Genomic DNA, 72,089 nt, shown 5'->3' with positions numbered 1-72,089 from the left:
CCAAAAGCATCGCAAAGGCATCAGAAAATGTCTGCTTCTCATTCAAGCCCTAACCCTAACCCTAGCTCGGGCACTTGTATTAAACCCATCAAAAACCTTGCCTTCACGTGCTGTGTTCCAAAAGTTACCCAAATGACTCCAAACTCATCAGAAACATTTAGTGTAATGCTTTAAAGCATCTTCAGTGCATCTGCACTGAATCTAATTGACATTTCCAGTATTTTTCATTGGGTAAACTGCAGCTGGAATTCTGCATGAAATAAGCATGATTTGTGGCATATTGGGGTCAGCATCACAATTTCCACTAAAGTTTGGCTAAAAGTATCACTTTATTTGGATTCCAATACAAAAAACAAAAGAGTTTAGCACGTAAAAAGGGTATTTGAAAATGTTTGCATTTTTAACCATTTCTGAGCGACAGCCGCGCGGCTTAGCAAAAATCACAAATGTGGGCCAAAAGTTGTCGTCATGTAAACAACAAAACAACACTTTTCCTGCATTTCAAATGCCTCCAAAAGCACAGCAAAGGCATCAGAAAATGTCTGCTTCTCATTCAAGCCCTAACCCTAACCCTAGCTCGGGCACTTGTATTAAACCCATCAAAAACCTTGCCTTCACCTGCTGTGTTCCAAAAGTTACCCAAATGACTCCAAACTCATCAGAAACATTTAATGTAATGCTTTAAAGCATCTTCAGTGCATCTGCACTGAATCCGCTTGACATTTCCAGTATTTTTCGTTGGGTAAACTGCAGCTGGAATTCTGCATGAAATAAGCATGATTTGTGGCATATTGGGGTCAGCATCACAATTTCCACTAAAGTTTGGCTAGAAGTATCACTTTATTTGGATTCCAATACAAAAAACGAAAGAGTTTAGCATGTAAAAAGGGTATTTGAAAATTTTTGCATTTTAAACCATTTTTGAGCGACAGCCGCGCGGCTTAGCAAAAATCGCAAATGTGGGCCAAAAGTTGTCGTCAAGGAAACAACAAAACAACACTTTTCCTGCATTTCAACTGCCTCCAAAAGCACAGCAAAGGCATCAGAAAATGTCTGCTTCTCATTCAAGCTCTAACCCTAACCCTAGCTCGGGCACTTGTATTAAACCCATCAATGTGGCATATTGGGGTCAGCATCACAATTTCCACTAAAGTTTGGCTAAAAGTATCACTTTATTTGGATTCCAATACAAAAAACGAAAGAGTTCAGCACGTAAAAAGGGCATTTGAAAATTTTTGCATTTTTAACCATTTTTGAGCGACAGCCGCACGGCTTAGCAAAAATCGAAAATGTGGGCCAAAAGTTGTCGTCAAGGAAACAACAAAACAACACTTTTCCTGCATTTCAACTGCCTCCAAAAGCACAGCAAAGGCATCAGAAAATGTCTGCTTCTCATTCAAGCCCTAACCATAACCCTAGCTCGGGCACTTGTATTAAACCCATCAAAAACCTTGCCTTCACGTGCTGTGTTCCAAAAGTTACCCAAATGACTCCAAACTCATCAGAAACATTTACTGTAATGCTTTAAAGCATCTTCAGTGCATCTGCACTGAATCTAATTGACATTTCCAGTATTTTTCGTTGGGTAAACTGCAGCTGGAATTCTGCATGAAATAAGCATGATTTGTGGCATATTGGGGTCAGCATCACAATTTCCACTAAAGTTTGGCTAAAAGTATCACTTTATTTGGATTCCAATACAAAAAACAAAAGAGTTTAGCACGTAAAAAGGGTATTTGAAAATGTTTGCATTTTTAACCATTTCTGAGCGACAGCCGCGCGGCTTAGCAAAAATCACAAATGTGGGCCAAAAGTTGTCGTCATGTAAACAACAAAACAACACTTTTCCTGCATTTCAACTGCCTCCAAAAGCACAGCAAAGGCATCAGAAAATGTCTGCTTCTCATTCAAGCCCTAACCCTAACCCTAGCTCGGGCACTTGTATTAAACCCATCAATGTGGCATATTGGGGTCAGCATCACAATTTCCACTAAAGTTTGGCTAAAAGTATCACTTTATTTGGATTCCAATACAAAAAACGAAAGAGATTAGCATGTAAAAAGGGCATTTGAAAATTTTTGCATTTTTAACCATTTTTGAGCGACAGCCGCGCGGCTTAGCAAAAATCGAAAATGTGGGCCAAAAGTTGTCGTCAAGGAAACAACAAAACAACACTTTTCCTGCATTTCAACTGCCTCCAAAAGCACAGCAAAGGCATCAGAAAATGTCTGCTTCGCATTCAAGCCCTAACCCTAACCCTAGCTCGGGCACTTGTATTAAACCCATCAATGTGGCATATTGGGGTCAGCATCACAATTTCCACTAAAGTTTGGCTAAAAGTATCACTTTATTTGGATTCCAATACAAAAAACGAAAGAGTTCAGCACGTAAAAAGGGCATTTGAAAATTTTTGCATTTTTAACCATTTTTGAGCGACAGCCGCGCGGCTTAGCAAAAATCGAAAATGTGGGCCAAAAGTTGTCGTCAAGGAAACAACAAAACAACACTTTTCCTGCATTTCAACTGCCTCCAAAAGCACAGCAAAGGCATCAGAAAATGTCTGCTTCTCATTCAAGCCCTAACCCTAACCCTAGCTCGGGCACTTGTATTAAACCCATCAATGTGGCATATTGGGGTCAGCATCACAATTTCCACTAAAGTTTGGCTAAAAGTATCACTTTATTTGGATTCCAATACAAAAAACAAAAGAGTTTAGCACGTAAAAAGGGTATTTGAAAATGTTTGCATTTTTAACCATTTCTGAGCGACAGCCGCGCGGCTTAGCAAAAATCACAAATGTGGGCCAAAAGTTGTCGTCATGTAAACAACAAAACAACACTTTTCCTGCATTTCAAATGCCTCCAAAAGCACAGCAAAGGCATCAGAAAATGTCTGCTTCTCATTCAAGCCCTAACCCTAACCCTAGCTCGGGCACTTGTATTAAACCCATCAAAAACCTTGCCTTCACCTGCTGTGTTCCAAAAGTTACCCAAATGACTCCAAACTCATCAGAAACATTTAATGTAATGCTTTAAAGCATCTTCAGTGCATCTGCACTGAATCCGCTTGACATTTCCAGTATTTTTCGTTGGGTAAACTGCAGCTGGAATTCTGCATGAAATAAGCATGATTTGTGGCATATTGGGGTCAGCATCACAATTTCCACTAAAGTTTGGCTAAAAGTATCACTTTATTTGGATTCCAATACAAAAAACGAAAGAGTTCAGCAGGTAAAAAGGGCATTTGAAAATTTTTGCATTTTTAACCATTTTTGAGCGACAGCCGCGTGGCTTAGCAAAAATCGAAAATGTGGGCCAAAAGTTGTCGTCAAGGAAACAACAAAACAACACTTTTCCAGCATTTCAACTGCCTCCAAAAGCACAGGAAAGGCATCAGAAAATGTCTGCTTCTCATTCAAGCCCTAACCCTAACCCTAGCTCGGGCACTTGTATTAAACCCATCAAAAACCTTGCCTTCACGTGCTGTGTTCCAAAAGTTACCCAAATGACTCAAAACTCATCAGAAACATTTAATGTAATGCTTTAAAGCATCTTCAGTGCATCTGCACTGAATCTGCTTGACATTTCCAGTATTTTTCGTTGGGTAAACTGCAGCTGGAATTCTGCATGAAATAAGCATGATTTGTGGCATATTGGGGTCAGCATCACAATTTCCACTAAAGTTTGGCTAAAAGTATCACTTTATTTGGATTCCAATACAAAAAACAAAAGAGTTCAGCACGTAAAAAGGGCATTTGAAAATTTTTGCATTTTTAACCATTTTTGAGCGACAGCCGCGCGGCTTAGCAAAAATTGAAAAAGTTGGGCCAAAAGTTGTCGTCAAGGAAACAACAAAACAACACTTTTCCTGCATTTCAACTGCCTCCAAAAGCACAGCAAAGGCATCAGAAAATGTCTGCTTCGCATTCAAGCCCTAACCCTAACCCTAGCTCGGGCACTTGTATTAAACCCATCAATGTGGCATATTGGGGTCAGCATCACAATTTCCACTAAAGTTTGGCTAAAAGTATCACTTTATTTGGATTCCAATACAAAAAACAAAAGAGTTTAGCACGTAAAAAGGGTATTTGAAAATGTTTGCATTTTTAACCATTTTTGAGCGACAGCCGCGCGGCTTAGCAAAAATCGAAAATGTGGGCCAAAAGTTGTCGTCAAGGAAACAACAAAACAACACTTTTCCTGCATTTCAACTGCCTCCAAAAGCATCGCAAAGGCATCAGAAAATGTCTGCTTCTCATTCAAGCCCTAACCCTAACCCTAGCTCGGGCACTTGTATTAAACCCATCAAAAACCTTGCCTTCACGTGCTGTGTTCCAAAAGTTACCCAAATGACTCCAAACTCATCAGAAACATTTAATGTAATGCTTTAAAGCATCTTCAGTGCATCTGCACTGAATCTGCTTGACATTTCCAGTATTTCTCGTTGGGTCAACTGCAGCTGGAATTCTGCATGAAATAAGCATGATTTGTGGCATATTGGGGTCAGCATCACAATTTCCACTAAAGTTTGGCTAAAAGTATCACTTTATTTGGATTCCAATACAAAAAACGAAAGAGTTCAGCACGTAAAAAGGGCATTTGAAAATTTTTGCATTTTTAACCATTTTTGAGCGACAGCCGCGCGCGGCTTAGCAAAAATCGCAAATGTGGGCCAAAAGTTGTAGACAAGGAAACAACAAAACAACACTTTTCCTGCATTTCAACTGCCTCCAAAAGCACAGCAAAGGTATCAGAAAATGTCTGCTTCTCATTCAAGCCCTAACCCTAACCCTAGCTCGGGCACTTGTATTAAACCCATCAATGTGGCATATTGGGGTCAGCATCACAATTTCCACTAAAGTTTGGCTAAAAGTATCACTTTATTTGGATTCCAATACAAAAAACAAAAGAGTTCAGCACGTAAAAAGGGCATTTGAAAATTTTTGCATTTTTAACCATTTTTGAGCGACAGCCGCGCGGCTTAGCAAAAATCGAAAATGTGGGCCAAAAGTTGTCGTCAAGGAAACAACAAAACAACACTTTTCCTGCATTTCAACTGCCTCCAAAAGCACAGCAAAGGCATCAGAAAATGTCTGCTTCTCATTCAAGCTCTAACCCTAACCCTAGCTCGGGCACTTGTATTAAACCCATCAATGTGGCATATTGGGGTCAGCATCACAATTTCCACTAAAGTTTGGCTAAAAGTATCACTTTATTTGGATTCCAATACAAAAAACGAAAGAGTTCAGCACGTAAAAAGGGCATTTGAAAATTTTTGCATTTTTAACCATTTTTGAGCGACAGCCGCGCGGCTTAGCAAAAATCGAAAATGTGGGCCAAAAGTTGTCGTCAAGGAAACAACAAAACAACACTTTTCCTGCATTTCAACTGCCTCCAAAAGCACAGCAAAGGCATCAGAAAATGTCTGCTTCTCATTCAAGCCCTAACCATAACCCTAGCTCGGGCACTTGTATTAAACCCATCAAAAACCTTGCCTTCACGTGCTGTGTTCCAAAAGTTACCCAAATGACTCCAAACTCATCAGAAACATTTAGTGTAATGCTTTAAAGCATCTTCAGTGCATCTGCACTGAATCTAATTGACATTTCCAGTATTTTTCGTTGGGTAAACTGCAGCTGGAATTCTGCATGAAATAAGCATGATTTGTGGCATATTGGGGTCAGCATCACAATTTCCACTAAAGTTTGGCTAAAAGTATCACTTTATTTGGATTCCAATACAAAAAACAAAAGAGTTTAGCACGTAAAAAGGGTATTTGAAAATGTTTGCATTTTTAACCATTTCTGAGCGACAGCCGCGCGGCTTAGCAAAAATCACAAATGTGGGCCAAAAGTTGTCGTCATGTAAACAACAAAACAACACTTTTCCTGCATTTCAACTGCCTCCAAAAGCACAGCAAAGGCATCAGAAAATGTCTGCTTCTCATTCAAGCCCTAACCCTAACCCTAGCTCGGGCACTTGTATTAAACCCATCAATGTGGCATATTGGGGTCAGCATCACAATTTCCACTAAAGTTTGGCTAAAAGTATCACTTTATTTGGATTCCAATACAAAAAACGAAAGAGTTTAGCATGTAAAAAGGGCATTTGAAAATTTTTGCATTTTTAACCATTTTTGAGCGACAGCCGCGCGGCTTAGCAAAAATCGAAAATGTGGGCCAAAAGTTGTCGTCAAGGAAACAACAAAACAACACTTTTCCTGCATTTCAACTGCCTCCAAAAGCACAGCAAAGGCATCAGAAAATGTCTGCTTCGCATTCAAGCCCTAACCCTAACCCTAGCTCGGGCACTTGTATTAAACCCATCAATGTGGCATATTGGGGTCAGCATCACAATTTCCACTAAAGTTTGGCTAAAAGTATCACTTTATTTGGATTCCAATACAAAAAACGAAAGAGTTCAGCACGTAAAAAGGGCATTTGAAAATTTTTGCATTTTTAACCATTTTTGAGCGACAGCCGCGCGGCTTAGCAAAAATCGAAAATGTGGGCCAAAAGTTGTCGTCAAGGAAACAACAAAACAACACTTTTCCTGCATTTCAACTGCCTCCAAAAGCACAGCAAAGGCATCAGAAAATGTCTGCTTCTCATTCAAGCCCTAACCCTAACCCTAGCTCGGGCACTTGTATTAAACCCATCAATGTGGCATATTGGGGTCAGCATCACAATTTCCACTAAAGTTTGGCTAAAAGTATCACTTTATTTGGATTCCAATACAAAAAACGAAAGAGTTTAGCACGTAAAAAGGGTATTTGAAAATGTTTGCATTTTTAACCATTTCTGAGCGACAGCCGCGCGGCTTAGCAAAAATCACAAATGTGGGCCAAAAGTTGTCATCAAGGAAACAACAAAACAACAGTTTTCCTGCATTTCAACTGCCTCCAAAAGCACAGCAAAGGCATCAGAAAATGTCTGCTTCTCATTCAAGCCCTAACCCTAACCCTAGCTCGGGCACTTGTATTAAACCCATCAAAAACCTTGCCTTCACGTGCTGTGTTCCAAAAGTTACCCAAATGACTCCAAACTCATCAGAAACATTTAATGTAATGCTTTAAAGCATCTTCAGTGCATCTGCACTGAATCTGCTTGACATTTCCAGTATTTTTCGTTGGGTAAACTGCAGCTGGAATTCTGCATGAAATAAGCATGATTTGTGGCATATTGGGGTCAGCATCACAATTTCCACTAAAGTTTGGCTAAAAGTATCACTTTATTTGGATTCCAATACAAAAAACGAAAGAGTTTAGCATGTAAAAAGGGTATTTGAAATTGTTTGCATTTTAAACCATTTTTGAGCGACAGCCGCGCGGCTTAGCAAAAATCGCAAATGTGGGCCAAAAGTTGTCGTCAAGGAAACAACAAAACAACACTTTTCCTGCATTTCAACTGCCTCCAAAAGCACAGCAAAGGCATCAGAAAATGTCTGCTTCTCATTCAAGCTCTAACCCTAACCCTTGCTCGGGCACTTGTATTAAACCCATCAATGTGGCATATTTGGGTCAGCATCACAATTTCCACTAAAGTTTGGCTAAAAGTATCACTTTATTTGGATTCCAATACAAAAAACGAAAGAGTTCAGCAGGTAAAAAGGGCATTTGAAAATTTTTGCATTTTTAACCATTTTTGAGCGACAGCCGCGTGGCTTAGCAAAAATCGAAAATGTGGGCCAAAAGTTGTCGTCAAGGAAACAACAAAACAACACTTTTCCTGCATTTCAACTGCCTCCAAAAGCACAGCAAAGGCATCAGAAAATGTCTGCTTCGCATTCAAGCCCTAACCCTAACCCTAGCTCGGGCACTTGTATTAAACCCATCAAAGTGGCATATTGGGGTCAGCATCACAATTTCCACTAAAGTTTGGCTAGAAGTATCACTTTATTTGGATTCCAATACAAAAAACGAAAGAGTTCAGCACGTAAAAAGGGCATTTGAAAATTTTTGCATTTTTAACCATTTTTGAGCGACAGCCGCGCGGCTTAGCAAAAATCGAAAATGTGGGCCAAAAGTTGTCGTCAAGGAAACAACAAAACAACACTTTTCCTGCATTTCAACTGCCTCCAAAAGCACAGCAAAGGCATCAGAAAATGTCTGCTTCGCATTCAAGCCCTAACCCTAACCCTAGCTCGGGCACTTGTATTAAACCCATCAAAAACCTTGCCTTCACGTGCTGTGTTCTAAAAGTTACCCAAATGACTCCAAACTCATCAGAAACATTTAGTGTAATGCTTTAAAGCATCTTCAGTGCATCTGCACTGAATCTGCTTGACATTTCCAGTATTTTTCATTGGGTAAACTGCAGCTGGAATTCTGCATGAAATAAGCATGATTTGTGGCATATTGGGGTCAGCATCACAATTTCCACTAAAGTTTGGCTAAAAGTATCACTTTATTTGGATTCCAATACAAAAAACAAAAGAGTTTAGCACGTAAAAAGGGTATTTGAAAATGTTTGCATTTTTAACCATTTCTGAGCGACAGCCGCGCGGCTTAGCAAAAATCACAAATGTGGGCCAAAAGTTGTCGTCATGTAAACAACAAAACAACACTTTTCCTGCATTTCAACTGCCTCCAAAAGCACAGCAAAGGCATCAGAAAATGTCTGCTTCTCCTTCAAGCCCTAACCCTAACCCTAGCTCGGGCACTTGTATTAAACCCATCAATGTGGCATATTGGGGTCAGCATCACAATTTCCACTAAAGTTTGGCTAGAAGTATCACTTTATTTGGATTCCAATACAAAAAACGAAAGAGTTTAGCATGTAAAAAGGGTATTTGAAAATTTTTGCATTTTAAACCATTTTTGAGCGACAGCCGCGCGGCTTAGCAAAAATCGCAAATGTGGGCCAAAAGTTGTCGTCAAGGAAACAACAAAACAACACTTTTCCTGCATTTCAACTGCCTCCAAAAGCACAGCAAAGGCATCAGAAAATGTCTGCTTCTCATTCAAGCCCTAACCATAACCCTAGCTCGGGCACTTGTATTAAACCCATTAAAAACCTTGCCTTCACGTGCTGTGTTCCAAAAGTTACCCAAATGACTCCAAACTCATCAGAAACATTTAGTGTAATGCTTTAAAGCATCTTCAGTGCATCTGCACTGAATCTAATTGACATTTCCAGTATTTTTCGTTGGGTAAACTGCAGCTGGAATTCTGCATGAAATAAGCATGATTTGTGGCATATTGGGGTCAGCATCACAATTTCCACTAAAGTTTGGCTAAAAGTATCACTTTATTTGGATTCCAATACAAAAAACAAAAGAGTTTAGCACGTAAAAAGGGTATTTGAAAATGTTTGCATTTTTAACCATTTCTGAGCGACAGCCGCGCGGCTTAGCAAAAATCACAAATGTGGGCCAAAAGTTGTCGTCATGTAAACAACAAAACAACACTTTTCCTGCATTTCAACTGCCTCCAAAAGCACAGCAAAGGCATCAGAAAATGTCTGCTTCTCATTCAAGCCCTAACCCTAACCCTAGCTCGGGCACTTGTATTAAACCCATCAATGTGGCATATTGGGGTCAGCATCACAATTTCCACTAAAGTTTGGCTAAAAGTATCACTTTATTTGGATTCCAATACAAAAAACGAAAGAGTTTAGCATGTAAAAAGGGCATTTGAAAATTTTTGCATTTTTAACCATTTTTGAGCGACAGCCGCGCGGCTTAGCAAAAATCGAAAATGTGGGCCAAAAGTTGTCGTCAAGGAAACAACAAAACAACACTTTTCCTGCATTTCAACTGCCTCCAAAAGCACAGCAAAGGCATCAGAAAATGTCTGCTTCGCATTCAAGCCCTAACCCTAACCCTAGCTCGGGCACTTGTATTAAACCCATCAATGTGGCATATTGGGGTCAGCATCACAATTTCCACTAAAGTTTGGCTAAAAGTATCACTTTATTTGGATTCCAATACAAAAAACGAAAGAGTTCAGCACGTAAAAAGGGCATTTGAAAATTTTTGCATTTTTAACCATTTTTGAGCGACAGCCGCGCGGCTTAGCAAAAATCGAAAATGTGGGCCAAAAGTTGTCGTCAAGGAAACAACAAAACAACACTTTTCCTGCATTTCAACTGCCTCCAAAAGCACAGCAAAGGCATCAGAAAATGTCTGCTTCTCATTCAAGCCCTAACCCTAACCCTAGCTCGGGCACTTGTATTAAACCCATCAAAAACCTTGCCTTCACGTGCTGTGTTCCAAAAGTTACCCAAATGACTCCAAACTCATCAGAAACATTTAATGTAATGCTTTAAAGCATCTTCAGTGCATCTGCACTGAATCTGCTTGACATTTCCAGTATTTTTCGTTGGGTAAACTGCAGCTGGAATTCTGCATGAAATAAGCATGATTTGTGGCATATTGGGGTCAGCATCACAATTTCCACTAAAGTTTGGCTAAAAGTATCACTTTATTTGGATTCCAATACAAAAAACGAAAGAGTTCAGCACGTAAAAAGGGCATTTGAAAATTTTTGCATTTTTAACCATTTTTGAGCGACAGCCGCGCGGCTTAGCAAAAATCGAAAATGTGGGCCAAAAGTTGTCGTCAAGGAAACAACAAAACAACAGTTTTCCTGCATTTCAACTGCCTCCAAAAGCACAGCAAAGGCATCAGAAAATGTCTGCTTCGCATTCAAGCCCTAACCCTAACCCTAGCTCGGGCACTTGTATTAAACCCATCAATGTGGCATATTGGGGTCAGCATCACAATTTCCACTAAAGTTTGGCTAAAAGTATCACTTTATTTGGATTCCAATACAAAAAACGAAAGAGTTCAGCACGTAAAAAGGGCATTTGAAAATTTTTGCATTTTTAACCATTTTTGAGCGACAGCCGCGCGGCTTAGCAAAAATCGAAAATGTGGGCCAAAAGTTGTCATCATGTAAACAACAAAACAACACTTTTCCTGCATTTCAACTGCCTCCAAAAGCATCGCAAAGGCATCAGAAAATGTCTGCTTCTCATTCAAGCCCTAACCCTAACCCTAGCTCGGGCACTTGTATTAAACCCATCAAAAACCTTGCCTTCACGTGCTGTGTTCCAAAAGTTACCCAAATGACTCCAAACTCATCAGAAACATTTAGTGTAATGCTTTAAAGCATCTTCAGTGCATCTGCACTGAATCTAATTGACATTTCCAGTATTTTTCATTGGGTAAACTGCAGCTGGAATTCTGCATGAAATAAGCATGATTTGTGGCATATTGGGGTCAGCATCACAATTTCCACTAAAGTTTGGCTAAAAGTATCACTTTATTTGGATTCCAATACAAAAAACAAAAGAGTTTAGCACGTAAAAAGGGTATTTGAAAATGTTTGCATTTTTAACCATTTCTGAGCGACAGCCGCGCGGCTTAGCAAAAATCACAAATGTGGGCCAAAAGTTGTCGTCATGTAAACAACAAAACAACACTTTTCCTGCATTTCAACTGCCTCCAAAAGCACAGCAAAGGCATCAGAAAATGTCTGCTTCTCATTCAAGCCCTAACCCTAACCCTAGCTCGGGCACTTGTATTAAACCCATCAATGTGGCATATTGGGGTCAGCATCACAATTTCCACTAAAGTTTGGCTAGAAGTATCACTTTATTTGGATTCCAATACAAAAAACGAAAGAGTTTAGCATGTAAAAAGGGTATTTGAAAATTTTTGCATTTTAAACCATTTTTGAGAGACAGCCGCGCGGCTTAGCAAAAATCGCAAATGTGGGCCAAAAGTTGTCGTCAAGGAAACAACAAAACAACACTTTTCCTGCATTTCAACTGCCTCCAAAAGCACAGCAAAGGCATCAGAAAATGTTTGCTTCTCATTCAAGCTCTAACCCTAACCCTAGCTCGGGCACTTGTATTAAACCCATCAATGTGGCATATTGGGGTCAGCATCACAATTTCCACTAAAGTTTGGCTAAAAGTATCACTTTATTTGGATTCCAATACAAAAAACGAAAGAGTTCAGCACGTAAAAAGGGCATTTGAAAATTTTTGCATTTTTAACCATTTTTGAGCGACAGCCGCGCGGCTTAGCAAAAATCGAAAATGTGGGCCAAAAGTTGTCGTCAAGGAAACAACAAAACAACACTTTTCCTGCATTTCAACTGCCTCCAAAAGCACAGCAAAGGCATCAGAAAATGTCTGCTTCTCATTCAAGCCCTAACCATAACCCTAGATCGGGCACTTGTATTAAACCCATCAAAAACCTTGCCTTCACGTGCTGTGTTCCAAAAGTTACCCAAATGACTCCAAACTCATCAGAAACATTTAGTGTAATGCTTTAAAGCATCTTCAGTGCATCTGCACTGAATCTAATTGACATTTCCAGTATTTTTCGTTGGGTAAACTGCAGCTGGAATTCTGCATGAAATAAGCATGATTTGTGGCATATTGGGGTCAGCATCACAATTTCCACTAAAGTTTGGCTAAAAGTATCACTTTATTTGGATTCCAATACAAAAAACAAAAGAGTTTAGCACGTAAAAAGGGTATTTGAAAATGTTTGCATTTTTAACCATTTCTGAGCGACAGCCGCGCGGCTTAGCAAAAATCACAAATGTGGGCCAAAAGTTGTCGTCATGTAAACAACAAAACAACACTTTTCCTGCATTTCAACTGCCTCCAAAAGCACAGCAAAGGCATCAGAAAATGTCTGCTTCTCATTCAAGCCCTAACCCTAACCCTAGCTCGGGCACTTGTATTAAACCCATCAAAAACCTTGCCTTCACGTGCTGTGTTCCAAAAGTTACCCAAATGACTCCAAACTCATCAGAAACATTTAATGTAATGCTTTAAAGCATCTTCAGTGCATCTGCACTGAATCTGCTTGACATTTCCAGTATTTTTCGTTGGGTAAACTGCAGCTGGAATTCTGCATGAAATAAGCATGATTTGTGGCATATTGGGGTCAGCATCACAATTTCCACTAAAGTTTGGCTAAAAGTATCACTTTATTTGGATTCCAATACAAAAAACGAAAGAGTTCAGCACGTAAAAAGGGCATTTGAAAATTTTTGCATTTTTAACCATTTTTGAGCGACAGCCGCGCGGCTTAGCAAAAATCGAAAATGTGGGCCAAAAGTTGTCGTCAAGGAAACAACAAAACAACAGTTTTCCTGCATTTCAACTGCCTCCAAAAGCACAGCAAAGGCATCAGAAAATGTCTGCTTCGCATTCAAGCCCTAACCCTAACCCTAGCTCGGGCACTTGTATTAAACCCATCAATGTGGCATATTGGGGTCAGCATCACAATTTCCACTAAAGTTTGGCTAAAAGTATCACTTTATTTGGATTCCAATACAAAAAACGAAAGAGTTCAGCACGTAAAAAGGGCATTTGAAAATTTTTGCATTTTTAACCATTTTTGAGCGACAGCCGCGCGGCTTAGCAAAAATCGAAAATGTGGGCCAAAAGTTGTCGTCAAGGAAACAACAAAACAACACTTTTCCTGCATTTCAACTGCCTCCAAAAGCACAGCAAAGGCATCAGAAAATGTCTGCTTCTCATTCAAGCCCTAACCCTAACCCTAGCTCGGGCACTTGTATTAAACCCATCAAAAACCTTGCCTTCACGTGCTGTGTTCCAAAAGTTACCCAAATGACTCCAAACTCATCAGAAACATTTAATGTAATGCTTTAAAGCATCTTCAGTGCATCTGCACTGAATCTGCTTGACATTTCCAGTATTTTTCGTTGGGTAAACTGCAGCTGGAATTCTGCATGAAATAAGCATGATTTGTGGCATATTGGGGTCAGCATCACAATTTCCACTAAAGTTTGGCTAAAAGTATCACTTTATTTGGATTCCAATACAAAAAACGAAAGAGTTCAGCACGTAAAAAGGGCATTTGAAAATTTTTGCATTTTTAACCATTTTTGAGCGACAGCCGCGCGGCTTAGCAAAAATCGAAAATGTGGGCCAAAAGTTGTCGTCAAGGAAACAACAAAACAACACTTTTCCTGCATTTCAACTGCCTCCAAAAGCACAGCAAAGGCATCAGAAAATGTCTGCTTCGCATTCAAGCCCTAACCCTAACCCTAGCTCGGGCACTTGTATTAAACCCATCAATGTGGCATATTGGGGTCAGCATCACAATTTCCACTAAAGTTTGGCTAAAAGTATCACTTTATTTGGATTCCAATACAAAAAACGAAAGAGTTCAGCACGTAAAAAGGGCATTTGAAAATTTTTGCATTTTTAACCACTTTTGAGCGACAGCCGCGCGGCTTAGCAAAAATCGAAAATGTGGGCCAAAAGTTGTCATCATGTAAACAACAAAACAACACTTTTCCTGCATTTCAACTGCCTCCAAAAGCATCGCAAAGGCATCAGAAAATGTCTGCTTCTCATTCAAGCCCTAACCCTAACCCTAGCTCGGGCACTTGTATTAAACCCATCAAAAACCTTGCCTTCACGTGCTGTGTTCCAAAAGTTACCCAAATGACTCCAAACTCATCAGAAACATTTAGTGTAATGCTTTAAAGCATCTTCAGTGCATCTGCACTGAATCTAATTGACATTTCCAGTATTTTTCATTGGGTAAACTGCAGCTGGAATTCTGCATGAAATAAGCATGATTTGTGGCATATTGGGGTCAGCATCACAATTTCCACTAAAGTTTGGCTAAAAGTATCACTTTATTTGGATTCCAATACAAAAAACAAAAGAGTTTAGCACGTAAAAAGGGTATTTGAAAATGTTTGCATTTTTAACCATTTCTGAGCGACAGCCGCGCGGCTTAGCAAAAATCACAAATGTGGGCCAAAAGTTGTCGTCATGTAAACAACAAAACAACACTTTTCCTGCATTTCAACTGCCTCCAAAAGCACAGCAAAGGCATCAGAAAATGTCTGCTTCTCATTCAAGCCCTAACCCTAACCCTAGCTCGGGCACTTGTATTAAACCCATCAATGTGGCATATTGGGGTCAGCATCACAATTTCCACTAAAGTTTGGCTAGAAGTATCACTTTATTTGGATTCCAATACAAAAAACGAAAGAGTTTAGCATGTAAAAAGGGTATTTGAAAATTTTTGCATTTTAAACCATTTTTGAGAGACAGCCGCGCGGCTTAGCAAAAATCGCAAATGTGGGCCAAAAGTTGTCGTCAAGGAAACAACAAAACAACACTTTTCCTGCATTTCAACTGCCTCCAAAAGCACAGCAAAGGCATCAGAAAATGTTTGCTTCTCATTCAAGCTCTAACCCTAACCCTAGCTCGGGCACTTGTATTAAACCCATCAATGTGGCATATTGGGGTCAGCATCACAATTTCCACTAAAGTTTGGCTAAAAGTATCACTTTATTTGGATTCCAATACAAAAAACGAAAGAGTTCAGCACGTAAAAAGGGCATTTGAAAATTTTTGCATTTTTAACCATTTTTGAGCGACAGCCGCGCGGCTTAGCAAAAATCGAAAATGTGGGCCAAAAGTTGTCGTCAAGGAAACAACAAAACAACACTTTTCCTGCATTTCAACTGCCTCCAAAAGCACAGCAAAGGCATCAGAAAATGTCTGCTTCTCATTCAAGCCCTAACCATAACCCTAGATCGGGCACTTGTATTAAACCCATCAAAAACCTTGCCTTCACGTGCTGTGTTCCAAAAGTTACCCAAATGACTCCAAACTCATCAGAAACATTTAGTGTAATGCTTTAAAGCATCTTCAGTGCATCTGCACTGAATCTAATTGACATTTCCAGTATTTTTCGTTGGGTAAACTGCAGCTGGAATTCTGCATGAAATAAGCATGATTTGTGGCATATTGGGGTCAGCATCACAATTTCCACTAAAGTTTGGCTAAAAGTATCACTTTATTTGGATTCCAATACAAAAAACAAAAGAGTTTAGCACGTAAAAAGGGTATTTGAAAATGTTTGCATTTTTAACCATTTCTGAGCGACAGCCGCGCGGCTTAGCAAAAATCACAAATGTGGGCCAAAAGTTGTCGTCATGTAAACAACAAAACAACACTTTTCCTGCATTTCAACTGCCTCCAAAAGCACAGCAAAGGCATCAGAAAATGTCTGCTTCTCATTCAAGCCCTATCCCTAACCCTAGCTCGGGCACTTGTATTAAACCCATCAATGTGGCATATTGGGGTCAGCATCACAATTTCCACTAAAGTTTGGCTAAAAGTATCACTTTATTTGGATTCCAATACAAAAAACGAAAGAGTTTAGCATGTAAAAAGGGCATTTGAAAATTTTTGCATTTTTAACCATTTTTGAGCGACAGCCGCGCGGCTTAGCAAAAATCGAAAATGTGGGCCAAAAGTTGTCGTCAAGGAAACAACAAAACAACAGTTTTCCTGCATTTCAACTGCCTCCAAAAGCACAGCAAAGGCATCAGAAAATGTCTGCTTCGCATTCAAGCCCTAACCCTAACCCTAGCTCGGGCACTTGTATTAAACCCATCAATGTGGCATATTGGGGTCAGCATCACAATTTCCACTAAAGTTTGGCTAAAAGTATCACTTTATTTGGATTCCAATACAAAAAACGAAAGAGTTCAGCACGTAAAAAGGGCATTTGAAAATTTTTGCATTTTTAACCATTTTTGAGCGACAGCCGCGCGGCTTAGCAAAAATCGAAAATGTGGGCCAAAAGTTGTCGTCAAGGAAACAACAAAACAACACTTTTCCTGCATTTCAACTGCCTCCAAAAGCACAGCAAAGGCATCAGAAAATGTCTGCTTCTCATTCAAGCCCTAACCCTAACCCTAGCTCGGGCACTTGTATTAAACCCATCAAAAACCTTGCCTTCACGTGCTGTGTTCCAAAAGTTACCCAAATGACTCCAAACTCATCAGAAACATTTAATGTAATGCTTTAAAGCATCTTCAGTGCATCTGCACTGAATCTGCTTGACATTTCCAGTATTTTTCGTTGGGTAAACTGCAGCTGGAATTCTGCATGAAATAAGCATGATTTGTGGCATATTGGGGTCAGCATCACAATTTCCACTAAAGTTTGGCTAAAAGTATCACTTTATTTGGATTCCAATACAAAAAACGAAAGAGTTCAGCACGTAAAAAGGGCATTTGAAAATTTTTGCATTTTTAACCATTTTTGAGCGACAGCCGCGCGGCTTAGCAAAAATCGAAAATGTGGGCCAAAAGTTGTCGTCAAGGAAACAACAAAACAACACTTTTCCTGCATTTCAACTGCCTCCAAAAGCACAGCAAAGGCATCAGAAAATGTCTGCTTCGCATTCAAGCCCTAACCCTAACCCTAGCTCGGGCACTTGTATTAAACCCATCAATGTGGCATATTGGGGTCAGCATCACAATTTCCACTAAAGTTTGGCTAAAAGTATCACTTTATTTGGATTCCAATACAAAAAACGAAAGAGTTCAGCACGTAAAAAGGGCATTTGAAAATTTTTGCATTTTTAACCATTTTTGAGCGACAGCCGCGCGGCTTAGCAAAAATCGAAAATGTGGGCCAAAAGTTGTCATCATGTAAACAACAAAACAACACTTTTCCTGCATTTCAACTGCCTCCAAAAGCATCGCAAAGGCATCAGAAAATGTCTGCTTCTCATTCAAGCCCTAACCCTAACCCTAGCTCGGGCACTTGTATTAAACCCATCAAAAACCTTGCCTTCACGTGCTGTGTTCCAAAAGTTACCCAAATGACTCCAAACTCATCAGAAACATTTAGTGTAATGCTTTAAAGCATCTTCAGTGCATCTGCACTGAATCTAATTGACATTTCCAGTATTTTTCATTGGGTAAACTGCAGCTGGAATTCTGCATGAAATAAGCATGATTTGTGGCATATTGGGGTCAGCATCACAATTTCCACTAAAGTTTGGCTAAAAGTATCACTTTATTTGGATTCCAATACAAAAAACAAAAGAGTTTAGCACGTAAAAAGGGTATTTGAAAATGTTTGCATTTTTAACCATTTCTGAGCGACAGCCGCGCGGCTTAGCAAAAATCACAAATGTGGGCCAAAAGTTGTCGTCATGTAAACAACAAAACAACACTTTTCCTGCATTTCAACTGCCTCCAAAAGCACAGCAAAGGCATCAGAAAATGTCTGCTTCTCATTCAAGCCCTAACCCTAACCCTAGCTCGGGCACTTGTATTAAACCCATCAATGTGGCATATTGGGGTCAGCATCACAATTTCCACTAAAGTTTGGCTAGAAGTATCACTTTATTTGGATTCCAATACAAAAAACGAAAGAGTTTAGCATGTAAAAAGGGTATTTGAAAATTTTTGCATTTTAAACCATTTTTGAGAGACAGCCGCGCGGCTTAGCAAAAATCGCAAATGTGGGCCAAAAGTTGTCGTCAAGGAAACAACAAAACAACACTTTTCCTGCATTTCAACTGCCTCCAAAAGCACAGCAAAGGCATCAGAAAATGTTTGCTTCTCATTCAAGCTCTAACCCTAACCCTAGCTCGGGCACTTGTATTAAACCCATCAATGTGGCATATTGGGGTCAGCATCACAATTTCCACTAAAGTTTGGCTAAAAGTATCACTTTATTTGGATTCCAATACAAAAAACGAAAGAGTTCAGCACGTAAAAAGGGCATTTGAAAATTTTTGCATTTTTAACCATTTTTGAGCGACAGCCGCGCGGCTTAGCAAAAATCGAAAATGTGGGCCAAAAGTTGTCGTCAAGGAAACAACAAAACAACACTTTTCCTGCATTTCAACTGCCTCCAAAAGCACAGCAAAGGCATCAGAAAATGTCTGCTTCTCATTCAAGCCCTAACCATAACCCTAGATCGGGCACTTGTATTAAACCCATCAAAAACCTTGCCTTCACGTGCTGTGTTCCAAAAGTTACCCAAATGACTCCAAACTCATCAGAAACATTTAGTGTAATGCTTTAAAGCATCTTCAGTGCATCTGCACTGAATCTAATTGACATTTCCAGTATTTTTCGTTGGGTAAACTGCAGCTGGAATTCTGCATGAAATAAGCATGATTTGTGGCATATTGGGGTCAGCATCACAATTTCCACTAAAGTTTGGCTAAAAGTATCACTTTATTTGGATTCCAATACAAAAAACAAAAGAGTTTAGCACGTAAAAAGGGTATTTGAAAATGTTTGCATTTTTAACCATTTCTGAGCGACAGCCGCGCGGCTTAGCAAAAATCACAAATGTGGGCCAAAAGTTGTCGTCATGTAAACAACAAAACAACACTTTTCCTGCATTTCAACTGCCTCCAAAAGCACAGCAAAGGCATCAGAAAATGTCTGCTTCTCATTCAAGCCCTATCCCTAACCCTAGCTCGGGCACTTGTATTAAACCCATCAATGTGGCATATTGGGGTCAGCATCACAATTTCCACTAAAGTTTGGCTAAAAGTATCACTTTATTTGGATTCCAATACAAAAAACGAAAGAGTTTAGCATGTAAAAAGGGCATTTGAAAATTTTTGCATTTTTAACCATTTTTGAGCGACAGCCGCGCGGCTTAGCAAAAATCGAAAATGTGGGCCAAAAGTTGTCGTCAAGGAAACAACAAAACAACAGTTTTCCTGCATTTCAACTGCCTCCAAAAGCACAGCAAAGGCATCAGAAAATGTCTGCTTCGCATTCAAGCCCTAACCCTAACCCTAGCTCGGGCACTTGTATTAAACCCATCAATGTGGCATATTGGGGTCAGCATCACAATTTCCACTAAAGTTTGGCTAAAAGTATCACTTTATTTGGATTCCAATACAAAAAACGAAAGAGTTCAGCACGTAAAAAGGGCATTTGAAAATTTTTGCATTTTTAACCATTTTTGAGCGACAGCCGCGCGGCTTAGCAAAAATCGAAAATGTGGGCCAAAAGTTGTCGTCAAGGAAACAACAAAACAACACTTTTCCTGCATTTCAACTGCCTCCAAAAGCACAGCAAAGGCATCAGAAAATGTCTGCTTCGCATTCAAGCCCTAACCCTAACCCTAGCTCGGGCACTTGTATTAAACCCATCAATGTGGCATATTGGGGTCAGCATCACAATTTCCACTAAAGTTTGGCTAAAAGTATCACTTTATTTGGATTCCAATACAAAAAACGAAAGAGTTCAGCACGTAAAAAGGGCATTTGAAAATTTTTGCATTTTTAACCATTTTTGAGCGACAGCCGCGCGGCTTAGCAAAAATCGAAAATGTGGGCCAAAAGTTGTCGTCAAGGAAACAACAAAACAACACTTTTCCTGCATTTCAACTGCCTCCAAACGCACAGCAAAGGCATCAGAAAATGTCTGCTTCTCATTCAAGCCCTAACCCTAACCCTAGCTCGGGCACTTGTATTAAACCCATCAAAAACCTTGCCTTCACGTGCTGTGTTCCAAAAGTTACCCAAATGACTCCAAACTCATCAGAAACATTTAGTGTAATGCTTTAAAGCATCTTCAGTGCATCTGCACTGAATCTAATTGACATTTCCAGTATTTTTCGTTGGGTAAACTGCAGCTGGAATTCTGCATGAAATAAGCATGATTTGTGGCATATTGGGGTCAGCATCACAATTTCCACTAAAGTTTGGCTAAAAGTATCACTTTATTTGGATTCCAATACAAAAAACAAAAGAGTTTAGCACGTAAAAAGGGTATTTGAAAATGTTTGCATTTTTAACCATTTCTGAGCGACAGCCGCGCGGCTTAGCAAAAATCACAAATGTGGGCCAAAAGTTGTCGTCATGTAAACAACAAAACAACACTTTTCCTGCATTTCAACTGCCTCCAAAAGCACAGCAAAGGCATCAGAAAATGTCTGCTTCTCATTCAAGCCCTAACCCTAACCCTAGCTCGGGCACTTGTATTAAACCCATCAATGTGGCATATTGGGGTCAGCATCACAATTTCCACTAAAGTTTGGCTAAAAGTATCACTTTATTTGGATTCCAATACAAAAAACGAAAGAGTTTAGCACGTAAAAAGGGTATTTGAAAATGTTTGCATTTTTAACCATTTCTGAGCGACAGCCGCGCGGCTTAGCAAAAATCACAAATGTGGGCCAAAAGTTGTCGTCAAGGAAACAACAAAACAACAGTTTTCCTGCATTTCAACTGCCTCCAAAAGCACAGCAAAGGCATCAGAAAATGTCTGCTTCTCATTCAAGCCCTAACCCTAACCCTAGCTCGGGCACTTGTATTAAACCCATCAAAAACCTTGCCTTCACGTGCTGTGTTCCAAAAGTTACCCAAATGACTCCAAACTCATCAGAAACATTTAATGTAATGCTTTAAAGCATCTTCAGTGCATCTGCACTGAATCTGCTTGACATTTCCAGTATTTTTCGTTGGGTAAACTGCAGCTGGAATTCTGCATGAAATAAGCATGATTTGTGGCATATTGGGGTCAGCATCACAATTTCCACTAAAGTTTGGCTAAAAGTATCACTTTATTTGGATTCCAATACAAAAAACGAAAGAGTTCAGCACGTAAAAAGGGCATTTGAAAATTTTTGCATTTTTAACCATTTTTGAGCGACAGCCGCGCGGCTTAGCAAAAATCGAAAATGTGGGCCAAAAGTTGTCGTCAAGGAAACAACAAAACAACAGTTTTCCTGCATTTCAACTGCCTCCAAAAGCACAGCAAAGGCATCAGAAAATGTCTGCTTCGCATTCAAGCCCTAACCCTAACCCTAGCTCGGGCACTTGTATTAAACCCATCAATGTGGCATATTGGGGTCAGCATCACAATTTCCACTAAAGTTTGGCTAAAAGTATCACTTTATTTGGATTCCAATACAAAAAACGAAAGAGTTCAGCACGTAAAAAGGGCATTTGAAAATTTTTGCATTTTTAACCATTTTTGAGCGACAGCCGCGCGGCTTAGCAAAAATCGAAAATGTGGGCCAAAAGTTGTCGTCAAGGAAACAACAAAACAACACTTTTCCTGCATTTCAACTGCCTCCAAAAGCACAGCAAAGGCATCAGAAAATGTCTGCTTCTCATTCAAGCCCTAACCCTAACCCTAGCTCGGGCACTTGTATTAAACCCATCAAAAACCTTGCCTTCACGTGCTGTGTTCCAAAAGTTACCCAAATGACTCCAAACTCATCAGAAACATTTAATGTAATGCTTTAAAGCATCTTCAGTGCATCTGCACTGAATCTGCTTGACATTTCCAGTATTTTTCGTTGGGTAAACTGCAGCTGGAATTCTGCATGAAATAAGCATGATTTGTGGCATATTGGGGTCAGCATCACAATTTCCACTAAAGTTTGGCTAAAAGTATCACTTTATTTGGATTCCAATACAAAAAACGAAAGAGTTCAGCACGTAAAAAGGGCATTTGAAAATTTTTGCATTTTTAACCATTTTTGAGCGACAGCCGCGCGGCTTAGCAAAAATCGAAAATGTGGGCCAAAAGTTGTCGTCAAGGAAACAACAAAACAACACTTTTCCTGCATTTCAACTGCCTCCAAAAGCACAGCAAAGGCATCAGAAAATGTCTGCTTCGCATTCAAGCCCTAACCCTAACCCTAGCTCGGGCACTTGTATTAAACCCATCAATGTGGCATATTGGGGTCAGCATCACAATTTCCACTAAAGTTTGGCTAAAAGTATCACTTTATTTGGATTCCAATACAAAAAACGAAAGAGTTCAGCACGTAAAAAGGGCATTTGAAAATTTTTGCATTTTTAACCATTTTTGAGCGACAGCCGCGCGGCTTAGCAAAAATCGAAAATGTGGGCCAAAAGTTGTCATCATGTAAACAACAAAACAACACTTTTCCTGCATTTCAACTGCCTCCAAAAGCATCGCAAAGGCATCAGAAAATGTCTGCTTCTCATTCAAGCCCTAACCCTAACCCTAGCTCGGGCACTTGTATTAAACCCATCAAAAACCTTGCCTTCACGTGCTGTGTTCCAAAAGTTACCCAAATGACTCCAAACTCATCAGAAACATTTAGTGTAATGCTTTAAAGCATCTTCAGTGCATCTGCACTGAATCTAATTGACATTTCCAGTATTTTTCATTGGGTAAACTGCAGCTGGAATTCTGCATGAAATAAGCATGATTTGTGGCATATTGGGGTCAGCATCACAATTTCCACTAAAGTTTGGCTAAAAGTATCACTTTATTTGGATTCCAATACAAAAAACAAAAGAGTTTAGCACGTAAAAAGGGTATTTGAAAATGTTTGCATTTTTAACCATTTCTGAGCGACAGCCGCGCGGCTTAGCAAAAATCACAAATGTGGGCCAAAAGTTGTCGTCATGTAAACAACAAAACAACACTTTTCCTGCATTTCAACTGCCTCCAAAAGCACAGCAAAGGCATCAGAAAATGTCTGCTTCTCATTCAAGCCCTAACCCTAACCCTAGCTCGGGCACTTGTATTAAACCCATCAATGTGGCATATTGGGGTCAGCATCACAATTTCCACTAAAGTTTGGCTAGAAGTATCACTTTATTTGGATTCCAATACAAAAAACGAAAGAGTTTAGCATGTAAAAAGGGTATTTGAAAATTTTTGCATTTTAAACCATTTTTGAGAGACAGCCGCGCGGCTTAGCAAAAATCGCAAATGTGGGCCAAAAGTTGTCGTCAAGGAAACAACAAAACAACACTTTTCCTGCATTTCAACTGCCTCCAAAAGCACAGCAAAGGCATCAGAAAATGTTTGCTTCTCATTCAAGCTCTAACCCTAACCCTAGCTCGGGCACTTGTATTAAACCCATCAATGTGGCATATTGGGGTCAGCATCACAATTTCCACTAAAGTTTGGCTAAAAGTATCACTTTATTTGGATTCCAATACAAAAAACGAAAGAGTTCAGCACGTAAAAAGGGCATTTGAAAATTTTTGCATTTTTAACCATTTTTGAGCGACAGCCGCGCGGCTTAGCAAAAATCGAAAATGTGGGCCAAAAGTTGTCGTCAAGGAAACAACAAAACAACACTTTTCCTGCATTTCAACTGCCTCCAAAAGCACAGCAAAGGCATCAGAAAATGTCTGCTTCTCATTCAAGCCCTAACCATAACCCTAGATCGGGCACTTGTATTAAACCCATCAAAAACCTTGCCTTCACGTGCTGTGTTCCAAAAGTTACCCAAATGACTCCAAACTCATCAGAAACATTTAGTGTAATGCTTTAAAGCATCTTCAGTGCATCTGCACTGAATCTAATTGACATTTCCAGTATTTTTCGTTGGGTAAACTGCAGCTGGAATTCTGCATGAAATAAGCATGATTTGTGGCATATTGGGGTCAGCATCACAATTTCCACTAAAGTTTGGCTAAAAGTATCACTTTATTTGGATTCCAATACAAAAAACAAAAGAGTTTAGCACGTAAAAAGGGTATTTGAAAATGTTTGCATTTTTAACCATTTCTGAGCGACAGCCGCGCGGCTTAGCAAAAATCGAAAATGTGGGCCAAAAGTTGTCGTCAAGGAAACAACAAAACAACACTTTTCCTGCATTTCAACTGCCTCCAAAAGCACAGCAAAGGCATCAGAAAATGTCTGCTTCGCATTCAAGCCCTAACCCTAACCCTAGCTCGGGCACTTGTATTAAACCCATCAATGTGGCATATTGGGGTCAGCATCACAATTTCCACTAAAGTTTGGCTAAAAGTATCACTTTATTTGGATTCCAATACAAAAAACGAAAGAGTTCAGCACGTAAAAAGGGCATTTGAAAATTTTTGCATTTTTAACCATTTTTGAGCGACAGCCGCGCGGCTTAGCAAAAATCGAAAATGTGGGCCAAAAGTTGTCGTCAAGGAAACAACAAAACAACACTTTTCCTGCATTTCAACTGCCTCCAAAAGCACAGCAAAGGCATCAGAAAATGTCTGCTTCGCATTCAAGCCCTAACCCTAACCCTAGCTCGGGCACTTGTATTAAACCCATCAATGTGGCATATTGGGGTCAGCATCACAATTTCCACTAAAGTTTGGCTAAAAGTATCACTTTATTTGGATTCCAATACAAAAAACGAAAGAGTTCAGCACGTAAAAAGGGCATTTGAAAATTTTTGCATTTTTAACCATTTTTGAGCGACAGCCGCGCGGCTTAGCAAAAATCGAAAATGTGGGCCAAAAGTTGTCGTCAAGGAAACAACAAAACAACACTTTTCCTGCATTTCAACTGCCTCCAAACGCACAGCAAAGGCATCAGAAAATGTCTGCTTCTCATTCAAGCCCTAACCCTAACCCTAGCTCGGGCACTTGTATTAAACCCATCAAAAACCTTGCCTTCACGTGCTGTGTTCCAAAAGTTACCCAAATGACTCCAAACTCATCAGAAACATTTAGTGTAATGCTTTAAAGCATCTTCAGTGCATCTGCACTGAATCTAATTGACATTTCCAGTATTTTTCGTTGGGTAAACTGCAGCTGGAATTCTGCATGAAATAAGCATGATTTGTGGCATATTGGGGTCAGCATCACAATTTCCACTAAAGTTTGGCTAAAAGTATCACTTTATTTGGATTCCAATACAAAAAACAAAAGAGTTTAGCACGTAAAAAGGGTATTTGAAAATGTTTGCATTTTTAACCATTTCTGAGCGACAGCCGCGCGGCTTAGCAAAAATCACAAATGTGGGCCAAAAGTTGTCGTCATGTAAACAACAAAACAACACTTTTCCTGCATTTCAACTGCCTCCAAAAGCACAGCAAAGGCATCAGAAAATGTCTGCTTCTCATTCAAGCCCTAACCCTAACCCTAGCTCGGGCACTTGTATTAAACCCATCAATGTGGCATATTGGGGTCAGCATCACAATTTCCACTAAAGTTTGGCTAAAAGTATCACTTTATTTGGATTCCAATACAAAAAACGAAAGAGTTTAGCACGTAAAAAGGGTATTTGAAAATGTTTGCATTTTTAACCATTTCTGAGCGACAGCCGCGCGGCTTAGCAAAAATCACAAATGTGGGCCAAAAGTTGTCGTCAAGGAAACAACAAAACAACAGTTTTCCTGCATTTCAACTGCCTCCAAAAGCACAGCAAAGGCATCAGAAAATGTCTGCTTCTCATTCAAGCCCTAACCCTAACCCTAGCTCGGGCACTTGTATTAAACCCATCAAAAACCTTGCCTTCACGTGCTGTGTTCCAAAAGTTACCCAAATGACTCCAAACTCATCAGAAACATTTAATGTAATGCTTTAAAGCATCTTCAGTGCATCTGCACTGAATCTGCTTGACATTTCCAGTATTTTTCGTTGGGTAAACTGCAGCTGGAATTCTGCATGAAATAAGCATGATTTGTGGCATATTGGGGTCAGCATCACAATTTCCACTAAAGTTTGGCTAAAAGTATCACTTTATTTGGATTCCAATACAAAAAACGAAAGAGTTCAGCACGTAAAAAGGGCATTTGAAAATTTTTGCATTTTTAACCATTTTTGAGCGACAGCCGCGCGGCTTAGCAAAAATCGAAAATGTGGGCCAAAAGTTGTCGTCAAGGAAACAACAAAACAACAGTTTTCCTGCATTTCAACTGCCTCCAAAAGCACAGCAAAGGCATCAGAAAATGTCTGCTTCGCATTCAAGCCCTAACCCTAACCCTAGCTCGGGCACTTGTATTAAACCCATCAATGTGGCATATTGGGGTCAGCATCACAATTTCCACTAAAGTTTGGCTAAAAGTATCACTTTATTTGGATTCCAATACAAAAAACGAAAGAGTTCAGCACGTAAAAAGGGCATTTGAAAATTTTTGCATTTTTAACCATTTTTGAGCGACAGCCGCGCGGCTTAGCAAAAATCGAAAATGTGGGCCAAAAGTTGTCGTCATGTAAACAACAAAACAACACTTTTCCTGCATTTCAACTGCCTCCAAAAGCACAGCAAAGGCATCAGAAAATGTCTGCTTCTCATTCAAGCCCTAACCATAACCCTAGCTCGGGCACTTGTATTAAACCCATCAAAAACCTTGCATTCACGTGCTGTGTTCCAAAAGTTACCCAAATGACTCCAAACTCATCAGAAACATTTAGTGTAATGCTTTAAAGCATCTTCAGTGCATCTGCACTGAATCTAATTGACATTTCCAGTATTTTTCGTTGGGTAAACTGCAGCTGGAATTCTGCATGAAATAAGCATGATTTGTGGCATATTGGGGTCAGCATCACAATTTCCACTAAAGTTTGGCTAAAAGTATCACTTTATTTGGATTCCAATACAAAAAACAAAAGAGTTTAGCACGTAAAAAGGGTATTTGAAAATGTTTGCATTTTTAACCATTTCTGAGCGACAGCCGCGCGGCTTAGCAAAAATCACAAATGTGGGCCAAAAGTTGTCGTCATGTAAACAACAAAACAACACTTTTCCTGCATTTCAACTGCCTCCAAAAGCACAGCAAAGGCATCAGAAAATGTCTGCTTCTCATTCAAGCCCTAACCCTAACCCTAGCTCGGGCACTTGTATTAAACCCATCAATGTGGCATATTGGGATCAGCATCACAATTTCCACTAAAGTTTGGCTAAAAGTATCACTTTATTTGGATTCCAATACAAAAAACGAAAGAGTTTAGCATGTAAAAAGGGCATTTGAAAATTTTTGCATTTTTAACCATTTTTGAGCGACAGCCGCGCGGCTTAGCAAAAATCGAAAATGTGGGCCAAAAGTTGTCGTCAAGGAAACAACAAAACAACACTTTTCCTGCATTTCAACTGCCTCCAAAAGCACAGCAAAGGCATCAGAAAATGTCTGCTTCGCATTCAAGCCCTAACCCTAACCCTAGCTCGGGCACTTGTATTAAACCCATCAATGTGGCATATTGGGGTCAGCATCACAATTTCCACTAAAGTTTGGCTAAAAGTATCACTTTATTTGGATTCCAATACAAAAAACGAAAGAGTTCAGCACGTAAAAAGGGCATTTGAAAATTTTTGCATTTTTAACCATTTTTGAGCGACAGCCGCGCGGCTTAGCAAAAATCGAAAATGTGGGCCAAAAGTTGTCGTCAAGGAAACAACAAAACAACACTTTTCCTGCATTTCAACTGCCTCCAAAAGCACAGCAAAGGCATCAGAAAATGTCTGCTTCTCATTCAAGCCCTAACCCTAACCCTAGCTCGGGCACTTGTATTAAACCCATCAATGTGGCATATTGGGGTCAGCATCACAATTTCCACTAAAGTTTGGCTAAAAGTATCACTTTATTTGGATTCCAATACAAAAAACGAAAGAGTTTAGCACGTAAAAAGGGTATTTGAAAATGTTTGCATTTTTAACCATTTCTGAGCGACAGCCGCGCGGCTTAGCAAAAATCACAAATGTGGGCCAAAAGTTGTCGTCAAGGAAACAACAAAACAACAGTTTTCCTGCATTTCAACTGCCTCCAAAAGCACAGCAAAGGCATCAGAAAATGTCTGCTTCTCATTCAAGCCCTAACCCTAACCCTAGCTCGGGCACTTGTATTAAACCCATCAAAAACCTTGCCTTCACGTGCTGTGTTCCAAAAGTTACCCAAATGACTCCAAACTCATCAGAAACATTTAATGTAATGCTTTAAAGCATCTTCAGTGCATCTGCACTGAATCTGCTTGACATTTCCAGTATTTTTCGTTGGGCAAACTGCAGCTGGAATTCTGCATGAAATAAGCATGATTTGTGGCATATTGGGGTCAGCATCACAATTTCCACTAAAGTTTGGCTAAAAGTATCACTTTATTTGGATTCCAATACAAAAAACGAAAGAGTTCAGCACGTAAAAAGGGCATTTGAAAATTTTTGCATTTTTAACCATTTTTGAGCGACAGCCGCGCGGCTTAGCAAAAATCGAAAATGTGGGCCAAAAGTTGTCGTCAAGGAAACAACAAAACAACAGTTTTCCTGCATTTCAACTGCCTCCAAAAGCACAGCAAAGGCATCAGAAAATGTCTGCTTCGCATTCAAGCCCTAACCCTAACCCTAGCTCGGGCACTTGTATTAAACCCATCAATGTGGCATATTGGGGTCAGCATCACAATTTCCACTAAAGTTTGGCTAAAAGTATCACTTTATTTGGATTCCAATACAAAAAACGAAAGAGTTCAGCACGTAAAAAGGGCATTTGAAAATTTTTGCATTTTTAACCATTTTTGAGCGACAGCCGCGCGGCTTAGCAAAAATCGAAAATGTGGGCCAAAAGTTGTCGTCATGTAAACAACAAAACAACACTTTTCCTGCATTTCAACTGCCTCCAAAAGCATCGCAAAGGCATCAGAAAATGTCTGCTTCTCATTCAAGCCCTAACCCTAACCCTAGCTCGGGCACTTGTATTAAACCCATCAAAAACCTTGCCTTCACGTGCTGTGTTCCAAAAGTTACCCAAATGACTCCAAACTCATCAGAAACATTTAATGTAATGCTTTAAAGCATCTTCAGTGCATCTGCACTGAATCTGCTTGACATTTCCAGTATTTTTCGTTGGGTAAACTGCAGCTGGAATTCTGCATGAAATAAGCATGATTTGTGGCATATTGGGGTCAGCATCACAATTTCCACTAAAGTTTGGCTAAAAGTATCACTTTATTTGGATTCCAATACAAAAAACGAAAGAGTTCAGCACGTAAAAAGGGCATTTGAAAATTTTTGCATTTTTAACCATTTTTGAGCGACAGCCGCGCGGCTTAGCAAAAATCGAAAATGTGGGCCAAAAGTTGTCGTCAAGGAAACAACAAAACAACAGTTTTCCTGCATTTCAAATGCCTCCAAAAGCACAGCAAAGGCATCAGAAAATGTCTGCTTCGCATTCAAGCCCTAACCCTAACCCTAGCTCGGGCACTTGTATTAAACCCATCAATGTGGCATATTGGGGTCAGCATCACAATTTCCACTAAAGTTTGGCTAAAAGTATCACTTTATTTGGATTCCAATACAAAAAACGAAAGAGTTCAGCACGTAAAAAGGGCATTTGAAAATTTTTGCATTTTTAACCATTTTTGAGCGACAGCCGCGCGGCTTAGCAAAAATCGAAAATGTGGGCCAAAAGTTGTCGTCATGTAAACAACAAAACAACACTTTTCCTGCATTTCAACTGCCTCCAAAAGCATCGCAAAGGCATCAGAAAATGTCTGCTTCTCATTCAAGCCCTAACCCTAACCCTAGCTCGGGCACTTGTATTAAACCCATCAAAAACCTTGCCTTCACGTGCTGTGTTCCAAAAGTTACCCAAATGACTCCAAACTCATCAGAAACATTTAATGTAATGCTTTAAAGCATCTTCAGTGCATCTGCACTGAATCTGCTTGACATTTCCAGTATTTTTCGTTGGGTAAACTGCAGCTGGAATTCTGCATGAAATAAGCATGATTTGTGGCATATTGGGGTCAGCATCACAATTTCCACTAAAGTTTGGCTAAAAGTATCACTTTATTTGGATTCCAATACAAAAAACGAAAGAGTTCAGCACGTAAAAAGGGCATTTGAAAATTTTTGCATTTTTAACCATTTTTGAGCGACAGCCGCGCGGCTTAGCAAAAATCGAAAATGTGGGCCTAAAGTTGTCGTCAAGGAAACAACAAAACAACAGTTTTCCTGCATTTCAACTGCCTCCAAAAGCACAGCAAAGGCATCAGAAAATGTCTGCTTCGCATTTAAGCCCTAACCCTAACCCTAGCTCAGGCACTTGTATTAAACCCATCAATGTGGCATATTGGGGTCAGCATCACAATTTCCACTAAAGTTTGGCTAAAAGTATCACTTTATTTGGATTCCAATACAAAAAACGAAAGAGTTCAGCACGTAAAAAGGGCATTTGAAAATTTTTGCATTTTTAACCATTTTTGAGCGACAGCCGCGCGGCTTAGCAAAAATCGAAAATGTGGGCCTAAAGTTGTCGTCAAGGAAACAACAAAACAACACTTTTCCAGCATTTCAACTGCCTCCAAAAGCACAGGAAAGGCATCAGAAAATGTCTGCTTCGCATTCAAGCCCTAACCCTAACCCTAGCTCGGGCACTTGTATTAAACCCATCAATGTGGCATATTGGGGTCAGCATCACAATTTCCACTAAAGTTTGGCTAAAAGTATCACTTTATTTGGATTCCAATACAAAAAACAAAAGAGTTTAGCACGTAAAAAGGGTATTTGAAAATGTTTGCATTTTTAACCATTTTTGAGCGACAGCCGCGCGGCTTAGCAAAAATCGAAAATGTGGGCCAAAAGTTGTCGTCAAGGAAACAACAAAACAACACTTTTCCTGCATTTCAACTGCCTCCAAAAGCATCGCAAAGGCATCAGAAAATGTCTGCTTCTCATTCAAGCCCTAACCCTAACCCTAGCTCGGGCACTTGTATTAAACCCATCAAAAACCTTGCCTTCACGTGCTGTGTTCCAAAAGTTACCCAAATGACTCCAAACTCATCAGAAACATTTAATGTAATGCTTTAAAGCATCTTCAGTGCATCTGCACTGAATCTGCTTGACATTTCCAGTATTTCTCGTTGGGTCAACTGCAGCTGGAATTCTGCATGAAATAAGCATGATTTGTGGCATATTGGGGTCAGCATCACAATTTCCACTAAAGTTTGGCTAAAAGTATCACTTTATTTGGATTCCAATACAAAAAACGAAAGAGTTCAGCACGTAAAAAGGGCATTTGAAAATTTTTGCATTTTTAACCATTTTTGAGCGACAGCCGCGCGGCTTAGCAAAAATCGCAAATGTGGGCCAAAAGTTGTAGACAAGGAAACAACAAAACAACACTTTTCCTGCATTTCAACTGCCTCCAAAAGCACAGCAAAGGCATCAGAAAATGTCTGCTTCTCATTCAAGCCCTAACCATAACCCTAGCTCGGGCACTTGTATTAAACCCATCAAAAACCTTGCCTTCACGTGCTGTGTTCCAAAAGTTACCCAAATGACTCCAAACTCATCAGAAACATTTAGTGTAATGCTTTAAAGCATCTTCAGTGCATCTGCACTGAATCTAATTGACATTTCCAGTATTTTTCGTTGGGTAAACTGCAGCTGGAATTCTGCATGAAATAAGCATGATTTGTGGCATATTGGGGTCAGCATCACAATTTCCACTAAAGTTTGGCTAAAAGTATCACTTTATTTGGATTCCAATACAAAAAACAAAAGAGTTTAGCACGTAAAAAGGGTATTTGAAAATGTTTGCATTTTTAACCATTTCTGAGCGACAGCCGCGCGGCTTAGCAAAAATCACAAATGTGGGCCAAAAGTTGTCGTCATGTAAACAACAAAACAACACTTTTCCTGCATTTCAACTGCCTCCAAAAGCACAGCAAAGGCATCAGAAAATGTCTGCTTCTCATTCAAGCCCTAACCCTAACCCTAGCTCGGGCACTTGTATTAAACCCATCAATGTGGCATATTGGGGTCAGCATCACAATTTCCACTAAAGTTTGGCTAAAAGTATCACTTTATTTGGATTCCAATACAAAAAACGAAAGAGTTTAGCATGTAAAAAGGGCATTTGAAAATTTTTGCATTTTTAACCATTTTTGAGCGACAGCCGCGCGGCTTAGCAAAAATCGAAAATGTGGGCCAAAAGTTGTCGTCAAGGAAACAACAAAACAACACTTTTCCTGCATTTCAACTGCCTCCAAAAGCACAGCAAAGGCATCAGAAAATGTCTGCTTCGCATTCAAGCCCTAACCCTAACCCTAGCTCGGGCACTTGTATTAAACCCATCAATGTGGCATATTGGGGTCAGCATCACAATTTCCACTAAAGTTTGGCTAAAAGTATCACTTTATTTGGATTCCAATACAAAAAACGAAAGAGTTCAGCACGTAAAAAGGGCATTTGAAAATTTTTGCATTTTTAACCATTTTTGAGCGACAGCCGCGCGGCTTAGCAAAAATCGAAAATGTGGGCCAAAAGTTGTCGTCAAGGAAACAACAAAACAACACTTTTCCTGCATTTCAACTGCCTCCAAAAGCACAGCAAAGGCATCAGAAAATGTCTGCTTCTCATTCAAGCCCTAACCCTAACCCTAGCTCGGGCACTTGTATTAAACCCATCAATGTGGCATATTGGGGTCAGCATCACAATTTCCACTAAAGTTTGGCTAAAAGTATCACTTTATTTGGATTCCAATACAAAAAACAAAAGAGTTTAGCACGTAAAAAGGGTATTTGAAAATGTTTGCATTTTTAACCATTTCTGAGCGACAGCCGCGCGGCTTAGCAAAAATCACAAATGTGGGCCAAAAGTTGTCGTCATGTAAACAACAAAACAACACTTTTCCTGCATTTCAACTGCCTCCAAAAGCACAGCAAAGGCATCAGAAAATGTCTGCTTCTCATTCAAGCCCTAACCCTAACCCTAGCTCGGGCACTTGTATTAAACCCATCAAAAACCTTGCCTTCACCTGCTGTGTTCCAAAAGTTACCCAAATGACTCCAAACTCATCAGAAACATTTAATGTAATGCTTTAAAGCATCTTCAGTGCATCTGCACTGAATCCGCTTGACATTTCCAGTATTTTTCGTTGGGTAAACTGCAGCTGGAATTCTGCATGAAATAAGCATGATTTGTGGCATATTGGGGTCAGCATCACAATTTCCACTAAAGTTTGGCTAAAAGTATCACTTTATTTGGATTCCAATACAAAAAACGAAAGAGTTCAGCACGTAAAAAGGGCATTTGAAAATTTTTGCATTTTTAACCATTTTTGAGCGACAGCCGCGCGGCTTAGCAAAAATCGAAAATGTGGGCCAAAAGTTGTCGTCAAGGAAACAACAAAACAACACTTTTCCTGCATTTCAACTGCCTCCAAAAGCACAGCAAAGGCATCAGAAAATGTCTGCTTCTCATTCAAGCCCTAACCCTAACCCTAGCTCGGGCACTTGTATTAAACCCATCAATGTGACATATTGGGGTCAGCATCACAATTTCCACTAAAGTTTGGCTAGAAGTATCACTTTATTTGGATTCCAATACAAAAAACGAAAGAGTTCAGCACGTAAAAAGGGCATTTGAAAATTTTTGCATTTTTAACCATTTTTGAGCGACAGCCGCGCGGCTTAGCAAAAATCGAAAATGTGGGCCAAAAGTTGTCGTCAAGGAAACAACAAAACAACACTTTTCCTGCATTTCAACTGCCTCCAAAAGCACAGCAAAGGCATCAGAAAATGTCTGCTTCGCATTCAAGCCCTAACCCTAACCCTAGCTCGGGCACTTGTATTAAACCCATCAATGTGGCATATTGGGGTCAGCATCACAATTTCCACTAAAGTTTGGCTAAAAGTATCACTTTATTTGGATTCCAATACAAAAAACGAAAGAGTTCAGCACGTAAAAAGGGCATTTGAAAATTTTTGCATTTTTAACCATTTTTGAGCGACAGCCGCGCGGCTTAGCAAAAATCGAAAATGTGGGCCAAAAGTTGTCGTCATGTAAACAACAAAACAACACTTTTCCTGCATTTCAACTGCCTCCAAAAGCATCGCAAAGGCATCAGAAAATGTCTGCTTCTCATTCAAGCCCTAACCATAACCCTAGCTCGGGCACTTGTATTAAACCCATCAAAAACCTTGCCTTCACGTGCTGTGTTCCAAAAGTTACCCAAATGACTCCAAACTCATCAGAAACATTTAGTGTAATGCTTTAAAGCATCTTCAGTGCATCTGCACTGAATCTAATTGACATTTCCAGTATTTTTCGTTGGGTAAACTGCAGCTGGAATTCTGCATGAAATAAGCATGATTTGTGGCATATTGGGGTCAGCATCACAATTTCCACTAAAGTTTGGCTAAAAGTATCACTTTATTTGGATTCCAATACAAAAAACGAAAGAGTTCAGCACGTAAAAAGGGCATTTGAAAATTTTTGCATTTTTAACCATTTTTGAGCGACAGCCGCGCGGCTTAGCAAAAATCGAAAATGTGGGCCTAAAGTTGTCGTCAAGGAAACAACAAAACAACAGTTTTCCTGCATTTCAACTGCCTCCAAAAGCACAGCAAAGGCATCAGAAAATGTCTGCTTCTCATTCAAGCCCTAACCCTAACCCTAGCTCGGGCACTTGTATTAAACCCATCAATGTGGCATATTGGGGTCAGCATCACAATTTCCACTAAAGTTTGGCTAAAAGTATCACTTTATTTGGATTCCAATACAAAAAACGAAAAGTTTAGCATGTAAAAAGGGCATTTGTAAATTTTTGCATTTTTAACCATTTTTGAGCGACGGCCGCGCGGCTTAGCAAAAATCGAAAATGTGGGCCAAAAGTTGTCGTCAAGGAAACAACAAAACAACACTTTTCCTGCATTTCAACTGCCTCCAAAAGCACAGCAAAGGCATCAGAAAATGTCTGCTTCGCATTCAAGCCCTAACCCTAACCCTAGCTCGGGCACTTGTATTAAACCTATCAATGTGGCATATTGGGGTCAGCATCACAATTTCCACTAAAGTTTGGCTAAAAGTATCACTTTATTTGGATTCCAATACAAAAAACGAAAGAGTTCAGCACGTAAAAAGGGCATTTGAAAATTTTTGCATTTTTAACCATTTTTGAGCGACAGCCGCGCGGCTTAGCAAAAATCGAAAATGTGGGCCAAAAGTTGTCGTCAAGGAAACAACAAAACAACACTTTTCCTGCATTTCAACTGCCTCCAAAAGCACAGCAAAGGCATCAGAAAATGTCTGCTTCTCATTCAAGCCCTAACCCTAACCCTAGCTCGGGCACTTGTATTAAACCCATCAATGTGGCATATTGGGGTCAGCATCACAATTTCCACTAAAGTTTGGCTAAAAGTATCACTTTATTTGGATTCCAATACAAAAAACAAAAGAGTTTAGCACGTAAAAAGGGTATTTGAAAATGTTTGCATTTTTAACCATTTCTGAGCGACAGCCGCGCGGCTTAGCAAAAATCACAAATGTGGGCCAAAAGTTGTCGTCATGTAAACAACAAAACAACACTTTTCCTGCATTTCAACTGCCTCCAAAAGCACAGCAAAGGCATCAGAAAATGTCTGCTTCTCATTCAAGCCCTAACCCTAACCCTAGCTCGGGCACTTGTATTAAACCCATCAAAAACCTTGCCTTCACCTGCTGTGTTCCAAAAGTTACCCAAATGACTCCAAACTCATCAGAAACATTTAATGTAATGCTTTAAAGCATCTTCAGTGCATCTGCACTGAATCCGCTTGACATTTCCAGTATTTTTCGTTGGGTAAACTGCAGCTGGAATTCTGCATGAAATAAGCATGATTTGTGGCATATTGGGGTCAGCATCACAATTTCCACTAAAGTTTGGCTAAAAGTATCACTTTATTTGGATTCCAATACAAAAAACGAAAGAGTTCAGCACGTAAAAAGGGCATTTGAAAATTTTTGCATTTTTAACCATTTTTGAGCGACAGCCGCGCGGCTTAGCAAAAATCGAAAATGTGGGCCAAAAGTTGTCGTCAAGGAAACAACAAAACAACACTTTTCCTGCATTTCAACTGCCTCCAAAAGCACAGCAAAGGCATCAGAAAATGTCTGCTTCGCATTCAAGCCCTAACCCTAACCCTAGCTCGGGCACTTGTATTAAACCCATCAATGTGGCATATTGGGGTCAGCATCACAATTTCCACTAAAGTTTGGCTAAAAGTATCACTTTATTTGGATTCCAATACAAAAAACGAAAGAGTTCAGCACGTAAAAAGGGCATTTGAAAATTTTTGCATTTTTAACCATTTTTGAGCGACAGCCGCGCGGCTTAGCAAAAATCGAAAATGTGGGCCAAAAGTTGTCGTCAAGGAAACAACAAAACAACACTTTTCCTGCATTTCAACTGCCTCCAAAAGCACAGCAAAGGCATCAGAAAATGTCTGCTTCTCATTCAAGCCCTAACCCTAACCCTAGCTCGGGCACTTGTATTAAACCCATCAAAAACCTTGCCTTCACGTGCTGTGTTCCAAAAGTTACCCAAATGACTCCAAACTCATCAGAAACATTTAGTGTAATGCTTTAAAGCATCTTCAGTGCATCTGCACTGAATCTAATTGAAATTTCCAGTACTTTTTCATTGGGTAAACTGCAGCTGGAATTCTGCATGAAATAAGCATGATTTGTGGCATATTGGGGTCAGCATCACAATTTCCACTAAAGTTTGGCTAAAAGTATCACTTTATTTGGATTCCAATACAAAAAACAAAAGAGTTTAGCACGTAAAAAGGGTATTTGAAAATGTTTGCATTTTTAACCATTTCTGAGCGACAGCCGCGCGGCTTAGCAAAAATCACAAATGTGGGCCAAAAGTTGTCGTCATGTAAACAACAAAACAACACTTTTCCTGCATTTCAACTGCCTCCAAAAGCACAGAAAAGGCGTCAATAAATGTCTGCTTCTCATTCAAGCCCTAACCCTAACCCTAGCTCGGGCACTTGTATTAAACCCATCAATGTGGCATATTGGGGTCAGCATCACAATTTCCACTAAAGTTTGGCTAGAAGTATCACTTTATTTGGATTCCAATACAAAAAACGAAAGAGTTTAGCATGTAAAAAGGGTATTTGAAAATTTTTGCATTTTAAACCATTTTTGAGCGACAGCCGCGCGGCTTAGCAAAAATCGCAAATGTGGGCCAAAAGTTGTCGTCAAGGAAACAACAAAACAACACTTTTCCTGCATTTCAACTGCCTCCAAAAGCACAGCAAAGGCATCAGAAAATGTCTGCTTCGCATTCAAGCCCTAACCCTAACCCTAGCTCGAGCACTTGTATTAAACCCATCAATGTGGCATATTGGGGTCAGCATCACAATTTCCACTAAAGTTTGGCTAAAAGTATCACTTTATTTGGATTCCAATACAAAAAACGAAAGAGTTCAGCACGTAAAAAGGGCATTTGAAAATTTTTGCATTTTTAACCATTTTTGAGCGACAGCCGCGCGGCTTAGCAAAAATCGAAAATGTGGGCCAAAAGTTGTCGTCAAGGAAACAACAAAACAACACTTTTCCTGCATTTCAACTGCCTCCAAAAGCACAGCAAAGGCATCAGAAAATGTCTGCTTCACATTCAAGCCCTAACCCTAACCCTAGCTCGGGCACTTGTATTAAACCCATCAATGTGGCATATTGGGGTCAGCATCACAATTTCCACTAAAGTTTGGCTAAAAGTATCACTTTATTTGGATTCCAATACAAAAAACGAAAGAGTTCAGCACGTAAAAAGGGCATTTGAAAATTTTTGCATTTTTCACCATTTTTGAGCGACAGCCGCGCGGCTTAGCAAAAATCGAAAATGTGGGCCAAAAGTTGTCGTCAAGGAAACAACAAAACAACACTTTTCCTGCATTTCAACTGCCTCCAAAAGCACAGCAAAGGCATCAGAAAATGTCTGCTTCTCATTCAAGCCCTAACCCTAACCCTAGCTCGGGCACTTGTATTAAACCCATCAAAAACCTTGCCTTCACGTGCTGTGTTCAAAAAGTTACCCAAATGACTCCAAACTCATCAGAAACATTTAATGTAATGCTTTAAAGCATCTTCAGTGCATCTGCACTGAATCTGCTTGACATTTCCAGTATTTCTCGTTGGGTAAACTGCAGCTGGAATTCTGCATGAAATAAGCATGATTTGTGGCATATTGGGGTCAGCATCACAATTTCCACTAAAGTTTGGCTAAAAGTATCACTTTATTTGGATTCCAATACAAAAAACGAAAGAGTTCAGCACGTAAAAAGGGCATTTGAAAATTTTTGCATTTTTAACCATTTTTGAGCGATAGCCGCGCGGCTTAGCAAAAATCGAAAATGTGGGCAAAAAGTTGTCGTCAAGGAAACAACAAAACAACACTTTTCCTGCATTTCAACTGCCTCCAAAAGCACAGCAAAGGCATCAGAAAATGTCTGCTTCTCATTCAAGCCCTAACCCTAACCCTAGCTCGGGCACTTGTATTAAACCCATCAAAAACCTTGCCTTCACGTGCTGTGTTCCAAAAGTTACCCAAATGACTCCAAACTCATCAGAAACATTTAGTGTAATGCTTTAAAGCATCTTCAGTGCATCTGCACTGAATCTAATTGAAATTTCCAGTACTTTTTCATTGGGTAAACTGCAGCTGGAATTCTGCATGAAATAAGCATGATTTGTGGCATATTGGGGTCAGCATCACAATTTCCACTAAAGTTTGGCTAAAAGTATCACTTTATTTGGATTCCAATACAAAAAACAAAAGAGTTTAGCACGTAAAAAGGGTATTTGAAAATGTTTGCATTTTTAACCATTTCTGAGCGACAGCCGCGCGGCTTAGCAAAAATCACAAATGTGGGCCAAAAGTTGTCGTCATGTAAACAACAAAACAACACTTTTCCTGCATTTCAACTGCCTCCAAAAGCACAGCAAAGGCATCAGAAAATGTCTGCTTCTCATTCAAGCCCTAACCCTAACCCTAGCTCGGGCACTTGTATTAAACCCATCAATGTGGCATATTGGGGTCAGCATCACAATTTCCACTAAAGTTTGGCTAGAAGTATCACTTTATTTGGATTCCAATACAAAAAACGAAAGAGTTTAGCATGTAAAAAGGGTATTTGAAAATTTTTGCATTTTAAACCATTTTTGAGCGACAGCCGCGCGGCTTAGCAAAAATCGCAAATGTGGGCCAAAAGTTGTCGTCAAGGAAACAACAAAACAACACTTTTCCTGCATTTCAACTGCCTCCAAAAGCACAGCAAAGGCATCAGAAAATGTCTGCTTCTCATTCAAGCTCTAACCCTAACCCTAGCTCGGGCACTTGTATTAAACCCATCAATGTGGCATATTGGGGTCAGCATCACAATTTCCACTAAAGTTTGGCTAGAAGTATCACTTTATTTGGATTCCAATACAAAAAACGAAAGAGTTTAGCATGTAAAAAGGGTATTTGAAAATTTTTGCATTTTAAACCATTTTTGAGCGACAGCCGCGCGGCTTAGCAAAAATCGCAAATGTGGGCCAAAAGTTGTCGTCAAGGAAACAACAAAACAACACTTTTCCTGCATTTCAACTGCCTCCAAAAGCACAGCAAAGGCATCAGAAAATGTCTGCTTCTCATTCAAGCCCTAACCCTAACCCTAGCTCGGGCACTTGTATTAAACCCATCAAAAACCTTGCCTTCACGTGCTGTGTTCCAAAAGTTACCCAAATGACTCCAAACTCATCAGAAACATTTAATGTAATGCTTTAAAGCATCTTCAGTGCATCTGCACTGAATCTGCTTGACATTTCCAGTATTTTTCGTTGGGTAAACTGCAGCTGGAATTCTGCTTGAAATAAGCATGATTTGTGGCATATTGGGGTCAGCATCACAATTTCCACTAAAGTTTGGCTAAAAGTATCACTTTATTTGGATTCCAATACAAAAAACGAAAGAGTTCAGCACGTAAAAAGGGCATTTGAAAATTTTTGCATTTTTAACCATTTTTGAGCGACAGCCGCGCGGCTTAGCAAAAATCGAAAATGTGGGACAAAAGTTGTCGTCAAGGAAACAACAAAACAACAGTTTTCCTGCATTTCAACTGCCTCCAAAAGCACAGCAAAGGCATCAGAAAATGTCTGCTTCGCATTCAAGCCCTAACCCTAACCCTAGCTCGGGCACTTGTATTAAACCCATCAATGTGGCATATTGGGGTCAGCATCACAATTTCCACTAAAGTTTGGCTAAAAGTATCACTTTATTTGGATTCCAATACAAAAAACGAAAGAGTTCAGCACGTAAAAAGGGCATTTGAAAATTTTTGCATTTTTAACCATTTTTGAGCGACAGCCGCGCGGCTTAGCAAAAATCGAAAATGTGGGCCTAAAGTTGTCGTCAAGGAAACAACAAAACAACACTTTTCCAGCATTTCAACTGCCTCCAAAAGCACAGGAAAGGCATCAGAAAATGTCTGCTTCTCATTCAAGCCCTAACCCTAACCCTAGCTCGGGCACTTGTATTAAACCCATCAAAAACCTTGCCTTCACGTGCTGTGTTCCAAAAGTTACCCAAATGACTCCAAACTCATCAGAAACATTTAATGTAATGCTTTAAAGCATCTTCAGTGCATCTGCACTGAATCTGCTTGACATTTCCAGTATTTTTCGTTGGGTAAACTGCAGCTGGAATTCTGCATGAAATAAGCATGATTTGTGGCATATTGGGGTCAGCATCACAATTTCCACTAAAGTTTGGCTAAAAGTATCACTTTATTTGGATTCCAATACAAAAAACGAAAGAGTTCAGCACGTAAAAAGGGCATTTGAAAATTTTTGCATTTTTAACCATTTTTGAGCGACAGCCGCGCGGCTTAGCAAAAATCGAAAATGTGGGCCAAAAGTTGTCGTCATGTAAACAACAAAACAACACTTTTCCTGAATTTCAACTGCCTCCAAAAGCATCGCAAAGGCATCAGAAAATGTCTGCTTCTCATTCAAGCCCTAACCCTAACCCTAGCTCGGGCACTTGTATTAAACCCATCAAAAACCTTGCCTTCACGTGCTGTGTTCCAAAAGTTACCCAAATGACTCCAAACTCATCAGAAACATTTAATGTAATGCTTTAAAGCATCTTCAGTGCATCTGCACTGAATCTGCTTGACATTTCCAGTATTTCTCGTTGGGTCAACTGCAGCTGGAATTCTGCATGAAATAAGCATGATTTGTGGCATATTGGGGTCAGCATCACAATTTCCACTAAAGTTTGGCTAAAAGTATCACTTTATTTGGATTCCAATACAAAAAACGAAAGAGTTCAGCACGTAAAAAGGGCATTTGAAAATTTTTGCATTTTTAACCATTTTTGAGCGACAGCCGCGCGGCTTAGCAAAAATCGAAAATGTGGGCCAAAAGTTGTCGTCAAGGAAACAACAAAACAACAGTTTTCCTGCATTTCAACTGCCTCCAAAAGCACAGCAAAGGCATCAGAAAATGTCTGCTTCGCATTCAAGCCCTAACCCTAACCCTAGCTCGGGCACTTGTATTAAACCCATCAATGTGGCATATTGGGGTCAGCATCACAATTTCCACTAAAGTTTGGCTAAAAGTATCACTTTATTTGGATTCCAATACAAAAAACGAAAGAGTTCAGCACGTAAAAAGGGCATTTGAAAATTTTTGCATTTTTAACCATTTTTGAGCGACAGCCGCGCGGCTTAGCAAAAATCGAAAATGTGGGCCTAAAGTTGTCGTCAAGGAAACAACAAAACAACACTTTTCCAGCATTTCAACTGCCTCCAAAAGCACAGGAAAGGCATCAGAAAATGTCTGCTTCTCATTCAAGCCCTAACCCTAACCCTAGCTCGGGCACTTGTATTAAACCCATCAAAAACCTTGCCTTCACGTGCTGTGTTCCAAAAGTTACCCAAATGACTCCAAACTCATCAGAAACATTTAATGTAATGCTTTAAAGCATCTTCAGTGCATCTGCACTGAATCTGCTTGACATTTCCAGTATTTTTCGTTGGGTAAACTGCAGCTGGAATTCTGCATGAAATAAGCATGATTTGTGGCATATTGGGGTCAGCATCACAATTTCCACTAAAGTTTGGCTAAAAGTATCACTTTATTTGGATTCCAATACAAAAAACGAAAGAGTTCAGCACGTAAAAAGGGCATTTGAAAATTTTTGCATTTTTAACCATTTTTGAGCGACAGCCGCGCGGCTTAGCAAAAATCGCAAATGTGGGCCAAAAGTTGTAGACAAGGAAACAACAAAACAACACTTTTCCTGCATTTCAACTGCCTCCAAAAGCACAGCAAAGGTATCAGAAAATGTCTGCTTCTCATTCAAGCCCTAACCCTAACCCTAGCTCGGGCACTTGTATTAAACCCATCAATGTGGCATATTGGGGTCAGCATCACAATTTCGACTAAAGTTTGGCTAAAAGTATCACTTTATTTGGATTCCAATACAAAAAACAAAAGAGTTTAGCACGTAAAAAGGGTATTTGAAAATGTTTGCATTTTTAACCATTTCTGAGCGACAGCCGCGCGGCTTAGCAAAAATCACAAATGTGGGCCAAAAGTTGTCGTCATGTAAACAACAAAACAACACTTTTCCTGCATTTCAACTGCCTCCAAAAGCACAGCAAAGGCATCAGAAAATGTCTGCTTCTCATTCAAGCCCTAACCCTAACCCTAGCTCGGGCACTTGTATTAAACCCATCAATGTGGCATATTGGGGTCAGCATCACAATTTCCACTAAAGTTTGGCTAAAAGTATCACTTTATTTGGATTCCAATACAAAAAACGAAAGAGTTCAGCACGTAAAAAGGGCATTTGAAAATTTTTGCATTTTTAACCATTTTTGAGCGACAGCCCCGCGGCTTAGCAAAAATCGAAAATGTGGGCCAAAAGTTGTCGTCAAGGAAACAACAAAACAACACTTTTCCTGCATTTCAACTGCCTCCAAAAGCACAGCAAAGGCATCAGAAAATGTCTGCTTCTCATTCAAGCCCTAACCCTAACCCTAGCTCGGGCACTTGTATTAAACCCATCAAAAACCTTGCCTTCACGTGCTGTGTTCCAAAAGTTACCCAAATGACTCCAAACTCATCAGAAACATTTAATGTAATGCTTTAAAGCATCTTCAGTGCATCTGCACTGAATCTGCTTGACATTTCCAGTATTTTTCCTTGGGTAAACTGCAGCTGGAATTCTGCTTGAAATAAGCATGATTTGTGGCATATTGGGGTCAGCATCACAATTTCCACTAAAGTTTGGCTAAAAGTATCACTTTATTTGGATTCCAATACAAAAAACGAAAGAGTTCAGCACGTAAAAAGGGCATTTGAAAATTTTTGCATTTTTAACCATTTTTGAGCGACAGCCGCGCGGCTTAGCAAAAATCGAAAATGTGGGCCAAAAGTTGTCGTCAAGGAAACAACAAAACAACAGTTTTCCTGCATTTCAACTGCCTCCAAAAGCACAGCAAAGGCATCAGAAAATGTCTGCTTCGCATTCAAGCCCTAACCCTAACCCTAGCTCGGGCACTTGTATTAAACCCATCAATGTGGCATATTGGGGTCAGCATCACAATTTCCACTAAAGTTTGGCTAAAAGTATCACTTTATTTGGATTCCAATACAAAAAACGAAAGAGTTCAGCACGTAAAAAGGGCATTTGAAAATTTTTGCATTTTTAACCATTTTTGAGCGACAGCCGCGCGGCTTAGCAAAAATCGAAAATGTGGGCCTAAAGTTGTCGTCAAGGAAACAACAAAACAACACTTTTCCAGCATTTCAACTGCCTCCAAAAGGACAGGAAAGGCATCAGAAAATGTCTGCTTCTCATTCAAGCCCTAACCCTAACCCTAGCTCGGGCACTTGTATTAAACCCATCAAAAACCTTGCCTTCACGTGCTGTGTTCCAAAAGTTACCCAAATGACTCCAAACTCATCAGAAACATTTAATGTAATGCTTTAAAGCATCTTCAGTGCATCTGCACTGAATCTGCTTGACATTTCCAGTATTTTTCGTTGGGTAAACTGCAGCTGGAATTCTGCATGAAATAAGCATGATTTGTGGCATATTGGGGTCAGCATCACAATTTCCACTAAAGTTTGGCTAAAAGTATCACTTTATTTGGATTCCAATACAAAAAACGAAAGAGTTCAGCACGTAAAAAGGGCATTTGAAAATTTTTGCATTTTTAACCATTTTTGAGCGACAGCCGCGCGGCTTAGCAAAAATCGCAAATGTGGGCCAAAAGTTGTAGACAAGGAAACAACAAAACAACACTTTTCCTGCATTTCAACTGCCTCCAAAAGCACAGCAAAGGTATCAGAAAATGTCTGCTTCTCATTCAAGCCCTAACCCTAACCCTAGCTCGGGCACTTGTATTAAACCCATCAATGTGGCATATTGGGGTCAGCATCACAATTTCGACTAAAGTTTGGCTAAAAGTATCACTTTATTTGGATTCCAATACAAAAAACAAAAGAGTTTAGCACGTAAAAAGGGTATTTGAAAATGTTTGCATTTTTAACCATTTCTGAGCGACAGCCGCGCGGCTTAGCAAAAATCACAAATGTGGGCCAAAAGTTGTCGTCATGTAAACAACAAAACAACACTTTTCCTGCATTTCAACTGCCTCCAAAAGCACAGCAAAGGCATCAGAAAATGTCTGCTTCTCATTCAAGCCCTAACCCTAACCCTAGCTCGGGCACTTGTATTAAACCCATCAAAAACCTTGCCTTCACGTGCTGTGTTCCAAAAGTTACCCAAATGACTCCAAACTCATCAGAAACATTTAGTGTAATGCTTTAAAGCATCTTCAGTGCATCTGCACTGAATCTAATTGAAATTTCCAGTACTTTTTCATTGGGTAAACTGCAGCTGGAATTCTGCATGAAATAAGCATGATTTGTGGCATATTGGGGTCAGCATCACAATTTCCACTAAAGTTTGGCTAAAAGTATCACTTTATTTGGATTCCAATACAAAAAACAAAAGAGTTTAGCACGTAAAAAGGGTATTTGAAAATGTTTGCATTTTTAACCATTTCTGAGCGACAGCCGCGCGGCTTAGCAAAAATCACAAATGTGGGCCAAAAGTTGTCGTCATGTAAACAACAAAACAACACTTTTCCTGCATTTCAACTGCCTCCAAAAGCACAGAAAAGGCGTCAGAAAATGTCTGCTTCTCATTCAAGCCCTAACCCTAACCCTAGCTCGGGCACTTGTATTAAACCCATCAATGTGGCATATTGGGGTCAGCATCACAATTTCCACTAAAGTTTGGCTAGAAGTATCACTTTATTTGGATTCCAATACAAAAAACGAAAGAGTTTAGCATGTAAAAAGGGTATTTGAAAATTTTTGCATTTTAAACCATTTTTGAGCGACAGCCGCGCGGCTTAGCAAAAATCGCAAATGTGGGCCAAAAGTTGTCGTCAAGGAAACAACAAAACAACACTTTTCCTGCATTTCAACTGCCTCCAAAAGCACAGCAAAGGCATCAGAAAATGTCTGCTTCTCATTCAAGCTCTAACCCTAACCCTAGCTCGGGCACTTGTATTAAGCCCATCAATGTGGCATATTGGGGTCAGCATCACAATTTCCACTAAAGTTTGGCTAAAAGTATCACTTTATTTAGATTCCAATACAAAAAACGAAAGAGTTCAGCACGTAAAAAGGGCATTTGAAAATTTTTGCATTTTTAACCATTTTTGAGCGACAGCCGCGCGGCTTAGCAAAAATCGAAAATGTGGGCCAAAAGTTGTCGTCAAGGAAACAACAAAACAACAGTTTTCCTACATTTCAACTGCCTCCAAAAGCACAGCAAAGGCATCAGAAAATGTTTGCTTCGCATTCAAGCCCTAACCCTAACCCTAGCTCGGGCACTTGTATTAAACCCATCAATGTGGCATATTGGGGTCAGCATCACAATTTCCACTAAAGTTTGGCTAGAAGTATCACTTTATTTGGATTCCAATACAAAAAACGAAAGAGTTCAGCACGTAAAAAGGGCATTTGAAAATTTTTGCATTTTTAACCATTTTTGAGCGACAGCCGCGCGGCTTAGCAAAAATCGAAAATGTGGGCCAAAAGTTGTCGTCAAGGAAACAACAAAACAACACTTTTCCTGCATTTCAACTGCCTCCAAAAGCACAGCAAAGGCATCAGAAAATGTCTGCTTCTCATTCAAGCCCTAACCCTAACCCTAGCTCGGGCACTTGTGTTAAACCCATCAAAAACCTTGCCTTCACGTGCTGTGTTCAAAAAGTTACCCAAATGACTCCAAACTCATCAGAAACATTTAATGTAATGCTTTAAAGCATCTTCAGTGCATCTGCACTGAATCTGCTTGACATTTCCAGTATTTCTCGTTGGGTAAACTGCAGCTGGAATTCTGCATGAAATAAGCATGATTTGTGGCATATTGGGGTCAGCATCACAATTTCCACTAAAGTTTGGCTAAAAGTATCACTTTATTTGGATTCCAATACAAAAAACGAAAGAGTTCAGCACGTAAAAAGGGCATTTGAAAATTTTTGCATTTTTAACCATTTTTGAGCGATAGCCGCGCGGCTTAGCAAAAATCGAAAATGTGGGCAAAAAGTTGTCGTCAAGGAAACAACAAAACAACACTTTTCCTGCATTTCAACTGCCTCCAAAAGCACAGCAAAGGCATCAGAAAATGTCTGCTTCTCATTCAAGCCCTAACCCTAACCCTAGCTCGGGCACTTGTATTAAACCCATCAAAAACCTTGCCTTCACGTGCTGTGTTCCAAAAGTTACCCAAATGACTCCAAACTCATCAGAAACATTTAGTGTAATGCTTTAAAGCATCTTCAGTGCATCTGCACTGAATCTAATTGAAATTTCCAGTACTTTTTCATTGGGTAAACTGCAGCTGGAATTCTGCATGAAATAAGCATGATTTGTGGCATATTGGGGTCAGCATCACAATTTCCACTAAAGTTTGGCTAAAAGTATCACTTTATTTGGATTCCAATACAAAAAACAAAAGAGTTTAGCACGTAAAAAGGGTATTTGAAAATGTTTGCATTTTTAACCATTTCTGAGCGACAGCCGCGCGGCTTAGCAAAAATCACAAATGTGGGCCAAAAGTTGTCGTCATGTAAACAACAAAACAACACTTTTCCTGCATTTCAACTGCCTCCAAAAGCACAGCAAAGGCATCAGAAAATGTCTTCTTCTCATTCAAGCCCTAACCCTAACCCTAGCTCGGGCACTTGTATTAAACCCATCAATGTGGCATATTGGGGTCAGCATCACAATTTCCACTAAAGTTTGGCTAGAAGTATCACTTTATTTGGATTCCAATACAAAAAACGAAAGAGTTTAGCATGTAAAAAGGGTATTTGAAAATTTTTGCATTTTAAACCATTTTTGAGCGACAGCCGCGCGGCTTAGCAAAAATCGCAAATGTGGGCCAAAAGTTGTCGTCAAGGAAACAACAAAACAACACTTTTCCTGCATTTCAACTGCCTCCAAAAGCACAGCAAAGGCATCAGAAAATGTCTGCTTCTCATTCAAGCTCTAACCCTAACCCTAGCTCGGGCACTTGTATTAAACCCATCAATGTGGCATATTGGGGTCAGCATCACAATTTCCACTAAAGTTTGGCTAAAAGTATCACTTTATTTGGATTCCAATACAAAAAACGAAAGAGTTCAGCACGTAAAAAGGGCATTTGAAAATTTTTGCATTTTTAACCATTTTTGAGCGACAGCCCCGCGGCTTAGCAAAAATCGAAAATGTGGGCCAAAAGTTGTCGTCAAGGAAACAACAAAACAACACTTTTCCTGCATTTCAACTGCCTCCAAAAGCACAGCAAAGGCATCAGAAAATGTCTGCTTCTCATTCAAGCCCTAACCCTAACCCTAGCTCGGGCACTTGTATTAAACCCATCAAAAACCTTGCCTTCACGTGCTGTGTTCCAAAAGTTACCCAAATGACTCCAAACTCATCAGAAACATTTAATGTAATGCTTTAAAGCATCTTCAGTGCATCTGCACTGAATCTGCTTGACATTTGCAGTATTTTTCGTTGGGTAAACTGCAGCTGGAATTCTGCTTGAAATAAGCATGATTTGTGGCATATTGGGGTCAGCATCACAATTTCCACTAAAGTTTGGCTAAAAGTATCACTTTATTTGGATTCCAATACAAAAAACGAAAGAGTTCAGCACGTAAAAAGGGCATTTGAAAATTTTTGCATTTTTAACCATTTTTGAGCGACAGCCGCGCGGCTTAGCAAAAATCGAAAATGTGGGCCAAAAGTTGTCGTCAAGGAAACAACAAAACAACAGTTTTCCTGCATTTCAACTGCCTCCAAAAGCACAGCAAAGGCATCAGAAAATGTCTGCTTCTCATTCAAGCCCTAACCCTAACCCTAGCTCGGGCACTTGTATTAAACCCATCAAAAACCTTGCCTTCACGTGCTGTGTTCCAAAAGTTACCCAAATGACTCCAAACTCATCAGAAACATTTAATGTAATGCTTTAAAGCATCTTCAGTGCATCTGCACTGAATCTGCTTGACATTTGCAGTATTTTTCGTTGGGTAAACTGCAGCTGGAATTCTGCTTGAAATAAGCATGATTTGTGGCATATTGGGGTCAGCATCACAATTTCCACTAAAGTTTGGCTAAAAGTATCACTTTATTTGGATTCCAATACAAAAAACGAAAGAGTTCAGCACGTAAAAAGGGCATTTGAAAATTTTTGCATTTTTAACCATTTTTGAGCGACAGCCGCGCGGCTTAGCAAAAATCGAAAATGTGGGCCAAAAGTTGTCGTCAAGGAAACAACAAAACAACAGTTTTCCTGCATTTCAACTGCCTCCAAAAGCACAGCAAAGGCATCAGAAAATGTCTGCTTCGCATTCAAGCCCTAACCCTAACCCTAGCTCGGGCACTTGTATTAAACCCATCAATGTGGCATATTGGGGTCAGCATCACAATTTCCACTAAAGTTTGGCTAAAAGTATCACTTTATTTGGATTCCAATACAAAAAACGAAAGAGTTCAGCACGTAAAAAGGGCATTTGAAAATTTTTGCATTTTTAACCATTTTTGAGCGACAGCCGCGCGGCTTAGCAAAAATCGAAAATGTGGGCCAAAAGTTGTCGTCAAGGAAACAACAAAACAACAGTTTTCCTGCATTTCAACTGCCTCCAAAAGCACAGCAAAGGCATCAGAAAATGTCTGCTTCTCATTCAAGCCCTAACCCTAACCCTAGCTCGGGCACTTGTATTAAACCCATCAAAAACCTTGCCTTCACGTGCTGTGTTCCAAAAGTTACCCAAATGACTCCAAACTCATCAGAAACATTTAATGTAATGCTTTAAAGCATCTTCAGTGCATCTGCACTGAATCTGCTTGACATTTGCAGTATTTTTCGTTGGGTAAACTGCAGCTGGAATTCTGCTTGAAATAAGCATGATTTGTGGCATATTGGGGTCAGCATCACAATTTCCACTAAAGTTTGGCTAAAAGTATCACTTTATTTGGATTCCAATACAAAAAACGAAAGAGTTCAGCACGTAAAAAGGGCATTTGAAAATTTTTGCATTTTTAACCATTTTTGAGCGACAGCCGCGCGGCTTAGCAAAAATCGAAAATGTGGGCCAAAAGTTGTCGTCAAGGAAACAACAAAACAACAGTTTTCCTGCATTTCAACTGCCTCCAAAAGCACAGCAAAGGCATCAGAAAATGTCTGCTTCGCATTCAAGCCCTAACCCTAACCCTAGCTCGGGCACTTGTATTAAACCCATCAATGTGGCATATTGGGGTCAGCATCACAATTTCCACTAAAGTTTGGCTAAAAGTATCACTTTATTTGGATTCCAATACAAAAAACGAAAGAGTTCAGCACGTAAAAAGGGCATTTGAAAATTTTTGCATTTTTAACCATTTTTGAGCGACAGCCGCGCGGCTTAGCAAAAATCGAAAATGTGGGCCTAAAGTTGTCGTCAAGGAAACAACAAAACAACACTTTTCCAGCATTTCAACTGCCTCCAAAAGCACAGGAAAGGCATCAGAAAATGTCTGCTTCTCATTCAAGCCCTAACCCTAACCCTAGCTCGGGCACTTGTATTAAACCCATCAAAAACCTTGCCTTCACGTGCTGTGTTCCAAAAGTTACCCAAATGACTCCAAACTCATCAGAAACATTTAATGTAATGCTTTAAAGCATCTTCAGTGCATCTGCACTGAATCTGCTTGACATTTCCAGTATTTCTCGTTGGGTAAACTGCAGCTGGAATTCTGCATGAAATAAGCATGATTTGTGGCATATTGGGGTCAGCATCACAATTTCCACTAAAGTTTGGCTAAAAGTATCACTTTATTTGGATTCCAATACAAAAAACAAAAGAGTTTAGCACGTAAAAAGGGTATTTGAAAATGTTTGCATTTTTAACCATTTCTGAGCGACAGCCGCGCGGCTTAGCAAAAATCACAAATGTGGGCCAAAAGTTGTCGTCATGTAAACAACAAAACAACACTTTTCCTGCATTTCAACTGCCTCCAAAAGCACAGAAAAGGCGTCAGAAAATGTCTGCTTCTCATTCAAGCCCTAACCCTAACCCTAGCTCGGGCACTTGTATTAAACCCATCAATGTGGCATATTGGGGTCAGCATCACAATTTCCACTAAAGTTTGGCTAGAAGTATCACTTTATTTGGATTCCAATACAAAAAACGAAAGAGTTTAGCATGTAAAAAGGGTATTTGAAAATTTTTGCATTTTAAACCATTTTTGAGCGACAGCCGCGCGGCTTAGCAAAAATCGCAAATGTGGGCCAAAAGTTGTCGTCAAGGAAACAACAAAACAACACTTTTCCTGCATTTCAACTGCCTCCAAAAGCACAGCAAAGGCATCAGAAAATGTCTGCTTCTCATTCAAGCTCTAACCCTAACCCTAGCTCGGGCACTTGTATTAAGCCCATCAATGTGGCATATTGGGGTCAGCATCACAATTTCCACTAAAGTTTGGCTAAAAGTATCACTTTATTTAGATTCCAATACAAAAAACGAAAGAGTTCAGCACGTAAAAAGGGCATTTGAAAATTTTTGCATTTTTAACCATTGTTGAGCGACAGCCGCGCGGCTTAGCAAAAATCGAAAATGTGGGCCAAAAGTTGTCGTCAAGGAAACAACAAAACAACACTTTTCCTGCATTTCAACTGCCTCCAAAAGCACAGCAAAGGCATCAGAAAATGTCTGCTTCGCATTCAAGCCCTAACCCTAACCCTAGCTCGAGCACTTGTATTAAACCCATCAATGTGGCATATTGGGGTCAGCATCACAATTTCCACTAAAGTTTGGCTAAAAGTATCACTTTATTTGGATTCCAATACAAAAAACGAAAGAGTTCAGCACGTAAAAAGGGCATTTGAAAATTTTTGCATTTTTAACCATTTTTGAGCGACAGCCGCGCGGCTTAGCAAAAATCGAAAATGTGGGCCAAAAGTTGTCGTCAAGGAAACAACAAAACAACAGTTTTCCTGCATTTCAACTGCCTCCAAAAGCACAGCAAAGGCATCAGAAAATGTTTGCTTCGCATTCAAGCCCTAACCCTAACCCTAGCTCGGGCACTTGTATTAAACCCATCAATGTGGCATATTGGGGTCAGCATCACAATTTCCACTAAAGTTTGGCTAGAAGTATCACTTTATTTGGATTCCAATACAAAAAACGAAAGAGTTCAGCACGTAAAAAGGGCATTTGAAAATTTTTGCATTTTTAACCATTTTTGAGCGACAGCCGCGCGGCTTAGCAAAAATCGAAAATGTGGGCCAAAAGTTGTCGTCAAGGAAACAACAAAACAACACTTTTCCTGCATTTCAACTGCCTCCAAAAGCACAGCAAAGGCATCAGAAAATGTCTGCTTCTCATTCAAGCCCTAACCCTAACCCTAGCTCGGGCACTTGTATTAAACCCATCAAAAACCTTGCCTTCACGTGCTGTGTTCAAAAAGTTACCCAAATGACTCCAAACTCATCAGAAACATTTAATGTAATGCTTTAAAGCATCTTCAGTGCATCTGCACTGAATCTGCTTGACATTTCCAGTATTTCTCGTTGGGTAAACTGCAGCTGGAATTCTGCATGAAATAAGCATGATTTGTGGCATATTGGGGTCAGCATCACAATTTCCACTAAAGTTTGGCTAAAAGTATCACTTTATTTGGATTCCAATACAAAAAACGAAAGAGTTCAGCACGTAAAAAGGGCATTTGAAAATTTTTGCATTTTTAACCATTTTTGAGCGATAGCCGCGCGGCTTAGCAAAAATCGAAAATGTGGGCAAAAAGTTGTCGTCAAGGAAACAACAAAACAACACTTTTCCTGCATTTCAACTGCCTCCAAAAGCACAGCAAAGGCATCAGAAAATGTCTGCTTCTCATTCAAGCCCTAACCCTAACCCTAGCTCGGGCACTTGTATTAAACCCATCAAAAACCTTGCCTTCACGTGCTGTGTTCCAAAAGTTACCCAAATGACTCCAAACTCATCAGAAACATTTAGTGTAATGCTTTAAAGCATCTTCAGTGCATCTGCACTGAATCTAATTGAAATTTCCAGTACTTTTTCATTGGGTAAACTGCAGCTGGAATTCTGCATGAAATAAGCATGATTTGTGGCATATTGGGGTCAGCATCACAATTTCCACTAAAGTTTGGCTAAAAGTATCACTTTATTTGGATTCCAATACAAAAAACAAAAGAGTTTAGCACGTAAAAAGGGTATTTGAAAATGTTTGCATTTTTAACCATTTCTGAGCGACAGCCGCGCAGCTTAGCAAAAATCACAAATGTGGGCCAAAAGTTGTCGTCATGTAAACAACAAAACAACACTTTTCCTGCATTTCAACTGCCTCCAAAAGCACAGCAAAGGCATCAGAAAATGTCTTCTTCTCATTCAAGCCCTAACCCTAACCCTAGCTCGGGCACTTGTATTAAACCCATCAATGTGGCATATTGGGGTCAGCATCACAATTTCCACTAAAGTTTGGCTAGAAGTATCACTTTATTTGGATTCCAATACAAAAAACGAAAGAGTTCAGCACGTAAAAAGGGCATTTGAAAATTTTTGCATTTTTAACCATTTTTGAGCGACAGCCCCGCGGCTTAGCAAAAATCGAAAATGTGGGCCAAAAGTTGTCGTCAAGGAAACAACAAAACAACACTTTTCCTGCATTTCAACTGCCTCCAAAAGCACAGCAAAGGCATCAGAAAATGTCTGCTTCTCATTCAAGCCCTAACCCTAACCCTAGCTCGGGCACTTGTATTAAACCCATCAAAAACCTTGCCTTCACGTGCTGTGTTCAAAAAGTTACCCAAATGACTCCAAACTCATCAGAAACATTTAATGTAATGCTTTAAAGCATCTTCAGTGCATCTGCACTGAATCTGCTTGACATTTGCAGTATTTTTCGTTGGGTAAACTGCAGCTGGAATTCTGCTTGAAATAAGCATGATTTGTGGCATATTGGGGTCAGCATCACAAAACCCATCAAAAACCTTGCCTTCACGTGCTGTGTTCCAAAAGTTACCCAAATGACTCCAAACTCATCAGAAACATTTAATGTAATGCTTTAAAGCATCTTCAGTGCATCTGCACTGAATCTGCTTGACATTTCCAGTATTTTTCGTTGGGTAAACTGCAGCTGGAATTCTGCATGAAATAAGCATGATTTGTGGCATATTGGGGTCAGCATCACAATTTCCACTAAAGTTTGGCTAAAAGTATCACTTTATTTGGATTCCAATACAAAAAACGAAAGAGTTCAGCACGTAAAAAGGGCATTTGAAAATTTTTGCATTTTTAACCATTTTTGAGCGACAGCCGCGCGGCTTAGCAAAAATCGAAAATGTGGGCCAAAAGTTGTCGTCAAGGAAACAACAAAACAACACTTTTCCTGCATTTCAACTGCCTCCAAAAGCACAGCAAAGGCATCAGAAAATGTCTGCTTCGCATTCAAGCCCTAACCCTAACCCTAGCTCGGGCACTTGTATTAAACCCATCAATGTGGCATATTGGGGTCAGCATCACAATTTCCACTAAAGTTTGGCTAAAAGTATCACTTTATTTGGATTCCAATACAAAAAACGAAAGAGTTCAGCACGTAAAAAGGGCATTTGAAAATTTTTGCATTTTTAACCATTTTTGAGCGACAGCCGCGCGGCTTAGCAAAAATCGAAAATGTGGGCCTAAAGTTGTCGTCAAGGAAACAACAAAACAACACTTTTCCAGCATTTCAACTGCCTCCAAAAGCACAGGAAAGGCATCAGAAAATGTCTGCTTCTCATTCAAGCCCTAACCCTAACCCTAGCTCGGGCACTTGTATTAAACCCATCAAAAACCTTGCCTTCACGTGCTGTGTTCCAAAAGTTACCCAAATGACTCCAAACTCATCAGAAACATTTAATGTAATGCTTTAAAGCATCTTCAGTGCATCTGCACTGAATCTGCTTGACATTTCCAGTATTTTTCGTTGGGTAAACTGCAGCTGGAATTCTGCATGAAATAAGCATGATTTGTGGCATATTGGGGTCAGCATCACAATTTCCACTAAAGTTTGGCTAAAAGTATCACTTTATTTGGATTCCAATACAAAAAACAAAAGAGTTCAGCACGTAAAAAGGGCATTTGAAAATTTTTGCATTTTTAACCATTTTTGAGCGACAGCCGCGCGGCTTAGCAAAAATTGAAAATGTGGGCCAAAAGTTGTCGTCAAGGAAACAACAAAACAACACTTTTCCTGCATTTCAACTGCCTCCAAAAGCACAGCAAAGGCATCAGAAAATGTCTGCTTCGCATTCAAGCCCTAACCCTAACCCTAGCTCGGGCACTTGTATTAAACCCATCAATGTGGCATATTGGGGTCAGCATCACAATTTCCACTAAAGTTTGGCTAAAAGTATCACTTTATTTGGATTCCAATACAAAAAACAAAAGAGTTTAGCACGTAAAAAGGGTATTTGAAAATGTTTGCATTTTTAACCATTTTTGAGCGACAGCCGCGCGGCTTAGCAAAAATCGAAAATGTGGGCCAAAAGTTGTCGTCAAGGAAACAACAAAACAACACTTTTCCTGCATTTCAACTGCCTCCAAAAGCACAGCAAAGGCATCAGAAAATGTCTGCTTCTCATTCAAGCCCTAACCCTAGCTCGGGCACTTGTATTAAACCCATCAAAAACCTTGCCTTCACGTGCTGTGTTCCAAAAGTTACCCAAATGACTCCAAACTCATCAGAAACATTTAATGTAATGCTTTAAAGCATCTTCAGTGCATCTGCACTGAATCTGCTTGACATTTCCAGTATTTTTCGTTGGGTAAACTGCAGCTGGAATTCTGCATGAAATAAGCATGATTTGTGGCATATTGGGGTCAGCATCACAATTTCCACTAAAGTTTGGCTAAAAGTATCACTTTATTTGGATTCCAATACAAAAAACGAAAGAGTTCAGCACGTAAAAAGGGCATTTGAAAATTTTTGCATTTTTAACCATTTTTGAGCGACAGCCGCGCGGCTTAGCAAAAATCGAAAATGTGGGCCAAAAGTTGTCGTCAAGGAAACAACAAAACAACACTTTTCCTGCATTTCAACTGCCTCCAAAAGCACAGCAAAGGCATCAGAAAATGTCTGCTTCGCATTCAAGCCCTAACCCTAACCCTAGCTCGGGCACTTGTATTAAACCCATCAATGTGGCATATTGGGGTCAGCATCACAATTTCCACTAAAGTTTGGCTAAAAGTATCACTTTATTTGGATTCCAATACAAAAAACGAAAGAGTTCAGCACGTAAAAAGGGCATTTGAAAATTTTTGCATTTTTAACCATTTTTGAGCGACAGCCGCGCGGCTTAGCAAAAATCGAAAATGTGGGCCTAAAGTTGTCGTCAAGGAAACAACAAAACAACACTTTTCCAGCATTTCAACTGCCTCCAAAAGCACAGGAAAGGCATCAGAAAATGTCTGCTTCTCATTCAAGCCCTAACCCTAACCCTAGCTCGGGCACTTGTATTAAACCCATCAAAAACCTTGCCTTCACGTGCTGTGTTCCAAAAGTTACCCAAATGACTCCAAACTCATCAGAAACATTTAATGTAATGCTTTAAAGCATCTTCAGTGCATCTGCACTGAATCTGCTTGACATTTCCAGTATTTTTCGTTGGGTAAACTGCAGCTGGAATTCTGCATGAAATAAGCATGATTTGTGGCATATTGGGGTCAGCATCACAATTTCCACTAAAGTTTGGCTAAAAGTATCACTTTATTTGGATTCCAATACAAAAAACAAAAGAGTTCAGCACGTAAAAAGGGCATTTGAAAATTTTTGCATTTTTAACCATTTTTGAGCGACAGCCGCGCGGCTTAGCAATAATTGAAAATGTGGGCCAAAAGTTGTCGTCAAGGAAACAACAAAACAACACTTTTCCTGCATTTCAACTGCCTCCAAAAGCACAGCAAAGGCATCAGAAAATGTCTGCTTCGCATTCAAGCCCTAACCCTAACCCTAGCTCGGGCACTTGTATTAAACCCATCAATGTGGCATATTGGGGTCAGCATCACAATTTCCACTAAAGTTTGGCTAAAAGTATCACTTTATTTGGATTCCAATACAAAAAACAAAAGAGTTTAGCACGTAAAAAGGGTATTTGAAAATGTTTGCATTTTTAACCATTTTTGAGCGACAGCCGCGCGGCTTAGCAAAAATCGAAAATGTGGGCCAAAAGTTGTCGTCAAGGAAACAACAAAACAACACTTTTCCTGCATTTCAACTGCCTCCAAAAGCACAGCAAAGGCATCAGAAAATGTCTGCTTCTCATTCAAGCCCTAACCCTAGCTCGGGCACTTGTATTAAACCCATCAAAAAACTTGCCTTCACGTGCTGTGTTCCAAAAGTTACCCAAATGACTCCAAACTCATCAGAAACATTTAATGTAATGCTTTAAAGCATCTTCAGTGCATCTGCACTGAATCTGCTTGACATTTCCAGTATTTCTCGTTGGGTCAACTGCAGCTGGAATTCTGCATGAAATAAGCATGATTTGTGGCATATTGGGGTCAGCATCACAATTTCCACTAAAGTTTGGCTAAAAGTATCACTTTATTTGGATTCCAATACAAAAAACGAAAGAGTTCAGCACGTAAAAAGGGCATTTGAAAATTTTTGCATTTTTAACCATTTTTGAGCGACAGCCGCGCGGCTTAGCAAAAATCGCAAATGTGGGCCAAAAGTTGTAGACAAGGAAACAACAAAACAACACTTTTCCTGCATTTCAACTGCCTCCAAAAGCACAGCAAAGGTATCAGAAAATGTCTGCTTCTCATTCAAGCCCTAACCCTAACCCTAGCTCGGGCACTTGTATTAAACCCATCAATGTGGCATATTGGGGTCAGCATCACAATTTCCACTAAAGTTTGGCTAAAAGTATCACTTTATTTGGATTCCAATACAAAAAACAAAAGAGTTTAGCACGTAAAAAGGGTATTTGAAAATGTTTGCATTTTTAACCATTTCTGAGCGACAGCCGCGCGGCTTAGCAAAAATCACAAATGTGGGCCAAAAGTTGTCGTCATGTAAACAACAAAACAACACTTTTCCTGCATTTCAACTGCCTCCAAAAGCACAGCAAAGGCATCAGAAAATGTCTGCTTCTCATTCAAGCCCTAACCCTAACCCTAGCTCGGGCACTTGTATTAAACCCATCAATGTGGCATATTTGGGTCAGCATCACAATTTCCACTAAAGTTTGGCTAAAAGTATCACTTTATTTGGATTCCAATACAAAAAACGAAAGAGTTCAGCACGTAAAAAGGGCATTTGAAAATTTTTGCATTTTTAACCATTTTTGAGCGACAGCCGCGCGGCTTAGCAAAAATCGAAAATGTGGGCCAAAAGTTGTCGTCAAGGAAACAACAAAACAACACTTTTCCTGCATTTCAACTGCCTCCAAAAGCACAGCAAAGGCATCAGAAAATGTCTGCTTCGCATTCAAGCCCTAACCCTAACCCTAGCTCGGGCACTTGTATTAAACCCATCAATGTGGCATATTGGGGTCAGCATCACAATTTCCACTAAAGTTTGGCTAAAAGTATCACTTTATTTGGATTCCAATACAAAAAACGAAAGAGTTCAGCACGTAAAAAGGGCATTTGAAAATTTTTGCATTTTTAACCATTTTTGAGCGACAGCCGCGCGGCTTAGCAAAAATCGAAAATGTGGGCCAAAAGTTGTCGTCAAGGAAACAACAAAACAACACTTTTCCTGCATTTCAACTGCCTCCAAACGCACAGCAAAGGCATCAGAAAATGTCTGCTTCTCATTCAAGCCCTAACCCTAACCCTAGCTCGGGCACTTGTATTAAACCCATCAAAAACCTTGCCTTCACGTGCTGTGTTCCAAAAGTTACCCAAATGACTCCAAACTCATCAGAAACATTTAATGTAATGCTTTAAAGCATCTTCAGTGCATCTGCACTGAATCTGCTTGACATTTCCAGTATTTTTCGTTGGGTAAACTGCAGCTGGAATTCTGCATGAAATAAGCATGATTTGTGGCATATTGGGGTCAGCATCACAATTTCCACTAAAGTTTGGTTAAAAGTATCACTTTATTTGGATTCCAATACAAAAAACGAAAGAGTTCAGCACGTAAAAAGGGCATTTGAAAATTTTTGCATTTTTAACCATTTTTGAGCGACAGCCGCGCGGCTTAGCAAAAATAGAAAATGTGGGCCAAAAGTTGTCGTCAAGGAAACAACAAAACAACACTTTTCCTGCATTTCAACTGCCTCCAAAAGCACAGCAAAGGCATCAGAAAATGTCTGCTTCGCATTCAAGCCCTAACCCTAACCCTAGCTCGGGCACTTGTATTAAACCCATCAATGTGGCATATTGGGGTCAGCATCACAATTTCCACTAAAGTTTGGCTAAAAGTATCACTTTATTTGGATTCCAATACAAAAAACGAAAGAGTTCAGCACATAAAAAGGGCATTTGAAAATTTTTGCATTTTTAACCATTTTTGAGCGACAGCCGCGCGGCTTAGCAAAAATCAAAAATGTGGGCCTAAAGTTGTCGTCAAGGAAACAACAAAACAACACTTTTCCAGCATTTCAACTGCCTCCAAAAGCACAGCAAAGGCATCAGAAAATGTCTGCTTCTCATTCAAGCCCTAACCCTAACCCTAGCTCGGGCACTTGTATTAAACCCATCAAAAACCTTGCCTTCACGTGCTGTGTTCCAAAAGTTACCCAAATGACTCCAAACTCATCAGAAACATTTAATGTAATGCTTTAAAGCATCTTCAGTGCATCTGCACTGAATCTGCTTGACATTTCCAGTATTTTTCGTTGGGTAAACTGCAGCTGGAATTCTGCATGAAATAAGCATGATTTGTGGCATATTGGGGTCAGCATCACAATTTCCACTAAAGTTTGGCTAAAAGTATCACTTTATTTGGATTCCAATACAAAAAACAAAAGAGTTCAGCACGTAAAAAGGGCATTTGAAAATTTTTGCATTTTTAACCATTTTTGAGCGACAGCCGCGCGGCTTAGCAAAAATCGAAAATATGGGCCAAAAGTTGTCGTCAAGGAAACAACAAAACAACACTTTTCCTGCATTTCAACTGCCTCCAAAAGCACAGCAAAGGCATCAGAAAATGTCTGCTTCGCATTCAAGCCCTAACCCTAACCCTAGCTCGGGCACTTCTATTAAACCCATCAATGTGGCATATTGGGGTCAGCATCACAATTTCCACTAAAGTTTGGCTAAAAGTATCACTTTATTTGGATTCCAATACAAAAAACGAAAGAGTTCAGCACGTAAAAAGGGCATTTGAAAATTTTTGCATTTTTAACCATTTTTGAGCGACAGCCGCGCGGCTTAGCAAAAATCGAAAATGTGGACCAAAAGTTGTCGGCAAGGAAACAACAAAACAACACTTTTCCTGCATTTCAACTGCCTCCAAAAGCATCGCAAAGGCATCAGAAAATGTCTGCTTCTCATTCAAGCCCTAACCCTAACCCTAGCTCGGGCACTTGTATTAAACCCATCAAAAACCTTGCCTTCACGTGCTGTGTTCCAAAAGTTACCCAAATGACTCCAAACTCATCAGAAACATTTAATGTAATGCTTTAAAGCATCTTCAGTGCATCTGCACTGAATCTGCTTGACATTTCCAGTATTTCTCGTTGGGTCAACTGCAGCTGGAATTCTGCATGAAATAAGCATGATTTGTGGCATATTGGGGTCAGCATCACAATTTCCACTAAAGTTTGGCTAAAAGTATCACTTTATTTGGATTCCAATACAAAAAACGAAAGAGTTCAGCACGTAAAAAGGGCATTTGAAAATTTTTGCATTTTTAACCATTTTTGAGCGACAGCCGCGCGGCTTAGCAAAAATCGAAAATGTGGGCCAAAAGTTGTCGGCAAGGAAACAACAAAACAACACTTTTCCTGCATTTCAACTGCCTCCAAAAGCATCGCAAAGGCATCAGAAAATGTCTGCTTCTCATTCAAGCCCTAACCCTAACCCTAGCTCGGGCACTTGTATTAAACCCATCAAAAACCTTGCCTTCACGTGCTGTGTTCCAAAAGTTACCCAAATGACTCCAAACTCATCAGAAACATTTAATGTAATGCTTTAAAGCATCTTCAGTGCATCTGCACTGAATCTGCTTGACATTTCCAGTATTTCTCGTTGGGTCAACTGCAGCTGGAATTCTGCATGAAATAAGCATGATTTGTGGCATATTGGGGTCAGCATCACAATTTCCACTAAAGTTTGGCTAAAAGTATCACTTTATTTGGATTCCAATACAAAAAACGAAAGAGTTCAGCACGTAAAAAGGGCATTTGAAAATTTTTGCATTTTTAACCATTTTTGAGCGACAGCCGCGCGGCTTAGCAAAAATCGCAAATGTGGGCCAAAAGTTGTAGACAAGGAAACAACAAAACAACACTTTTCCTGCATTTCAACTGCCTCCAAAAGCACAGCAAAGGTATCAGAAAATGTCTGCTTCTCATTCAAGCCCTAACCCTAACCCTAGCTCGGGCACTTGTATTAAACCCATCAATGTGGCATATTGGGGTCAGCATCACAATTTCCACTAAAGTTTGGCTAAAAGTATCACTTTATTTGGATTCCAATACAAAAAACGAAAGAGTTCAGCACGTAAAAAGGGCATTTGAAAATTTTTGCATTTTTAACCATTTTTGAGCGACAGCCGCGCGGCTTAGCAAAAATCAAAAATGTGGGCCTAAAGTTGTCGTCAAGGAAACAACAAAACAACACTTTTCCAGCATTTCAACTGCCTCCAAAAGCACAGGAAAGGCATCAGAAAATGTCTGCTTCTCATTCAAGCCCTAACCCTAACCCTAGCTCGGGCACTTGTATTAAACCCATCAAAAACCTTGCCTTCACGTGCTGTGTTCCAAAAGTTACCCAAATGACTCCAAACTCATCAGAAACATTTAATGTAATGCTTTAAAGCATCTTCAGTGCATCTGCACTGAATCTGCTTGACATTTCCAGTATTTTTCGTTGGGTAAACTGCAGCTGGAATTCTGCATGAAATAAGCATGATTTGTGGCATATTGGGGTCAGCATCACAATTTCCACTAAAGTTTGGCTAAAAGTATCACTTTATTTGGATTCCAATACAAAAAACAAAAGAGTTCAGCACGTAAAAAGGGCATTTGAAAATTTTTGCATTTTTAACCATTTTTGAGCGACAGCCGCGCGGCTTAGCAAAAATCGAAAATGTGGGCCAAAAGTTGTCGTCAAGGAAACAACAAAACAACACTTTTCCTGCATTTCAACTGCCTCCAAAAGCACAGCAAAGGCATCAGAAAATGTCTGCTTCGCATTCAAGCCCTAACCCTAACCCTAGCTCGGGCACTTGTATTAAACCCATCAATGTGGCATATTGGGGTCAGCATCACAATTTCCACTAAAGTTTGGCTAAAAGTATCACTTTATTTGGATTCCAATACAAAAAACAAAAGAGTTTAGCACGTAAAAAGGGTATTTGAAAATGTTTGCATTTTTAACCATTTTTGAGTGACAGCCGCGCGGCTTAGCAAAAATCGAAAATGTGGGCCAAAAGTTGTCGTCAAGGAAACAACAAAACAACACTTTTCCTGCATTTCAACTGCCTCCAAAAGCACAGCAAAGGCATCAGAAAATGTCTGCTTCGCATTCAAGCCCTAACCCTAACCCTAGCTCGGGCACTTCTATTAAACCCATCAATGTGGCATATTGGGGTCAGCATCACAATTTCCACTAAAGTTTGGCTAAAAGTATCACTTTATTTGGATTCCAATACAAAAAACAAAAGAGTTTAGCACGTAAAAAGGGTATTTGAAAATGTTTGCATTTTTAACCATTTTTGAGCGACAGCCGCGCGGCTTAGCAAAAATCGAAAATGTGGGCCAAAAGTTGTCGTCAAGGAAACAACAAAACAACACTTTTCCTGCATTTCAACTGCCTCCAAAAGCATCGCAAAGGCATCAGAAAATGTCTGCTTCTCATTCAAGCCCTAACCCTAACCCTAGCTCGGGCACTTGTATTAAACCCATCAAAAACCTTGCCTTCACGTGCTGTGTTCCAAAAGTTACCCAAATGACTCCAAACTCATCAGAAACATTTAATGTAATGCTTTAAAGCATCTTCAGTGCATCTGCACTGAATCTGCTTGACATTTCCAGTATTTCTCGTTGGGTCAACTGCAGCTGGAATTCTGCATGAAATAAGCATGATTTGTGGCATATTGGGGTCAGCATCACAATTTCCACTAAAGTTTGGCTAAAAGTATCACTTTATTTGGATTCCAATACAAAAAACGAAAGAGTTCAGCACGTAAAAAGGGCATTTGAAAATTTTTGCATTTTTAACCATTTTTGAGCGACAGCCGCGCGGCTTAGCAAAAATCGCAAATGTGGGCCAAAAGTTGTAGACAAGGAAACAACAAAACAACAGTTTTCCTGCATTTCAACTGCCTCCAAAAGCACAGCAAAGGTATCAGAAAATGTCTGCTTCTCATTCAAGCCCTAACCCTAACCCTAGCTCGGGCACTTGTATTAAACCCATCAATGTGGCATATTGGGGTCAGCATCACAATTTCCACTAAAGTTTGGCTAAAAGTATCACTTTATTTGGATTCCAATACAAAAAACAAAAGAGTTCAGCACGTAAAAAGGGCATTTGAAAATTTTTGCATTTTTAACCATTTTTGAGCGACAGCCGCGCGGCTTAGCAAAAATCGAAAATGTGGGCCAAAAGTTGTCGTCAAGGAAACAACAAAACAACACTTTTCCTGCATTTCAACTGCCTCCAAAAGCACAGCAAAGGCATCAGAAAATGTCTGCTTCGCATTCAAGCCCTAACCCTAACCCTAGCTCGGGCACTTGTATTAAACCCATCAATGTGGCATATTGGGGTCAGCATCACAATTTCCACTAAAGTTTGGCTAAAAGTATCACTTTATTTGGATTCCAATACAAAAAACGAAAGAGTTCAGCACGTGAAAAGGGCATTTGAAAATTTTTGCATTTTTAACCATTTTTGAGCGACAGCCGCGCGGCTTAGCAAAAATCGAAAATGTGGGCCAAAAGTTGTCGTCAAGGAAACAACAAAACAACACTTTTCCTGCATTTTAACTGCCTCCAAAAGCACAGCAAAGGCATCAGAAAATGTCTGCTTCTCATTCAAGCCCTAACCCTAACCCTAGCTCGGGCACTTGTATTAAACCCATCAAAAACCTTGCCTTCACGTGCTGTGTTCCAAAAGTTACCCAAATGACTCCAAACTCATCAGAAACATTTAGTGTAATGCTTTAAAGCATCTTCAGTGCATCTGCACTGAATCTAATTGACATTTCCAGTATTTTTCATTGGGTAAACTGCAGCTGGAATTCTGCATGAAATAAGCATGATTTGTGGCATATTGGGGTCAGCATCACAATTTCCACTAAAGTTTGGCTAAAAGTATCACTTTATTTGGATTCCAATACAAAAAACAAAAGAGTTTAGCACGTAAAAAGGGTATTTGAAAATGTTTGCATTTTTAACCATTTCTGAGCGACAGCCGCGCGGCTTAGCAAAAATCACAAATGTGGGCCAAAAGTTGTCGTCATGTAAACAACAAAACAACACTTTTCCTGCATTTCAACTGCCTCCAAAAGCACAGCAAAGGCATCAGAAAATGTCTGCTTCTCATTCAAGCCCTAACCCTAACCCTAGCTCGGGCACTTGTATTAAACCCATCAATGTGGCATATTGGGGTCAGCATCACAATTTCCACTAAAGTTTGGCTAGAAGTATCACTTTATTTGGATTCCAATACAAAAAACGAAAGAGTTTAGCATGTAAAAAGGGTATTTGAAAATTTTTGCATTTTAAACCATTTTTGAGCGACAGCCGCGCGGCTTAGCAAAAATCGCAAATGTGGGCCAAAAGTTGTCGTCAAGGAAACAACAAAACAACACTTTTCCTGCATTTCAACTGCCTCCAAAAGCACAGCAAAGGCATCAGAAAATGTCTGCTTCTCATTCAAGCCCTAACCCTAACCCTAGCTCGGGCACTTGTATTAAACCCATCAATGTGGCATATTGGGGTCAGCATCACAATTTCCACTAAAGTTTGGCTAGAAGTATCACTTTATTTGGATTCCAATACAAAAAACGAAAGAGTTTAGCATGTAAAAAGGGTATTTGAAAATTTTTGCATTTTAAACCATTTTTGAGCGACAGCCGCGCGGCTTAGCAAAAATCGCAAATGTGGGCCAAAAGTTGTCGTCAAGGAAACAACAAAACAACACTTTTCCTGCATTTCAACTGCCTCCAAAAGCACAGCAAAGGCATCAGAAAATGTCTGCTTCTCATTCAAGCTCTAACCCTAACCCTAGCTCGGGCACTTGTATTAAACCCATCAATGTGGCATATTGGGGTCAGCATCACAATTTCCACTAAAGTTTGGCTAAAAGTATCACTTTATTTGGATTCCAATACAAAAAACGAAAGAGTTCAGCACGTAAAAAGGGCATTTGAAAATTTTTGCATTTTTAACCATTTTTGAGCGAGAGCCGCGCGGCTTAGCAAAAATCGAAAATGTGGGCCAAAAGTTGTCGTCAAGGAAACAACAAAACAACACTTTTCCTGCATTTCAACTGCCTCCAAAAGCAGAGCAAAGGCATCAGAAAATGTCTGCTTCTCATTCAAGCCCTAACCATAACCCTAGCTCGGGGACTTGTATTAAACCCATCAAAAACCTTGCCTTCACGTGCTGTGTTCCAAAAGTTACCCAAATGACTCCAAACTCATCAGAAACATTTAGTGTAATGCTTTAAAGCATCTTCAGTGCATCTGCACTGAATCTAATTGAAATTTCCAGTATTTTTCGTTGGGTAAACTGCAGCTGGAATTCTGCATGAAATAAGCATGATTTGTGGCATATTGGGGTCAGCATCACAATTTCCACTAAAGTTTGGCTAAAAGTATCACTTTATTTGGATTCCAATACAAAAAACAAAAGAGTTTAGCACGTAAAAAGGGTATTTGAAAATGTTTGCATTTTTAACCATTTCTGAGCGACAGCCGCGCGGCTTAGCAAAAATCACAAATGTGGGCCAAAAGTTGTCGTCATGTAAACAACAAAACAACACTTTTCCTGCATTTCAACTGCCTCCAAAAGCACAGCAAAGGCATCAGAAAATGTCTGCTTCTCATTCAAGCCCTAACCCTAACCCTAGCTCGGGCACTTGTATTAAACCCATCAATGTGGCATATTGGGGTCAGCATCACAATTTCCACTAAAGTTTGGCTAAAAGTATCACTTTATTTGGATTCCAATACAAAAAACGAAAGAGTTTAGCATGTAAAAAGGGCATTTGAAAATTTTTGCATTTTTAACCATTTTTGAGCGACAGCCGCGCGGCTTAGCAAAAATCGAAAATGTGGGCCAAAAGTTGTCGTCAAGGAAACAACAAAACAACACTTTTCCTGCATTTCAACTGCCTCCAAAAGCACAGCAAAGGCATCAGAAAATGTCTGCTTCGCATTCAAGCCCTAACCCTAACCCTAGCTCGGGCACTTGTATTAAACCCATCAATGTGGCATATTGGGGTCAGCATCACAATTTCCACTAAAGTTTGGCTAAAAGTATCACTTTATTTGGATTCCAATACAAAAAACGAAAGAGTTCAGCACGTAAAAAGGGCATTTGAAAATTTTTGCATTTTTAACCATTTTTGAGCGACAGCCGCGCGGCTTAGCAAAAATCGCAAATGTGGGCCAAAAGTTGTCGTCAAGGAAACAACAAAACAACACTTTTCCTGCATTTCAACTGCCTCCAAAAGCACAGCAAAGGCATCAGAAAATGTCTGCTTCTCATTCATGCCCTAACCCTAACCCTAGCTCGGGCACTTGTATTAAACCCATCAATGTGGCATATTGGGGTCAGCATCACAATTTCCACTAAAGTTTGGCTAAAAGTATCACTTTATTTGGATTCCAATACAAAAAACAAAAGAGTTTAGCACGTAAAAAGGGTATTTGAAAATGTTTGCATTTTTAACCATTTCTGAGCGACAGCCGCGCGGCTTAGCAAAAATCACAAATGTGGGCCAAAAGTTGTCGTCATGTAAACAACAAAACAACACTTTTCCTGCATTTCAACTGCCTCCAAAAGCACAGCAAAGGCATCAGAAAATGTCTGCTTCTCATTCAAGCCCTAACCCTAACCCTAGCTCGGGCACTTGTATTAAACCCATCAAAAACCTTGCCTTCACCTGCTGTGTTCAAAAAGTTACCCAAATGACTCCAAACTCATCAGAAACATTTAATATAATGCTTTAAAGCATCTTCAGTGCATCTGCACTAAATCCGCTTCACATTTCCAGTATTTTTCGTTGGGTAAACTGCAGCTGGAATTCTGCATGAAATAAGCATGATTTGTGGCATATTGGGGTCAGCATCACAATTTCCACTAAAGTTTGGCTAAAAGTATCACTTTATTTGGATTCCAATACAAAAAACGAAAGAGTTCAGCACATAAAAAGGGCATTTGAAAATTTTTGCATTTTTAACCATTTTTGAGCGACAGCCGCGCGGCTTAGCAAAAATCGAAAATGTGGGCCAAAAGTTGTCGTCAAGGAAACAACAAAACAACACTTTTCCTGCATTTCAACTGCCTCCAAAAGCACAGCAAAGGCATCAGAAAATGTCTGCTTCGCATTCAAGCCCTAACCCTAACCCTAGCTCGGGCACTTGTATTAAACCCATCAATGTGGCATATTGGGGTCAGCATCACAATTTCCACTAAAGTTTGGCTAAAAGTATCACTTAATTTGGATTCCAATACAAAAAACGAAAGAGTTCAGCACGTAAAAAGGGCATTTGAAAATTTTTGCATTTTTAACCATTTTTGAGCGACAGCCGCGCGGCTTAGCAAAAATCGAAAATGTGGGCCAAAAGTTGTCGTCAAGGAAACAACAAAACAACACTTTTCCTGCATTTCAACTGCCTCCAAAAGCACAGCAAAGGCATCAGAAAATGTCTGCTTCTCATTCAAGCCCTAACCCTAACCCTAGCTCGGGCACTTGTATTAAGCCCATCAATGTGGCATATTGGGGTCAGCATCACAATTTCCACTAAAGTTTGGCTAAAAGTATCACTTTATTTGGATTCCAATACAAAAAACGAAAGAGTTCAGCACGTAAAAAGGGCATTTGAAAATTTTTGCATTTTTAACCATTGTTGAGCGACAGCCGCGCGGCTTAGCAAAAATCGAAAATGTGGGCCAAAAGTTGTCGTCAAGGAAACAACAAAACAACACTTTTCCTGCATTTCAACTGCCTCCAAAAGCACAGCAAAGGCATCAGAAAATGTCTGCTTCGCATTCAAGCCCTAACCCTAACCCTAGCTCGAGCACTTGTATTAAACCCATCAATGTGGCATATTGGGGTCAGCATCACAATTTCCACTAAAGTTTGGCTAAAAGTATCACTTTATTTGGATTCCAATACAAAAAACGAAAGAGTTCAGCACGTAAAAAGGGCATTTGAAAATTTTTGCATTTTTAACCATTTTTGAGCGACAGCCGCGCGGCTTAGCAAAAATCGAAAATGTGGGCCAAAAGTTGTCGTCAAGGAAACAACAAAACAACACTTTTCCTGCATTTCAACTGCCTCCAAAAGCACAGCAAAGGCATCAGAAAATGTTTGCTTCACATTCAAGCCCTAACCCTAACCCTAGCTCGGGCACTTGTATTAAACCCATCAATGTGGCATATTGGGGTCAGCATCACAATTTCCACTAAAGTTTGGCTAAAAGTATCACTTTATTTGGATTCCAATACAAAAAACGAAAGAGTTCAGCACGTAAAAAGGGCATTTGAAAATTTTTGCATTTTTAACCATTTTTGAGCGACAGCCGCGCGGCTTAGCAAAAATCGAAAATGTGGGCCAAAAGTTGTCGTCAAGGAAACAACAAAACAACACTTTTCCTGCATTTCAACTGCCTCCAAAAGCACAGCAAAGGCATCAGAAAATGTCTGCTTCTCATTCAAGCCCTAACCCTAACCCTAGCTCGGGCACTTGTATTAAGCCCATCAATGTGGCATATTGGGGTCAGCATCACAATTTCCACTAAAGTTTGGCTAAAAGTATCACTTTATTTGGATTCCAATACAAAAAACGAAAGAGTTCAGCACGTAAAAAGGGCATTTGAAAATTTTTGCATTTTTAACCATTGTTGAGCGACAGCCGCGCGGCTTAGCAAAAATCGAAAATGTGGGCCAAAAGTTGTCGTCAAGGAAACAACAAAACAACACTTTTCCTGCATTTCAACTGCCTCCAAAAGCACAGCAAAGGCATCAGAAAATGTCTGCTTCGCATTCAAGCCCTAACCCTAACCCTAGCTCGAGCACTTGTATTAAACCCATCAATGTGGCATATTGGGGTCAGCATCACAATTTCCACTAAAGTTTGGCTAAAAGTATCACTTTATTTGGATTCCAATACAAAAAACGAAAGAGTTCAGCACGTAAAAAGGGCATTTGAAAATTTTTGCATTTTTAACCATTTTTGAGCGACAGCCGCGCGGCTTAGCAAAAATCGAAAATGTGGGCCAAAAGTTGTCGTCAAGGAAACAACAAAACAACACTTTTCCTGCATTTCAACTGCCTCCAAAAGCACAGCAAAGGCATCAGAAAATGTCTGCTTCACATTCAAGCCCTAACCCTAACCCTAGCTCGGGCACTTGTATTAAGCCCATCAATGTGGCATATTGGGGTCAGCATCACAATTTCCACTAAAGTTTGGCTAAAAGTATCACTTTATTTGGATTCCAATACAAAAAACGAAAGAGTTCAGCACGTAAAAAGGGCATTTGAAAATTTTTGCATTTTTAACCATTGTTGAGCGACAGCCGCGCGGCTTAGCAAAAATCGAAAATGTGGGCCAAAAGTTGTCGTCAAGGAAACAACAAAACAACACTTTTCCTGCATTTCAACTGCCTCCAAAAGCACAGCAAAGGCATCAGAAAATGTCTGCTTCGCATTCAAGCCCTAACCCTAACCCTAGCTCGAGCACTTGTATTAAACCCATCAATGTGGCATATTGGGGTCAGCATCACAATTTCCACTAAAGTTTGGCTAAAAGTATCACTTTATTTGGATTCCAATACAAAAAACGAAAGAGTTCAGCACGTAAAAAGGGCATTTGAAAATTTTTGCATTTTTAACCATTTTTGAGCGACAGCCGCGCGGCTTAGCAAAAATCGAAAATGTGGGCCAAAAGTTGTCGTCAAGGAAACAACAAAACAACACTTTTCCTGCATTTCAACTGCCTCCAAAAGCACAGCAAAGGCATCAGAAAATGTCTGCTTCTCATTCAAGCCCTAACCCTAACCCTAGCTCGGGCACTTGTATTAAACCCATCAAAAACCTTGCCTTCACGTGCTGTGTTCAAAAAGTTACCCAAATGACTCCAAACTCATCAGAAACATTTAATGTAATGCTTTAAAGCATCTTCAGTGCATCTGCACTGAATCTGCTTGACATTTCCAGTATTTCTCGTTGGGTAAACTGCAGCTGGAATTCTGCATGAAATAAGCATGATTTGTGGCATATTGGGGTCAGCATCACAATTTCCACTAAAGTTTGGCTAAAAGTATCACTTTATTTGGATTCCAATACAAAAAACGAAAGAGTTCAGCACGTAAAAAGGGCATTTGAAAATTTTTGCATTTTTAACCATTTTTGAGCGATAGCCGCGCGGCTTAGCAAAAATCGAAAATGTGGGCAAAAAGTTGTCGTCAAGGAAACAACAAAACAACACTTTTCCTGCATTTCAACTGCCTCCAAAAGCACAGCAAAGGCATCAGAAAATGTCTGCTTCTCATTCAAGCCCTAACCCTAACCCTAGCTCGGGCACTTGTATTAAACCCATCAAAAACCTTGCCTTCACGTGCTGTGTTCCAAAAGTTACCCAAATGACTCCAAACTCATCAGAAACATTTAGTGTAATGCTTTAAAGCATCTTCAGTGCATCTGCACTGAATCTAATTGAAATTTCCAGTACTTTTTCATTGGGTAAACTGCAGCTGGAATTCTGCATGAAATAAGCATGATTTGTGGCATATTGGGGTCAGCATCACAATTTCCACTAAAGTTTGGCTAAAAGTATCACTTTATTTGGATTCCAATACAAAAAACAAAAGAGTTTAGCACGTAAAAAGGGTATTTGAAAATGTTTGCATTTTTAACCATTTCTGAGCGACAGCCGCGCGGCTTAGCAAAAATCACAAATGTGGGCCAAAAGTTGTCGTCAGGTAAACAACAAAACAACACTTTTCCTGCATTTCAACTGCCTCCAAAAGCACAGCAAAGGCATCAGAAAATGTCTGCTTCTCATTCAAGCCCTAACCCTAACCCTAGCTCGGGCACTTGTATTAAACCCATCAATGTGGCATATTGGGGTCAGCAACACAATTTCCACTAAAGTTTGGCTAGAAGTATCACTTTATTTGGATTCCAATACAAAAAACGAAAGAGTTTAGCATGTAAAAAGGGTATTTGAAAATTTTTGCATTTTAAACCATTTTTGAGCGACAGCCGCGCGGCTTAGCAAAAATCGCAAATGTGGGCCAAAAGTTGTCGTCAAGGAAACAACAAAACAACACTTTTCCTGCATTTCAACTGCCTCCAAAAGCACAGCAAAGGCATCAGAAAATGTCTGCTTCACATTCAAGCCCTAACCCTAACCCTAGCTCGGGCACTTGTATTAAGCCCATCAATGTGGCATATTGGGGTCAGCATCACAATTTCCACTAAAGTTTGGCTAAAAGTATCACTTTATTTGGATTCCAATACAAAAAACGAAAGAGTTCAGCACGTAAAAAGGGCATTTGAAAATTTTTGCATTTTTAACCATTGTTGAGCGACAGCCGCGCGGCTTAGCAAAAATCGAAAATGTGGGCCAAAAGTTGTCGTCAAGGAAACAACAAAACAACACTTTTCCTGCATTTCAACTGCCTCCAAAAGCACAGCAAAGGCATCAGAAAATGTCTGCTTCGCATTCAAGCCCTAACCCTAACCCTAGCTCGAGCACTTGTATTAAACCCATCAATGTGGCATATTGGGGTCAGCATCACAATTTCCACTAAAGTTTGGCTAAAAGTATCACTTTATTTGGATTCCAATACAAAAAACGAAAGAGTTCAGCACGTAAAAAGGGCATTTGAAAATTTTTGCATTTTTAACCATTTTTGAGCGACAGCCGCGCGGC

Source organism: Lepisosteus platostomus, chromosome 12, assembly GCF_059453375.1.
Source record: "Lepisosteus platostomus isolate fLepPlt1 chromosome 12, fLepPlt1.hap1, whole genome shotgun sequence".
NCBI lineage: Eukaryota > Metazoa > Chordata > Actinopteri > Semionotiformes > Lepisosteidae > Lepisosteus > Lepisosteus platostomus.
The sequence above is the reverse complement of the archived record's forward strand: the minus strand, read 5'-3'. Positions refer to the sequence as shown.